Raw genomic sequence first — 72,089 nt, forward strand, 5'->3', positions numbered from 1 at the left:
AGGATTGGGGTCAGGCAGCCCCACTTCTTAGTTATGCGTAGACTTCTTAGTTTACTTGACCCTCTTCATTTTCAGATTTCATTTCTGTAAAATAGCAATGGGCTTTGTAGAATTGCTTTTAGAGTATTGTAAGATAACTTAGGTAATACCTCTAACAAAGAGTCAAACAGATATTGGACATATAACCAATGTCTGGTACCGGCTTTCCCCTCCTTTCACAAGCTTAATGGCAATGCAGTTAAGTCAAGGACCTGGATCAGAATTACGGCATGAGGAACACACTCCATGTTTGTGCACAACCATTCCTGGATGACTTTTCAAGGGTCTTCTCTTTTCTTCCACCTGACAACAAGTTCTCCAACTTCCCTACTTGGAAGTGGCTGCCTGCCATGAGATAATCCCCTTTCTAATTTGTCCTCCCATGAACAATGCACCCAAGGAGTCCTTCCTCTTACTCCATGTCTCCTTGAGCCTGCAGAATGGAGCTCAAGTTTGTTAGAGCAGCCACGGTTCCCGCACCACCTCCCCTTCTGCCTTGCGGGCTGCCAAGCCTGCGTCCACCGTGCGCGTGAACTCCAGCATCAGGAAGTTTCATGCGTGTGCCCCGTGCTCCTATCTGGGCTCACGTGAACGTGCTCTTCTCTCTTTCTGAAATGCCCCTTTCCTTTGAGCGATTGTGGAAATCCTCCTCATCTTTTACAACTAGTCTCAGATGCGCCCTCCTTCCCGAAGCCTCCTCCGAATGGCCTGTCTACACATGGCCCAAACTTGGTTTCAGATCATTAAAATAGAAGGACAAAAATGAATGGTGTGCAGGGAACACACAGACAGCCTGTGGCATGGTTGGAAGCCGTGGTCTGATCTATGGCGAGCCCTGAGACCACGACTGTTCTTTGATTTTTGCTGCAGCCCTGAGAACCCTGTGGATCTGCTCAGGCATCTTGCTGCTCTTGCGATCGAGCCCTTTGTTTCTCTGCCTATCTTGTTTCCTGCTTTTCACTTTCTTGTTCTCACCTGGCTGATTTGTAAATAATAAAGTAACCGAAGTTAGACAATTCCAGCTACTTAAGATAACTGTGTTTCCAGGGAATCTGTTTCATGTGTAGAGAGGAAAAAATAAGTAGTCACAATCCTGGATTTTCTATGTGAATCAGTTTGCTTAGAGAGCAGCAGCTGTTAAAATATACATGATATTTGAGTTCAAACGGGAGCAGAAAGTATACTTAGTGTGGGCCAAAGAAAGGCATTTCAACGACAGGGCTCTTTCATCTGGAGTGGCGTGCCTAATTCTGATTTAGAGAAAAGCAGGTCTGATATTGTGCAGTGGAAAAGGAGTCCTGGGGCTGGGCATCAGAAAATCAGCTTTCAGACACTTCCTCCAGGTTGTAGCTGAGAAACTTGAGGCTCTTTAGTGAGATGAAAAAATAGTAGGCGTCTCATCCAGCACAGAACCATATTGTCACAGTGTACACACAGATGGCTGAAGGCAGAAAACACCACACCAGTTCAGTTCCCCCCAGTGAAACCTATCTTGCCTTGGTGGAAAGAAGTCACCAAATCTGAAGGTTTATCATGAACAGGCAAAAGAGTTTCACTTGTTTTCATGACTCAAAACATTTGGCTTAAACTGCATATCTCTCCATTTTAAATGTAAATTATAATAGGGAAACAGGAGGGAAATATGCAAGATTCTGGAAAACCTGAAGTTTCCATGTTTATCTTTTCTTTAGTTCCTTGCTCTTTAGAGTCAACCAACCCATTCCCTAGATATAGTTATAAAAAATGGCTGGGGTAAGAAAAACAAGTTCGGTGATATTTTTAAAACTGTATGCACAGTCACTTGGAGACCCTTGAATGATGTTAGGAGACTGAGCTTCCCATACTCACTGGGACACACACAGTTGCTCTTGTTTGTAAGAGAGGACGCTTCTGAAGTGTCATTTACTCTGTTGCTAGTATCAGCCTGCCTTCCCCTTGACCCCTGCCTTGTGGCCACCACTGTATCTCATGTCCACACCCTTCCTTGGCTGGGGCCCTGGAAGCCAGGGCATACTGAGTGGGACAGCTGGCAGGGGCTCGGGCTGGTGCGGTCACTGACAAAGAATCCTCCTCCGGCCTGTCAGTGGCAACTCTGCAGCTGTTGGCCCACATACCTGGCATACCTCCATCTCCAGGCAACTGCTGGGTGTGGGCAGGGATCCCAGCAGCACCCACTGGCGTCGGCTGCCTCCCACAATGCCAGCCCCCAGGTAGCCAAGAGGAGTGTCCAGGTGTCGGGGAGAGAAGCTGAGAGAAGCAGCGAGGGCCGTGGTTGTGGGAGAGAGGAGGAAGTTGGGAGGGTCACCCACACACTTACGGAAAGCTTGGTGCAAAGAGAAAGAGACCGCCTTTCAAAAACAGCCCTGCTCTACCATCCTGAACCTAGTCCTGATCATGCCTTGAAAAAATAGATTCCCAAGTGGGTCTTGCCTAAATAATGTAAGTGGACGTGGGAAAAGCACGGACTTGTCAGCAGTTTCAGAAGGTTCCTTGCTGCTGGTGACTTTGGAAAACTCCCTTAACCAGCGTGAGCCTCCATGTCTGCCTCCATATCCTCCTCCAGAGCAGGGGACTGTGTACCTTCCCCCAGGGAGGCCTGGAAGGATTTTGTTGGGTTTTCCTGATAAACTCACTCAGTGGATGAAAGGGGGGATGTTTGTAAAGTTGTCATATTTATGTTGAATGTAAGATCACTGAACTCTCACTGATATGCAGAAATCAACCTTAACGAGCGCTATCTGCAACACAAGAGATTTGTTTTCATGAGTACACACCTAGACGATGAACCTGTGCACACGACTTCATACTTTAAAAATGTCTCTTTTTTATCTTGCAGTTCTTTAAATACTAACAAGAATGGTTTTTAAAAGTGTTTTCAAATGTGAAAAAATACATATGACATAAAATTGATCATTAACCACTTAAGATGTGCGCAGGTCAGTGGCATCATGCACGTTGACAGTGCTGTGAAGCCATGACCACCATCCAGCCACAGAACCCTTTCATCTTGCAAAATTCAAACCCTGCACCCACTGAACAACAACCCCATTTCTCCTTCCCTCCAGCCCCTGGCAAGCACCATTCTATTTTCTCTTGCTATACATTTGACTATTCCAGGTACTTTATATTACTTTTAATGGCAAAAACCACAATAACTTCGCACCAACCTAAAATGAGTTGAATCATGTAGTATTTATTTGTTTGTTTGTTTGTTTATTTTTTTGACTGGCTCACTTCGCTTAGCATAATGTCCATTGTTTATTATCAGCAATTACATTTTAAAATTTCTAATCTTAGAAAAAGAGGCATACTGTTGTCAATGAGAGGTCAGCAGTTTCAGAATATATGAATAGAGGACAGACACAATAGACTTAAAAATTATTACCATTCGTTGTGCCAAGAAAACTTGCAAAAGTGTTCTTTCTCTGATGTAAGCATGCCAAAGGTCTGAATGTGTACACATGTATGTTACTTCCCCCACTCCTCTTTTCTTTCATTTTTATCTTTACTTTTTTCTAGGTAAGGACCGATTTTATTGTGGGGTGAAAAGTAACATAGAGCTGTACATTTTAAAGTGACTTGTATTCTCTATGTTAAGCTCAGTAAGTTGCCTCTGCTGCAGGTTGTAGGTATCTGTGTTTAGCCCTGCATTCTATCTGCTCATTTCCCCTGTCTTTAGCACAGCTTGCCTCTCCCCATCCGCACAACCCTGCCTAATTCTACTTGCTTTCTTTGACTCACTCATGAAGATTAAGTAGGTACTAAGTAAAATACAAGTATTTTACTTATATCTAAATCTCATGCCTTTTTAACAATATCAATATTACTTTTCTCACTTCAGAGATAAGGAAACTGAGGCTCGAAGATCTTATGTAACTGCCTATAGCCTAGCATCCATCTCAATGGGTGTCAAGAACTAGATCGAGTGTGTTTTGAGACAAATCCCAGAGGCTGCCCTGCACAGGATGTGGCAATCATCACTGCCTTAGTCATCTGACTTTTGCTTTTGGTTTGTGTGCTTGTTTGAGACAAGAGTCTTGCTCTGTCACCCAGGCTGGAGTGCAGTGGCACAATCACTGCCTCCTGCAACCCTTGCCTCCTTGGTTCAAGTGATTCTCCTCCCTCAGCCTCCCAAGTAGCTGGGATTATAAGTATATCCCACCACACCCAGCTAATTTGTGTGTGTGTGTGTGTGTGTGTGTGTGTGTGTGTGTGTTTAGTAGAGATGGGGTTTCACCATGTTGGCCATGCTGGTCTCGAACTCCTGACCTCAAGTTATCTGCCCACCTCGGCCTCCTAAAGTGTTGGGAATACAGGCATAAGCCACCATGCCCGGCCCTGACTTTTGCTTTCTATTGGGCTTACCTGTGTATTCTCACACTCTCGGGAGAACTCAACACTCCTGAAGAACACAGCCCATGACTCCTCATTTCTGTCTCCTGGCAAAGGCTAGCACAATATTTTGTGCAAAGGTTTTGCTTTCTTAATGATAAGTGAATGAAATATGGAAAAGTTTTAACATAAAAATATATTCAAGTTAGCATTTTGCCTGAAATTTATACTTAATTACAACTAGGAAATTAAGTGTACATGATCAACATATATGTATATATCATTTTCCTATTTGAGTACTGACAAGATGGAGGAAAGGCAAGGAAAAGCTGGAGAATTTGAAATATGCATGAGGTCATTTCCGTTCCAGAAATAGGAGACATAAAGTAGAGGTCGAGATCATTGACAGTGGGCTTTCTCGAGTCGGGTAGAGAAGGGGTCAGTCCTTCTAGAGCTGGATCCAACCGTGTGTGGCTCTCTACCCAAGGGTATCCACCTGCTCTCCATTCCCTCATCTGTCCACTGGGGTGCACACAGCACCTCTCATGGGAATTAAAAACGGTGGTGCCTGAGCAGCTTTCAAGGAGCCAGTGGCACTCGCTGCTCAGTGCACATGAGCTAGAGAGGAGTGGAGGCCTCAGCACAGGGCCTGGTACTAACTCGAGAGATATTTGTTGTGCCCTATACCCAGCAGATACTGAGTACATGCTCAATGTTGTCATTATTTTGATAGATATTTTCTTAAATCTGGATTATCATCCTTCAGTTTGGATAAGACAGACAATATTGATGGGTTGGGGTACTTTGTCAAAGAATGTAAAGAAAGATAATGTGAAGAAAGGCAATTTTGTGATTAAAAAGGAAACTTTATTCTTAGATTTGTTAATAAGTGTCTCTTACTGAATTATTTGCTTATTAGGCAAAACAGTGATATCATTGAATCATTCTAAAATTCCTTCCCTTTTATGTCTTGAGGTTATGAACACATGTAAGGCACCTCACCTGGCATCTGACAAACTCAACGAGACAATGAATGAACCAGAATAAATAATCATCTATTTTTTTTTCCCCCTGAACATTTCTACAGTTGAGACAGTCTTAGAATTTCTCTCTTGCATGCCAGGATATTAGACTGTTGAAATTGAATTCTTTTTTTTTTTTTTTTTTTTTTTTGAGACGGAGTCTCGCTCTGTCCCCCAGGCTAGAGTGCAGTGGTGCGATCTCGGCTCACTGCAACCTCCGCCTCCAAGGTTCACGCCATTCTCCTGCCTCAGCTTCCCGAGTAACTGGGACTACAGGCACCCGCCACGACACCTAACTAATTTTTTTGTATTTTTTAGTAGAGACGGGGTTTCACCGTGTTAGCCACGATGGTCTTGATCTCCTGACCTCGTGATCCGCCTGCCTCGGCCTCCCAAAGTGCTGGAATTACAGGTGTCAACCACCGCGCCCGGCTGAAATTGAATTTCTTTCTTTTCACCAACTCGAATTTCTTCTTCTCATGTAAGGTCATCTTACATAAGTGAGACTCCTTTGTTCCCTTTCCCTTAATAACAAGCCTACACGGATGTGAAGGTGGTGAACGCACCTCTTCTCATCTCAAAACATCCACGTGCTCTTCCATTTTTTTCTAACAAAGAAGGGAGAGGAGGTGACATGAAAACACACCATGGATATTGTTCAGCATTTGTAAAAGCTGAAAGTATCACTTGGTAGACAAACTGCTTTTTGCACTACAACCTCCAGAAGAAAGCGCGAACGCAATTCCCCACCACCACAAATTACAGTCCAGTTTCCCCACATGTGGAAGTAACAGGAGTCAGTCAGCACATACTGAGTACAATGGAGAAATCGCCCCCGAGAAACACCAACTTCATGGCCGTATTTTCTCCTGTTACGTAAGTATGAATGAACGCCCCTCCGCCCTGCCACAGCTCCATACGCCTCACCCCTTACACGCATGGTCACTTGGCCCGCGCATTCCCCCACCCCGCCCCCATGCCGCCTCAAGTCTTCCTAGCCCTGACACACAGCTGGGACTATCACGTCCAACCGGAGGTCCTGGACTAGCTCCCACAGCACGAGAAATCTTTCGTGGTGAAGCAGCAGCCCCTGAGCTGCCTCCTCTGCATAGGAATCGCCCTATCTGTGATGTCACCGACAGCGCCTTTCCCGTCCCCGTCTGCTCTTCCGCCCCACCCTCTGCCACTCGGCCGACCAACCAGCTGTGGGAGCGGGCGGAGGAAGTGACACCTGACTCTACCTCCTTTCCCTCCCATCCCCGTCCCTGGTCTCTCCCAAAGAAGTAGGTTCTTAGCCTGTGATGCAAAGGACCCCTTTGGCGGCCAGCTGGAGCCTGTGCGCTTTTCTTCAAATAATGGCTTTTAAAGCTCAGACTAGAAAGTTTAGGATTACAAAGAAAAACGGTTCTTTTCACATACGGTTATCCTTGTGATGTAGCATTTCGCTTGACATTTGGAAGTCGTTCAATATCAGAGAGAAACCGTATCTATGAAACTAGAGAGGCTGCTCAGATGACTGCAAACCAGCCATCCTTACTTGTTTTATCACTAGGAGTATTATAAAGACGGTCGTCCAGTTTCATGAATCTTGTAGGGTTTTTTTCAGATACAGCAATGTACAAAAATGTGCTGCCCCAGCAGAGCACACTGGACATTCAGGCATGGTGCTGGAGTTTGTCATCTCTTCACTGCCTTCTCTAGACCTTAGCGCTTACCTCATGTTAACACTTTATATGCTGCGAAGACAGAAACACAGTCATCCAAATTTGGCAAAAATATTTGGGAGAAGTTTTATTTCAGGTGTTTAACTGATTACTTTTAATATGTAGACTACAACACCAAACTCTGAGAATACTCCACAGACTTATTAATGGTTTCCACCCCCGTCTCTGCAAATCTATCAGGCAAGTTTTTCCTGCCCTTTACTTTCATATAAGCTGAGTCACAGTCTGTAGTGGGTTTTGGGGGGAGTGTTACTGCCCAACAGGTACACCCTGCCTGCTGCCTAGACAGAGCCAATTTTTCGACACAGGGGAATTGCAATAAAGAGCTGCACTCTTTATTTGGTGATTGGGGGCCGGTGAATTGAGAGTTCTGCTTGGCCAGGTCGGAGATGAAATCACAGGGAGCTGAAGCTGTGGTCTTGTGCTGGGTCAGTTCCTGCTTGGGGGCCACAAGACCAGCTGAGCCAGGTTATCAGTCTAGCTGGTGCCAGCTGATCCACTGAGTGCAGGGTCGGCAAAATATCTCAAGCACTGATCTTAGGTTTTCCAATAACGATGTGATCTCCAGGAACAATTTGGGGAGGTTTAGAATCTTGCAGCCAGAGGCTACATGACTCCTAAACCATAATTTCTAATCTCGTGGCTAATTTGTTAGTCCGGCAAAGGCAGTCTAGTCCCCAGGCAGGAAAGGGGTTTGCTTTGGGAAAGGGATATTATCATCTTTGTTTCACAGCTAAACCATAAACTAATTTCCTCCCAAAGTTATTTCGGCCTGTGCCCAGCAATCAACAAGGACAGCTTGTACGTTAGAAGCAAGATGGAATCAGTTAGATCAGATCTCTTTCACTGTGGTAATTGTCCCAGTTGTAATTTTTGCAAAGGCGGTTGCAGAAGCAGAGGCATAGGTCTGACTTCTTTCACTCAGTCCTATGTCTATGAATTTTTCATGTTATTCATATGGTTATTTGGTTCTACGTGTATTCCTTTGTAGGAATATACATTAACTTATGTATTTCTTCTACTGTTGTTGAACATGTTGACCTAAAAGAAGGAGGCTGAAGCACAAAATATAATTTAGAGTTTACTTGAGTCAACATGAAGACAACTGCCTGGAAGACTCACACCAAGGAAGCTTGGATCTGAGCTCCCTTTGGCCTTTGTCACAAGCAGGTTTTTATTTTTTATTTTTTATTTATTTATTTATTTTGAGACGGAGTCTCACTCTGTCGCCCAGGCTGGAGTGCAGTGGCGCGAACTCTGCTCCGCCTCCCGGGTTCTCGCCATTCTCCTGCCTCAGCCTCCCTAGTAGCTGGGATTACAGGCACCCGCCACCACGCCCAGCTAATTTTTTTGTATTTTTTTAATAGAGACGGGGTTTCACCGTGTTAGCCAGGATGGTCTGGATCTTCTGACCTCATGATCCGCCTGCCTCGGCCTCCCAAAGTGCTGGGATTACAGGCGTGAGCCACCGCACCCTGCCCACAAGCAGGTTTTTAAAGTTCAAAAGCAGGGACAGACAGTGGGCTGATAGGTGCCTATCAGGAATTCTCATTGGTTTACAGAAATAACATTGCTTGGTGATTGGCTATATGTTGTTAAGTTATAGGGTATGGGGGTATAGGGATTGGTGTGGCATTATTAGGTTAATTTACAGCTACTTAAGGCAATAGCAAGCAGTTTCAACGGATGAATACATAGCTCAGCGCAGCTCAAAAGGAAGGAGCGGAAAGTGGTTGCTGTCTCGATTTAACGTCTCTCTGGGCCTGATCATTTGAAAGGGCTCACATTCCTCAGATAAAAAGTTTTTTTAATCTTTCTTCTTGAAAGCATCGATGATCAAAAGCTAAGTCAAGGGTGTCCTTCTTTGCCAGAAAGGCTCATTCCCGGATAGTCCTGTCCCAAGCAGGGGACAGGGGAGGAAAGAAGCCACCTCACTGAGGAATTTTTAAGAATGCCCAAAAGTCCAATTGAAAGGGCATTACAGCCAGGCATGGTGGCTCACACCTGTAGTCCCAGCACTTCAGGAGGCCAAGATAGGTGGATTGCCTGAGTCCAGGAGTTCAAAACCAGCCTGGGCAACATGGTGAAACCCCATCTCTACAAAAAATACAAAGTTAGCCAGGTGTAGTGGCACACACCTTAGTCCCAGCTATTCAGGAGGCTGAGGTAGGAGGACTGCTTGAGCCTGGGAGTTTGAGGCTGCACTGAGCTAATATCACACCACTGCACTCCAGCCTGGGTGACAGAGTGAGACTCGGTCTTAAAAAAAAAAAGGGCATCATAGAGTGGCAAAAAAAAAAAAAAAAAGAGAGAGAGAGAGAGGGGCCTCAGTTAAGTCTACAGCTGCTGTCACTTATTGAATCATCTCTACTCTTCAGAATACCATGAAATTAGTTTTCCCAGAAGTAAAACGATGAGAGATACATAACAATAATGACATTGCACTTCATCATTCCATGCCCTTCGACATTTATAGGGCCATGGATGGTGATCTTTTCAAGAGACAAAAATAAACGCCAAACAGGTAGGTGCGCTATAACTTGAGTACATCAGCTTTTGGGCATTTAAACCATGGGTCAGAAATTTAGAGCAAGAGGGCAGGTTGGATCTTGATAGCAGGAGGGAGTGTTTTTCTTTTAACTTTCCAGTGGCATCATGGTGTTAACCACTGTTATTTCAGAGTGAAGAAACAATTTTTTGTTTGGTTGGTTTTGTACTTTTTATTTTTATTATAATTACTTTTTAAGACAAGGACTCTGTCTCCCAGGCTGGAATTCAGTGACAAGATCACAGCTCAGTACAGCCTTGACCTCTTGACCTCCAAGGCTCAATGGCTCATCCTCCCAAGCAGCTGGGACTACAGGCACACACCACCACACGCAGCTTATTTATTTATTTTTTGAGACAGGGTCTCATTCTGTTGCCCAGGCTGGAGTGCAGTGGCGTCATCAGGGTTTGCTGCAGGTTTGAACTCCTTAGCTCAAGTCATCCTCTCACCTCATGCTCCTGAGTAGCTGGGACTACAGGTGGGCACCACCACACCCAGCTAATTTGTATATATTTTATAGAGCCAGTGTTTCACCATTTTGCCCAGGCTAGTCTCAAACCCCTGTGCTCAAGTGATCCTTCTGCCTTGGCCTCCCAAAGTGCTGGGATTACAGGCAATTATTTTGACAATACGATTACGATGGGTTAAACTGAGACTTGCAGCAGGAAGGTTAGGGTGAGTCAGACAGATTAGATAAACAGGTTTTGCTTGATATGACCCTGAGTTGCATCGTGAGTGCAATCAGGAGGAATACAGGTGAAATTTAGCACAGGATGTACCAATGGGTCATTATGGTCAAAAGTGGTTTGTGGTTTTGAGTGGCAAACCTGGAACCTTGTCAAATTTCCCACAGAGGTAATGGTTTGTGAGATTCTAATCAGAGAATTATCCCTCCCTGCTGTAATCAAATTAATTAGGGACAGTAAAACAGAAATCTGATCACAGGTATTCTGCTATGTATGTATGTATGTATATGTATATACACATACACGCAAGAGGAGTAGTGTGTCATATCTTAAGAGAATATGCATATAGGGTGATTTTACCAAAACCACCAAGAGACAACCCCTACAACTTAAAGGAGCCCTAATGGTGTATGTATTCCAGTCCGCAAAAAAGAGACTAACTCTCTCAGGCACGGTCAGCACTGGAATTGTAACTGATTATACAGGCCAGTATCTTGGGTGAAAGCGGACTACACCAGATGTCAGCTACTTGCCATCTCTGTCAGGAAGATTGTGAGTTACCTCTAAGTGAAAATCTCCACTGATAGATGTCCACTCTGGTAGGGTTGCCTTTTACAAGAGAAACATGAATCCATGTGTCAACGCCCTTATGTTTACTGGCACAGATTGGTCAGTAATACCTGTTGTCAGTTAGGTGCAGTGGCCTATGCCTGTGGTCCCAAATATTTGGAAGGTTGAGGCAGAAGGGTGGCTTGAGCCCAGGGGTTCAAGGCTACAGTGAGTCATGATTGTGCCACTGCATTCTGGCTTGGGGAATAAAATGAGATCCCATCTCAAAAAAATATATAAAGTAATAATAATAGCTGATGTGGTCCCTTCCAACAGTCTTGGGGAGAATATTTTATTTGATGTTGTTTCCAGTAAACAACAACATCTCCAGGTTATAGGCCAAGATTTTTGATATTTTCATCTCCCAGGAGTTCATTATGAATGGAATTCTTTGTTAATGTAGAGTTCTTAGTAAGTTCTGTGAGATCTTAGCAGTAATGGAGAATGTCACCTTTAAGAAGTGCAGATTCATAAGCGCCTTCATCTAACCACTGCAAGGGTCTTCCTGTTATTATTTCAAAGAGGGAGAGTGTGGACGTTTTCCACAACCAGTGGGAGATCCTTGTCCAAGAAAGGTTAAAAACTTCTGTTAGCTTTGCCAATTGAGTTTTTATTGTATCATTAGTGCATTCCATCGGCCCAGAGGATTAGGGGTGACAGGCACAATGGAAATGTTGAGACTTAGGCAAAAATGTTACAAATGGATCAAATTACCTGACCAATGAAGTGTGTTCCTCGGTTTCTATGGAGTTCAGATGGCACCCCCCATGAGGAATTACCTTTTCTAATCACAATCTACCTACTACTTGGGCTGTGGCTCATCGGCATGGAAATGCTCACCCCAGTGAGCATATACAAATTAGCACCAGAAAGTATCTGTGACCCTGAGATGGAGACAGCTGGATAAAGTCTAACTGCCGTGTCTCGAAGGGTCCCAAAGGCAAAATGTCCCTGTGACCCATGAAGGGGTTTTCCAGGATTATGTTTGGGACAGACAGTATGGCAAGACTAAACATTTTCTGCAATCATAGGCAATGATTTTCAATACCATTGCTTTCCCCATGCCAACATTTTGTCTGAATTCCAATGAGTCAGCTTATGAAGTACTGTAAAAGGGTAATTGAAGCCTAAGGGATAGATCAGTGAGTGTATCATTGGGCCCATACCATATGACTGTTTCTGGAAGAAATTTGTTCCCTTTATCCTTCCAGAGATCCCTCTCCTGCTTGGGAGCTCCCACTTATGCTTCTTTTTTTTTTTTTGCCAGAGTCTTGCTCTGTCACCCAGGCTGGAGTGCAGTGGTGCAATCTCACCTCACTGCAACCTCCGCCTCCCAGGTTCAAGCAATTCTCATGCCTCTGCCTCCCAAGTAGCAGGGATTATAGACATGTGTCACCACACCAGCTAATTTTTGTATTTTTAATAGAGACAGGATTTCACCATGTTGGCCAGGCTGGGCTCAAACTCCTGACCTCAGGTGATCCGCCAGCCTTGGCCTCCCAAAGTGCTGGGATTACAGGCATGAGCCACCATGCCCAGCCCACTTGTACTTCTAATGAAGTCTTCAATGGGTCATAAGTCAGCAAGGTCATTTCGAGGAGTTCTGTGTCTGATGTCACCTTCAGAGCTGCATTCTTAGCTGCAGCATCAGCAAAATGATTGTCCTTGCTCTCCAGAATGTCTAATTTTGAATGAACACGAATTTTGATGATGGCCAAAATTTGGGTCTTCAAATTGCTTCTAAGAGGTCAGAGATTTATTGGTCATTTTTGATGGCTTGACCTGATGAAATCAGATACCTATGTTGCTTCTAAAGCATTCCAAAATCATCACCTACTCCAAATGCATCTCTGCTCCCAGTGTAAATGTTAGGCTGAGGGGAAGGATTGATTGAGCCCAGAAGTTCATTCAGGTCCAGCCTGGAAAACACAGCAAGATGTCCTCTCTACAAAAAAAAAAAATCAAAGAATTAGCTGGGCATTGTGGCATGCACCTGTGGTCCCAGCTACTCGGGAGGCTAAGGTGGGAGGATTGCTAGAGCTGAGAGGTTGAGGATGTGGTGGGCCATGATGGAGCCACTGCACTCCAGCCTGGGTGACAAAGTGAGGCCCTGTCTCAATCAATCAATCAATAAATCTTAACCACTTAAAATACCAATGACAGATTTGCTTGGCCTTTTAAGTGCATTGCTGAATTCTCCAATCTACATTTTTGGGAACAACCTGGGGAATGGCAACATGGAAGTATTTGGCCAAAATGCAGACCCTTTCATTGTCTGCTTTAGTCTGTTTTTAAAAATCCTCTAAAGAATTATTCCAATTCGCCCTTTTCAACCATTTAGTGGCCCTGCCTTCTTACACCACATGTGAATTAATTGATAAAAATCAGAATATTCGGGCTAAAAGTTTGGACAATTAAGTCAAATTTTCTCCCAAACCCTATAGGATCTTGGAGGCTGCTTTAGAATTAGAAGGGGAAATTGATTTAAATTTCGATCAGGGAAGTCTTTTTTATTTTTTATTTATTTATTTATGTATTTTGATACAAAGTCTTGCTCTGTCACCCAGGCTGGAGTGCAATGGTGCAATCTTGGCTCACTGCAAACTCCACTTCCCGAGTTAAAGCGATTCTCCTGCATCAGCCTCCCGAGTTGCTGGGATTGCAGTCATGTATCACCATGACCGGCTAATTTTTGTATTTTTAGTATAGACCGGGTTTCACCATGTTGTCCAGGCTGGTCTCGAACTCCCGACCTCGTGATCCACCTGTCTAGTCCTCCCAATGTGCTGGGATTACAGGCATGAGCCACTGCGCCCGGCCCAGGGAAGTCTTTTATAATATTCTTAATTCACATTTTGGTGAAGCAGTATACAGAATGGTAGGCTCCCTTCTTCCTGTGGAAGCCCCTACCTTGAAAGGGGCTGTCAGAACAGAAGTTTCAGGGGAGGGGCCAGAGCCCTGGGGACTTTCCTCAGGTGATGGTGATGGAAGAAGAGGCAAGGCAGAACCGGAGGGCTCAGGTAAGGGAGACTATGCAGGTGCAGGGGCAGGAGGAGAAGGAGCAGTTGGAGGCGAAAGAGACAAAGCCTCCTCAATATTTCTCAATTCAGAAAACGTGTCAGTTTACCTCCTTCAGCTTACTTCCTCACTGGAGGCAATTTTCACAGTTCTTTTAGAAATTTCTAGGTATTATTGGAAGTAAGTCTCCCATTTAATTTGGTTCTAAAACCAAATTTTTCCAATTGTGCACACTAATAAATTATTTTAAGCATTTCAAAATATCCCCATTTTCTTCATTCTGCTTATCAGTTTTCCTGGTTAGGTGGATCCAGTTTCTTGGATATTTACAAGAGGACGCTTCATAAGTGCTATACATAAACCCAGCTGATGTTTCTAAAGGTGGTTGTTTCTTCGCAGTGTGCTAAATTTTGAAGCTTGATTTCCCATAATTCAGGAGCTTTTCAGATGACCAAGGCCTGTGATGTGTTTTGGGTCACAGTGTGGTGCTTATGAAGTCACTCCTACAGATAACACCGGAGTTGTGTATCGCTGTCTCAGTGGTTCCCACTGTTTCTAACCACCAGGTGGCCACAGAGTGCATGTGCTATGAGGGACCCGTCCGACATATACCCTCCCAGAAGAGCAGGAAAGGGGGTTCATAAAGATGTTCTTCTGATGGGGAGTGTCCTATGAGGCCACCTTCACATGGTGAGTAATGACCCCGACACCTCTGCAACATCCCCGATCACTTGGAGCACCTGAATGGATTGGCGGAAGCAGATCACTTCTTTTCTTCAGGGCAGGGGAATGCACCTCCATGCGCTTTCCAGTTAAGAACTAACAGGAATTAGTCACAAATGAAAAGCTAAGCCCGAATGTTCAAAACAACATGCTACATAAAATGACACCACCAGGGCCTACCTGCCAATACCTTGACCCAGAACTTCCTGCTGAGGAACAGAGGCAGGAAAGGCAGAAGCTCTCTGGAGAGCTCTTTGCCTGACTGTGACCCAAACTTTCTGTCCTGATGCAGAGGTGGAAAAGGCAGTTATTTCCCCCGAGACTCAAACCTCTTACCCACAGGGTAAAGACAGAAAACCTCCATTCTAGAAAGGGAGAGCTGGAAAGGACACTCAAGCAAAGTCCAGGCCTTCAACCAAAGAGTGGGAAGGTCCAGATTTCAGGAGGATTCCCCACTTACTACTGCCCAACTCTTTCTCTCAGAGTCCAAACTTGAGGGCTTCAGAGCTGGCCAGGCACCCAGTCCAGGAGGAATGTGGTGTGATCTGAGAGATGAAAATACATGCCCCCTTATAGACTAAGACAGACTGTAAGTTTAAGGAAACAAAAGTTAGCTACAGGTCCAGGGTTCAGGGCTCATCTGGCATGGCAACGTCCTGAATTCCTATGGCTACAGAAAAAAACACACTGTTGCTAAACTCCTTAACAATAGGGGCTAGCAAGCAAATTGTCAAAATCTTCCCAGCCCTTCTCAACTGGATTTACAACCCAGATCACTAGAGCTCTGATGGGACAAAGGAGTGGCCTTCCATTCTTTCCCGATAAGCAACTGCAGATATCAAGCCAGTTTCAGCCATGTTACAGGGACTGCACACAAACCGACTTCGTGTCCAGTAGTTCACCTTTTGACATAAACAGCCAATTTCCACCTCATTTTAATGCTAAAATCCCTTCCCAATGTGAATATGGGGTGCATGTTACATATATGTTTACCCGTTGCACATGAGCTCAATACCCCTCAGAAATGGCGTTTCCCCAAACCTGCTGAATATGTATGACTCTATTGTGTGATACACACCCTGTGAGGCACAAAAACCAACCTGCCCTCTCTCTCTCTCTCTCTCTGAAGAAAAAGCACTTCTTCAAAGACACACACCAGAGACTGTCTCTTCCCGGACTGCAAACTGATCTCACCAATCAAATTCTACCTACTATGTAGCCACCCTGGAGGCCTTTGAGAGGACGGTCAGATGGTCAGAGATAAGTTGCTCTGAATCCTGCTCCCAGGGCCAAAAACATCGACCTAGAAGGAAGGGGCTTAAGCACAAAATATGATTTAAAGAGTTTGTTTGAGCCAGTGTGAGGATAGTTGCCCAGAAGGCTCAGAGCCAAGCAATCTTGCATATGGGTTCTGTTTGGCCTTTGTTACAAGCAGGTTTGTAAAGACCAAAAAGGGAGACAGGGAGTTGGCTGGTAGAAAGTTGCTTGTCAGGAACTCCCAGTGGTTTACAGAAATAACATTGATTAGGGATTAGCTATACATTGTTCAGCTACAGGGAATGAGAGATGGTGTCCAGTGCATGTGATTAGGTTACTTTATAGCTAACTGTGGCAATAGCAAGCAGTTTCAGTGGATGAATACATAGCTCAAAAGTGGGGAAGTGGCCGGTGGTGGTCATAATTCACATTTTGGTGGGCCAAGTTGGGCAGATCACCTTAGGTTAGGAGTTTGAGACCAGCCTGGCCAACATGACGAAACCCTGTCTCTACTAAAAATACAAAAAAAAAAAAAAAAAAAAAAATAGGGGAGCATCGTGGTTCGCGACTTCAGTCCCAGCAACTCGGGAGGCTGTGGCAGGAGAATTGCTTGAACCTGACTGGAGGAGGTTGCAGTGGGCCAAGATCCTGCCACTGCACTCCAGCCTGGGCAACAGAGTGAGACTCCATTTCAATACAATAAAAAAAAAATTTTTTTTAACTTAAAAGATTTTAGAAAGCAGGAAGTAGGATGTGGTTGCTGTCTCATTTTAATGCCTAGCTCTGGGCATGCTAAGTTGAAAGCACTCATTTTCTTCACATGAAAAAGTTCTTCTCTTTTCTTTCTTTTTTTTTTTTTTTTTAGAGACACACTCTCACTTACTGTGCCACCCATAAAGTGAAGTGGCATCATCTCTGCTCACTGCAACCTCCACCTCCAGGGATCAAGTGATTCTCAAGCCTCAGCCTCCCAAGTAGCTGGGATTACAGGTGCCAGCCACCATGCCTGGCTTATTTTTGTATTTTAGTAGAGATGGGGTTTCACCATGTTGGCCAGGCTGGTCTCGAACTCCTGACCTCAGATGATCCACCTGCCTCGGCCTCCCAAAGTGCTACGATTACAGGCGTGAGCCACCATGCCCAGCCAATACCATTAATTTAATCTACAGCTAAATCTATTATTTTTTCATGTTACAAATTCAACAAGAAAATTTTTCCCTAATGAAACATCACATTTAAAGCATAAGTAGAATTAAAAAATGTAATAGACAGTGTCTTGCTGTGTCATCCAGGTGAGAGTGCACTGGTGCAACCACAGCTGACCAACCTGGAACTCTGGGCTCAGGCAGTCCTCCCAGCTCAGCCCGCCTTTTAACTTCTTAGAGATGGCATCTTGCCCTGTTGCCCAGGCTGGCCTCCAACTCCTTGCCTAAAGCAATCCTCCCACATCAGCCTCCTGATTTTCTGGGATTACAGGTGTGAGTCAACCAGCCTGGCATTGCAGGGAAAAAAAAAAGTCAAGAAATTATTCTTCATTTTCTTTTATTTTGAGTTGAGGTCTTACTCTGTCACCCAGGCTGGAGTGCAGTGGTACAATTATAGTTCACTGCAGCCTGGATCTCCTGGGCTCAAGTGATCCTCCTGCCTCAGCCTCCCAAGCAGCTGGGACTACCAATGTGAGCCACTGTGCTGGCTAGTTTTTTAAAATCAGCTCATTTTTAAATTTGTAGAGACAGGGGTCTCACCATATTTCCCAGGCTGGTATCAAACTCCTGACTTCAATCCTTCTTCTCTCCTCAGCTGCCTAAAATGCTAAGATTACAGGTGTGAGCCACCACACCCTGCTTAATTTCCATATTTTAATTTTATATACGTAATTATTACTGTCCTTAAGATAATTGGGGCAGTAATCTCTTTAAAGTTTTAGAGACTTAATTTATCTATTCACTCCACTGGAAGAGTATGCCAATTGGTTTCATAAGAAAATATATTTATAAATCAGAAAATTTCTTTCCACCAATCTAGGGGGCATTCGAAAGCAAATAATTGTGTTAAGTAACATCGTTTAAAGTGAAAACAGATGCAATGGTATTTATTAACAAGGCTTATCAGTGAGCGAAACAAACTGAAAAAAGGAACATCATTAGATCCTTGGAAAACCCTCAGTGCTGAAAATCTGAGTGATTCTGTGATACCCTTTTGAGTCTGGCAGGGCATTCTCTTTCCCGAGCGTATAAAAGTGAGTAAATCATTTCTTTTCATCCATTTTCATTAAGAGCTGAACTTCCTTGATGTTCTGGAGATTATTAAATTTGATTTGTGGCCAGGCGCAGTGGCTTACGCCTGTAATCCTAGCACTTTGGGAGGCCAAGGTGGGCAGATCACTTGAGTTCAGGAGTTCGAGGCCAGCCTGGCCAACATGGCCAAACCCCATCTCTACTAAAAATACAAAAATTAGCCAGGCATGGTGTCACACGCCTGTAATCCCAGCTACTCAGGAGGCTGACGCACAAGAATCACTTGAACCCGGGAGGCCAAGGCTGCAGTGAGCCAAGATTGTGCCACTGCATTCCAGCCTTGGTGACAGAGCGCGACTCTGTCTTAAGCAAAAAAAATTTTTGATTTGTATAGTTGTGAGAAGTGCTTATGTTGCTGACTCCATTGCTTATCTGTGATCATATAAATCTCTTTTCCCCTTTCTGTAGTGTGATTTAAACTTAATCCTTAAAGGACATGTGTTTCAGCTGGTTAGAGGTTTTTAGCTACTAGAAACCTGAGTATACGAATCAAAGAAAACTGCTCCTTACCTGCCACAGACTTAGTTTTCTTTATGTACTAAGATTTCTTTCAGGTATAGTAATTTGTTAAAGCCAAGAGCTCCTATGGAATGAAGTTAGGTGGCGGGAGTGGGTGGGGCATTGAGTAGTAAGATCGTCCTTATAATAGAGATGCCGCTCTTGCAGATATTGACAGCTATCGGGCCCAAAAAATTGTTACCAAACATTGGAAAGACAAGATATGAGCAACTTCTGATTGCTGCAGTCTCAAATATCAAGAAATACCATTATCCTCAGGACAATGAATAGACAATCAAAAAAGACTCACAGACTAGATTAGCTGTCATGTATCACCAAACACCTTGTCAAACACCACCCAACAGAGATTGTCCCCAGAACTTCACTTCATAACATCAAAACCAGAAACCCACACTGATGCCACTGATGGCAGAAAACAATGATGCAAGAAAGAGAGAGAGGGAGATAGAGAAAGGAAGGACTTGCCCAATGACCATACTTAGTATATAAAAGCAAAACAGCTCAATTTCTGCTCATGAGAACAAGAACTGAGGGAACAAGAACCAGTGGCTCTAAGGATCCAGGTCTGCACCAGGGGCCTGTTAGGTGCAGGATTCTGTTGGCTCCAATGATGGGTGTCAGATGGATTAATTTTTATGGACATAGCCTCTGAAAGAAATCAGTCGAGGAATAATACAGAGACACTTGTCTGCATGCTCATTCTCCATCAATATAGAAGAGGAACTGGCATTAGATTGTGTTCATCAAATAAAAGTAAAATCAACATTTATAAAGAAAAGAGGAAAGGGGAGGAGAAAAAAATGACTGGGACCATTGTGATTTTGCTCCCTTTGGATAAGCAACTTGGCAGAAAGCTATCAAAGAGGTCACTATGACCTGTCTTCTCCGGACCAGTGTGACTTGGTCACCACAGCAAACAATTACAGGCTGGGCACAGTGGCTCATGCCTGTAATATCGACACTTTGGGAGGCGGAGTGGGCGGATCACTTGAGCTCGCAAGTTGGAGAGTAGCCTGGGCAACATGATGTAACTCTGTCTGTACAAAAAATACAAAATTTAGCCAGGAATGGTGGTGTATGCTAGTAGTCCCAGCTACTCAGGAGGCTGAGGTGGGAGGATCACCTGAGCCTGGGAAGGTTCAGGCTGCAGTGAACCATGATTACACCACTGCACTCCAGCCTGGATGACAGAGTAAGACCATGTCTCTAAAATAAATTAAGTTTGAAAAAGAAACAGGGCCAGGCACGGTGGCTCACACATATAATCCCAGCACTCTGGGAGGCCAAGATGGGAGTATCACTTGAGCTCAGGAGTTCGAGACCAGCCTGGGCAACATAGTGAGACCTCATCTCTAAAGAATACATATATATTTTTAAATAAACATATATAATAAAATATATACTATATTTTATTATACATAATATATAATTGTATATATTTATTATCATATAATTTTAATAAAATATGTATATATTTTATTATGTATAATAAAATAAAAAGAAACAATTACAGATGTTGGAGGACTTTAAAATATCTCGGCCAGGTGCAGTGGTTCAGGCTGGTAATCCCGGCACTTTGGGAGACTGAGGCAGGAGGATCACTTGAGCCCAGGAGGCTGAGGCTTACAGTGAACTATGATCATGCCACTGCACTGCAACCTGGGTAACAGAGTAAGACTCTATCTCAAAAAATAAAATAACATGTCTTAGAAGTTTAGCTGTCCATCCTATGCAACTGAATATCCGTGTGTAATGTCCACCATGTCCTTCTGTTTTACCTCCCCCTTACTTAAACCGGAAAGGCACTTGTCCCCATATTAGAATATCATTGGCACATGGCCGGGCATGGTGGCTCATGACTGTAATACCAGCACGTTGGGAGGCTGTTCAGGAGTTTGAGACCAGCCTGGCCAACAAGATGAAACCTTGTCTCTACTAAAAATACAAAAATTAGCCGGGCGTGGTGGTGCAGGCTTGTAAGCTGAGATCACTCCACTGCACTCCAGCCTGGGCGACAGAGCAAGATTGTGTCTCAAAAAAAAAAAAAAAAAAAAGGAAAGAAAAGAATATCATGGGCACATGTATAGAAAGTTTGTTAGGCCAGGTGCAGTGGTTCACACCTGAAATCCCAGCACTTTGGGAGGCCAAGGCAGGCAAATCTCTTGAGCCCAGAAGTTGGAGCTCCTGGGGGCAACCTGGGCAACAGAGCAAGACCCCATCTCTAAAAAAAAAGTTGGATTTGATGGTGCACACCTGTGGTTCCAGCTCTTCCGGAGGATCACTAGTGCCAGAGTGGCAGGGGCGGTGAGTTTGCAGTGAGCTGAGATCACGCCACTGCACTCCATCTTGGGTGACAGAGTGACACCTAGTCTCAAAACAAAAAGTAGGGGAGGGGAGAAAATTTGTTGTGTCAGCAAGTAAATGAAGAAAGAGACATTATTAGAGTTGAGAAATAAACTGGAATGTGATTTGGTACCTTTCCCACAGAAGATAAGTTTGCTAAATGTGCTGAAATTAGAAGCATTGTATAAGGCCCGGTGCAGTGGCTCATGCCTGTAATCCTAGCACTTTGGGAGACCTCGGAGGTGCCCGAGCCCAGGAGTTTGGGGACCACCATGGGCAACATAATGAAACCCTTTCTCTACAAAAAATACAAAAGTTAGCTAGGCCTTTCGGATGCGACAACTAATTGTGCCACAGAGACACAACCCGAGTGGCTTAGGACTCTGGGAAGATATAATCTCCCCCGTTTATCTAGTGATCGATAATGCATGAACGCTTTAAAAGCTGGAACAGGCGGCCGGGCGCGGTGGCTCACACCTGTAATCCCAGCACTTCGGGAGGCCGAGGCGGACGGACCACGAGGTCAGCTGATCCAGACCTTCCTGGTCAACAAGGTGAAACCTCTGTTTCTACTAAAACACAAAACATTAGCTGGGCGGGGTGGCGCGCGCCTGTATTCCCAGCTACTCCAGAGGCTGAGGCAGGGGAATCCCTTGAACCCGGGAGGCCGAGGTTGCAGTGAGCCAAGATCGCTCCACTGCACTCCAGCCTGGCGAAAGAGCAAGACTGTGTCTCAGGGAAGAAGAAAAACAAAACAAAACAAAACAAAACAAAACACCTGGAGCAGGCGTCCCTCAGTGGGCTCTAACCACCAAACTTTAGATTAACAGCCAAACGCGCTAACCGATTGTGCCACAGAGACACGTAGTGTACCTTCTTCTGGGCGCTATAGGAAGGGTGCACTCACCAAACACTCCCCAACCCTCCCATCCTCAGAGCCCACCCGGCAGTACAACTGTGAAAGGCCTTGGAAAACTGGAGCGATGAGAGGGGTGAATCGTGTTGGTCTCATTGGAGACCCGCAGGTTGGGAGATTCTGGAACCAGGACGACCTTGCCCCTCACCTGCAGCAGAAGCCCCCGGAAACACCCGGCCCCGACCCGGACCTGAGCCGCCTGGGGGCCCAAGGGAAGCTGAACGCCCGGTGGGCTCCCGCGATGGTTCTTTGTGCCGCCTTGACCCAGTGAGGCAGCCTGTGCCCACCCTGCCCAGTCACTTTTGAGGCCGCTGCGGAACTTCCGCTGCCATCTTCGGATCCTGTGTCCCGCACGGGGGCTCCACCAGGGCAGGGATGGTGGTGAGGGTGGCTCGTGGGTCCCCTCGCGGAGAGCAGGGTCTGGCACTCACCAGCGCGCACGACTAGGACTTGTTGAATTAATCCATCGTCACCTTCAGCTTTTAGTCCTTTGAAGAGCCCCGAAAATGGAAATCATGAAATATTTTACCATGGGGAAGTTTTGATTTGTTTTTGAGACAGGGTCTCGCTAGGTCACCCAGGCTGGAGTGCAGTGGTGCAAACACGGCTCACTGCAGCCTCGACCTCCCGGGGCCATCGTCGCCTTTAGCTTTTAGTCCCTTGAAGAATCCCAAGAATAGAAATCATGAGATTTTTCCATGGGGAAGTTCTTTTTTCAAAGCGTTTATTCACGTTGATTTCTAGGCATCCCCCGGGGAGGGCAACGGGCAGGGCCTCCAGTGCACCTTCTGCGCGGTGGAGCCGCGGGGGCTCAGCTGAGCAGTGGTAGGGTCCTGGGGCGGGAGGGCAGGAGGGAAGGGAAAAGCAAAAGCGGGGAAAGAAGCCGGGGAGCGGTGGAACACACATCCAGACCTCCTGAAAGGCTCGTGCAGAGGCACAGGCTGGATCTTCTGGAGGTGAGAATTGTTTTTTGTTGTTGTTGTTGTTGTTGAAGCAGAATGGGGAGGAACTGAGGGGAAAATTCAGAGAGAACATGAAAGAGCTCCAAACGCGAGGACCTATAACTCCCCAAGAATAACATCTTCCAGAAGAACTAGACAGAAAACTGGGTGTCTGGGAACCCTGAAATCCCTGGAGGAGTAGCATCATCATGACCCTCTGTGTTCCTTTTGGCGAAAGGACTTGCTTCCCTTGTTTGTACAATTGTTTGTGTTTGTTAAATAAATAAAACCCTTTTCATATATCTTTGAAAGTACATTGGCTCTATTATTTTATGATTACAAACAATGCTGCAGTCATCATTCTTGTACACTTCTCATTGGCCACTAGTGTATTTCTATAGGGTAGAGGCCTGGAGAGCAGTTGCTCCAGCACAGTGATTACATGGTTTTTATATCATTCCATGTTCTTCTTCCCTTTGTTGGCTTATTAGCTATAACTCTTTCTTTCTTCTTGTCCACCGCATCTCCGACTTCTTTTCTGCTTTTGCTTTTTCAGTGATGGCTTTAGGGTTTCCAGAATACATCTTTATCAGTGCCATCTAGTGACATTCTACCTCCCCTTCTGGCCATTATGCTGGTGTTGTCATGTAATTTGGTTTTAGACATGTTATAAACCCCACAATCCATTATTATTGCTTTTGTTTAATCGGTCAAATTATTTTAAAAGATTTAAATAAGAAGAACATATATATTTAACTGTGTACATACCGATTTCCAGTAGTCTCCATTTCTTTGTGTAGATCCAGTTTTCTGTCTGGTATCCTTATCCTTAGGCCTGGAGGACTCCCTTTGCATTTCTTGTCGTGTGGGTTGCTGAATTCTTTCTTTCTTTTTTTTTTTTGTATGTCTTTAAATGTCCTTATTTCAATCACATTCTTGAAAGATTTTTCATTTTGGCATAGAATTCTAGGAAAACTTTATTTCTTTCAGTACTTTAGGATGTTGCCACTTTGTTTTTGTAAAACTGGCATAAAGCGGGCTTCTTGTACTTGTTATATAATTTTTGGAATGTGTATTTAAATTAAAAACATTAAAATGGGCTGGACAAGGTGGTGCACGCCTGTAGTCCCAGCACTTTGGGAAGGCGAGACAGGAGGATCGCTTGAGGCCCAGAGTTGGAGACCAGTGTGGGCAAGGCAGCAAGACCCTGTCTCTCTGTCTCTCATATATATACATACACATATATATATATATGTATATATACATACACATATATATATATGTATATATACATACACATATATATATATGTATATATACATACACATATATATATGTATATATACATATATATATACACACACATATATATACACACACATATATATACACATATATATACGTGCTCATGTGTATGTATATATATGTGTGTATATATATGCTCATATATATGTATATATGTGTGTGTATATATATACATATACACACATACATACATACATCGTGAATGTTCTAGATTCATCCTAAGTTCCACCAACAGTACACTTAAAGTAAAATGTGCCGAACCTGAGGGTCAAACCTACCTGCTGACGTGTAATTTGTGTTTGTGAGACATTCTCAACAGCATTTGCTTTCCCCTAGCATAGTGGTTTTCGTGTTTTCCTCACATCTGAATGTCTTCAGTGCAAAACCTGTCAGAATTCATTTCCTTTGCCGAAAGATTCTAAAATACTTTCTTTTTTTTTTTTTTGAGATCAGCGCACTGCAACTTCCACTTCCCAAGTTCAAAGGATTCTCCTGCCTCAGCCTCGTGAGTAGCTGGGACTACAGGCCTGAGCCAACACAGGCGGCTAATTTTTGTATTTTTAGTAGAGACGGAGTTTCACCATGTTGGCCAGGCTGGTCTCAAATTCCTGACCTCAAGTAATCTGCCCACCTTGGCCTCCCAAAGTGTTGGGATTACAGGCGTGAGCCACCTTGCCCAGCCTAAAATACTCTTACTTCAAGCAAAAGTGCATTAAAAACTAACTTCTCAGTTGCATCCCTGGAATCCATAGAAAGCCCGGGAGAGACAATCAAGTGCTACAGGATCAAGCGCTAAACAGGGGAGGACAAAACATGGCTTCCTAACTAGGAGTCAGGGCAAAGTTATCTGCTTTGGTCTCCAATGGAGACCGGCACTTGGTTCACCTGCGACGGGAGGACCCGGCCCAGAGGAGGCGGACTTTCTCTTCATGGTGCCTTCAGACAGGAAATCTCCTAGGATTCCTTTCTTTCCCTTTGATCTACTCCCAACGCTCCCTTTCTGTTTCTTCAAGACCTTTTTTGGATCCCCACTGCGCAGGACCTAAGGGGCTGGTGCCCTTCCCTACCCTTCCTGCCTGGGTGTCTTCAGCACCCATGCTCACCCAGAACGTTACTGCCTGCCAGAGAGAGCGAGAGGACCAAGGAGGGCGGTGGGTGCAGTGGGAACCAGAGTCACCGTGTGCCTGTGCCTCGTGGGCTCCTCGCAGATTGAATAAACGCCCCCTGAAGCTTCTCTGCAGGTCACAGGGAAGGGGAGGGTGGCTGCCGACCCGGCGGGAGAAGCGTCAAGAAGCGTCGGGAGGACCTGACCCTACCCCTGGACCTTGAAGACAGGCCTGGCCAGGCTGATTTTAATGGATAGGCCCAAGGAAAAGGCTCAAGGGCGGCCCAAACCCCGACCCTGAGATTAAGGCTTTCAAATGTCTGAACGGTTTGATGTTGGTCAGTAGAATCCATCCCACCTTTATCACGAGACTCCTTTGCCAAAATTCAGAGATCTGGGATTCCTGCTGGTTGCCGCACAGAAAGCCAATCACCGAGACGCTTATCGCCAAGGAAGGCACTTTAATAGGGTGCTGCAGTGGGGGAGATGAGAACTCAGTCTCAAATCCATCTCCCTGACCAACCAAAACCAGAGGTTTAGATGGCAGGGAAGAAATGTTAACAATGAGTAAGAAAACAGGAACTAGGGAGGAGCAAGGAAGCAATCATGATGAATGAGGGGTCCCAGCATCTCATTTTCTGGATGAATTTCAGTACTTTGATAGCTTTTTTGACAGGCCTGAAGGTCATTTCCTGAGGAAGGAACTCAGATAAAACAAATACTAAGTTTCTTTCTTTTTTTTTTTTTTTTTGAGACGGAGTCTTGCTCTGTCGCCCAGGCTGGAGTGCAGTGGCGCGATCTCGGCTCACTGCAACCTCCGCCTCCCAGGTTCATGCCATTCTCCTGCCTCAGCCTCCCGAGCAGTTGGGGCTACAGGCACCCACCACCACACCCAGCTACTTTTTTGTATTTTTAGTAGAGACGGGGCTTCACCGTGTTAGCCAGGATGGTCTCGATCTCCTGACCTCGTGATCCACCCGCCTCGGCCTCCCAAAGTGCTGGGATTACAGGCGTGAGCCACCGCACCCGGCCAACAAATATTAAGTTTCAAGCTGTAAGACCAGAAGGGTCCATTTCTAGGTTTATCCAAAAAAGCTACATATGGGACTGTGGGGTGGTTTTCAGACCAAGAAAGAAAAAGATTGTGCAGACCAAAGTCTGCAGTTAACCAAAGAAAAAACATAATTTTCTGACCAATAGGATGTATGGGATCAGAGAATGACCAGGCTATAGAAGAACCGTTTTTTGTCCTGAGCATAGGGGAAGGATGAAGTTGCACCAACTAAGGTGGAATTAAGCTGCAGATGGGGAAAAATCTGGATTTTGGTTCAGAGCCCTGGGGTCTTCCTTGAAAGAAGAACCCTGTTTCGGTTTCTGCCTCTCTCTGAGTCCTTTTGGAGGTTGAGGATGCTGAGGTCTTGGTGCTTGGCCCCCTCTAGCCCTGAGTACTTCCCCTCCGGCAGGGCAACCTGGCCCAGTGCCCAGGTCCCAGCTCCAGCGACCATTTCCCCCTACTTTGCTCCTAGCAAAGGCCTGAAGGCCTAGCGGTTCCTGCAGAACCCCTGTCTCCCTCTTTTGGATAAAGCAGAGAGGAAATGACCTGTGTGGAGGGAATCAGGGGCTGCATCTGCACGGAGGAGCTGAGGCAAGTAGGGCAGTTGCGGTCTGTCAATGTAAAGGACATTTGCCATCCAGGAGGTTGGGCTGTTATTATTAGTTTTTAAATTCGTCAATACAAACTTCAGGGAAATGTGTCTTCTTACTTGTAGGAACCTCACAAGACCTCCCATCTTATATTCCAGGGAGAATTGCTGCGTATTACACGAACACATAGGTGAGACTGCCATTCTGACCTGCAGGCCTCGATGTCCTGTGCAGGGGCACCAGGGCACTGGCAAAGCCCTTTCCATACAAAGAGCAAGCGTGTTATGTCTACAACCCAATGGCACCAGTTCCAAGTACAATTTCTACTTGGTTCTATGAGCTGAGTACATGTTCCCCCCAGCACAGAAATCCTACAAACTCCCATGAATGCTATAGGGAAAAGCAGGGGCTAGCCAGGTGTGATGGATCATACGTGTAATCCCAGCAGTTTAGAAGGCCAAGGCAGGGCAGATCACTTGAGTCCAGGAATTGGAGACCAACCTGGGCAACATGGCGAAACTTCAACTCTTAAAAAAACAAAACAACAACAACAACAACAAAACAAGAACAGAAATTAGCCGGCTGCGATGGCTCGTGCCTGTGCTACTCCAGAGGCTGAGGTGGGAGGATCGCTTGAACCAAGATCCCACCAGATACAGTGAGACTCTGTCTCAGGGAAAAATACAAACAAAAAAAAGAGGCTCTGTAAGAGGTGACTCTGGGGACAATGGAAAAACACTAAGGTTTTCAAGTGGTGTTAAAAGCCAGTAGGCCTTGGGGACCACTGAGCAATCTACAAAGCAGGGAAGCCTAGATCCCTGAGCTCTGCCCGCCAAGTACCACCACAGCTAACATGAGAGACCTCCCCCACAGAGACTGAAATTTGCCTCCTGAGGAAACAAGTGACTACAGACATCTGTCCCAGGACAGTAAACAAGAAAATAAGGTCTCACAAAAACAAAAACAGCTGACCACACCATACAATCACTGAGACCGGGCCTGCGACTATAGATGAAAAAAGCAAATGCTGTCTATTATTCATACCATGAAAGACCAGGGGAAAGCACGAACGCAGTCCCCTACTACTGTTGCGGGAATCAGGAGAACAAAGAGACCAACGGGTGGAACAGAAGGATTTTATTGAGTGCACTCGGGCCTAGCGTGAGCCCCGAAGAAAGACAGGGGGCTTGACTTTTATACACACTTCTGAAAGGGGGTTGGCTAGTTTGAATGGTGCAGCAGGAATTTGATGGTGCGAAACTCGCGGGGCAGGCAAGAGGGCTTACAGAAGCAGAAAGAAGGCAGTTAATCAAACTGTGACAGGTCTTGCAACGCAAGCACAGCTGGTAACCTTGCAGCTGCACTGAATGGAAATCAGGAACTTACAAAACTTGAATAATGACAAGTGGCAAGGGGGAAAGACAAGGCAGTAAAGACATTTGTTGTTTTTCCTCTTATACTTGCTGGGGGCGGACCGTGTTGACAAAGTCGCTGGAAATCACTGTCAGAGATGTAGCTTTTAGGATAGTATTGTCCAGGATCTGCTAGGCTCTATCCACTGCAGGCCTTGGTGGGGGGGGAGGGGGGGCCTGCGAAGCACAGGAAAACTTGTCTTTTCGTTGTAACTTCCGCTTCGTTACTACAAGTTACGCAGCTGAGCTTCCCACGTTAGAGAAAATGACAGAACAGCACACTTGAAATGAAATAGTTGAGTCGGGTTTAAAAGCCATTTCAGTAACCACAATATCTGCCCTGCCACATAAATAAGATTGCACCTATCTCCGCCCCGCCACAGCTCCATACGCCTCACCCTTTAAACGCACAGTCACTTGCCCCAGCACCACTCCAGCCAATCCCCAACCACCCCGAGCCCTCCTAGCCCTAACACACAGCTGGGACTCTCATGTCCAGCCAGTGGTCCTGGACTTGCTCCTACAGCGCGGGAAATCCTTCGTGGCGAAGCAGCAGCCCCTGCGCTGCCTCATCTACATAGAAACGCCCTATCGGTGATGTCACCGACAGTGCCTTTCCCAGTCTCCTTCTGCTCTTCCGCCCCACCCTCCGCCACTCAGCCTACCAACCCGCTGGGGGAGCCGACGGAGGAAGTGACGTCTGCTGTCCCACCTCTCCCTCCCGCCCTTGTCCTTTCCGGAGGTGCGCCCAGACCCCGCATCTAGTATCCCCCAAAGAAGCGACTACTTAACTTGTGTCCTGCGGAGGACCCTTCTGGCGGCCAGCTGGAAGCTGTGCGCCGGTCTTCAAATAGTGGCTTTTAATTCGCAGACTAGAACATTTAGGATTACAAAGAAAACCGTTTCCTTTCAAAGCTGTTTATCTTTGTGAAGTAGCATTTTGCTTAAAATTGGAAGCCTTTGACTATCAGAGAGAAATCATATCTATGAAACTAGAGAGGCTGCTCAGATGACTGCAAACCAGCCATCCTTGCTGGTTTTACCAGTAGTAGTGTTATAAAGAATGTTGTCCAATTTCATGAGTCTCGTAGGTTTGTTTTTTTGTTTTTCAAATACAGTATTGTACAAAAAGGAAGCAGAATGTGGTTGCTGTCACAATGTAATGCCTCTCTGGGCCTGAGAATTTGGAAAGGCTCACACTCCTCATAAAAGTTCTCTTCTTTCCTCATTCTCCCTTTAGATAAAAAGTCTTTTTTTTTTTTTTTTTTTTTTTTGAGACGGAGTCTCGCTCTGTCGGCGGGATCTCGGCTCACTGCAAGCTCCGCCTCCCGGGTTCACGCCATTCTCCTGCCTCAGCCTCCCGAGTAGCTGGGACTACAGGCGCCCGCCACGACGCCCGGCTAATTTTTTGTATTTTTAGTAGAGGCGGGGTTTCACTGTGTTAGCCAGGATGGTCTCGATCTCCTGACCTCATGATCCGCCCGCCTCTGCCTCCCAAAGTGCTGGGATTACAGGCGTGAGCCACCGCGCCCGGCCAGATAAAAAGTCTTTCTTGAAAGCATTGTTGATCAAAAGCTGTATCTCTCCTTGCCAGAAAGGCTCATTCCCAGATAGTCCTGTCCCACACTGGGGGCAGGGGAGGAAAGGAGCCCTCTCACTAAGGAATTTTTAACAGTGCCCAGAAGCTGAATTGGCATCACAGAATTGGGGGCGGGGGGGGAGACAGAGAGATCTCGGCCAATTCTATAGTTGCTGTCACTTGTTGAATCATCTCTAGTCTTCAGAGTACCATGAAAACAATGAGAAATACATAACATTAATAATTTGACTAGTGGAGATATAATGCACACAAGAATGATAATCACAAAGAGAATCTATATCCCGAAACAGTAAGGGAACCTATTCCATTAGGCAGCCAACTGAAAACATCAGGGAAAACATCAAATACCATTTCTTCTTTAGTGATTTATTGTAGCCAAGTGGCTTCCTTTCTAATTTTTTTTCTAGAGAAGGTTCTACTGCATGGGAAACATTTATGTATATGCAACAAAAGGTATTTGCCACCACACATACATCTCCCTGCTCAGCTAAATATATCATCTAAAGTGATGTGATTACCTAGTACAACCTTAGCCAGTGAATAAATAGCTTTTTATTGAGCTGCAAAAGAGGCCGCAGTTTCATCAGCAATGTTTTTCTTTCTTTTTTCTTTTTCTTTCAGAGACAGCGTCTGTCTCTGTGTCCCAGGCTGGAGTGCAGTGGTGCCATCATAGCTCACTGCAGCCTTCAACTCCTGGGCTTAAGTGATCCTCCTGCCTCAGCCCCCGAGTCACTGGGATTACAGGCCAGAGCCACCATGCCTGGTTTTCATCAGCAGTGTTTCCTGAGGTTACAGAAAGATTTATAATCCTAGGAAGAAACACTCCCTTGAAGCAAAAGTGCTCTCCCCGCAAAAATGCAAGGAGCTATCTTCTTGATAGCCGGGCAGATAATTCTCAGGTTTTGCCCCACTGAATCTCTATCTAAAATAGAGCAGTGGTCATGCCTAGTGAAAAGTTAGAGGGCCTAACGTTTAAATCTGTAATCCATCTTGAATTGAGTTTTGTATAAGGTGTAAGGAAGGGATCCAGTTTCAGCTTTCTTCATATGGCTAGCCAGTTTTCCCAGCACCATTTATTAAATAGGGAATCCTTTCCCCATTGCTTGTTTTTCTCAGGTTTGTGAAAGATCAGATAGTTGTAGATATGTGGCATTATTTCTGAGGGCTCTGTTCTGTTCCATTGATCTATATCTCTGTTTTGGTACCAGTACCATGCTGTTTTGGTTACTGTAGCCTTGTAGTATAGTTTGAAGTCAGGTAGTGTGATGCCTCCAGCTTTGTTCTTTTGGCTTAGGATTGACTTGGCGATGTGGGCTCTTTTTTGGTTCCATATGAACTTTAAAGTAGTTTTTTCCAATTCTGTGAAGAAAGGCATAGGCATTGGTAGCTTGGAACCAACCCAAATGTCCAACAATGATAGACTGGATTAAGAAAATGTGGCACATATACACCATGGAATACTATGCAGCCATAAAAAATGATGAGTTCATGTCCTTTGTAGGGACATGGATGAAATTGGAAACCATCATTCTCAGTAAACTATCGCAAGAACAAAAAACCAAACACCGCATATTCTCACTCATAGGTGGGAATTGAACAATGAGATCACTTGGACACAGGAAGGGGAATATCACACTCTGGGGACTGTGGTGGGGTCGGGGGAGGGGGGAGGGATAGCATTGGGAGATATACCTAATGCTAGATGACACGTTAGTGGGTGCAGCGCACCAGCATGGCACATGTATACATATGTAACTAACCTGCACAATGTGCACATGTACCCTAAAACTTAGAGTATAATAAAAAAAAAAAAAAATTAAAAAAAAAAAAAAAAAAAGAAAAGTTAGAGGGAACTCGCCCAATGTTGGGTTTCTTCAGATATATGTGTGTATATATATATATTTATATATATGTGTGTGTGTATATATGTGTATATATATATATATATCTCCAAATATCTTAAAGACACTGCCCTTCATCATTCCATGCCATTAGACATTTATAGGACCATGCATGGTGATCTCCTCCACACAAAAATAAATGCTGGTGCAGAACAGGTAAGTGTACTATAAATTGAGTACATCAGCTTTTGGGCATTTTAAACCATTGGTCACACACGTTGGAGCAAGAGGGCAGGTTGATAGCAAGAGGGAGTGTTTCTCTTTCAGTTTTCCAATAGCAAAGTGATGTTTGCCACTGTCATTTCAGAGTGAGGTGACAAATTTTTGTTGTTGTTTGGTTTTGTGGGGTTTTTTGTTCGTTTTTGAGACAAGGTCTCACTGTCCCCCAGGCTGGAGTGCAGTGGCACGATCAGGGTTACTTTTGCCTTGACCTCATGAATTCAAGCAAACCTCCTTACTAATCCTCCTGAGTAGCTGGGACTACAGGCACGTGACACCACACCCTGGGGTGTGAACTGGGATTTTATATTTTCAGTTGGCTCCCTAATGGAATAGGTTCCCTTACTATTCTGGAATACAGATTGTCTTCATGGTTGCCATTCTCGTGTGCATTATATTTCTACTAACCTGCTAATTTTTTTTTCTTTTTTCTTTTCTTTTCTTTTTTTTTTTTTTTTTTGAGACAGAGCCTCACTCTGTTGCCCAGGCTGTATTGCATGCAGTGGCAGGATCTCAGCTCACTGCAATCTCTGCCTCCTGGGTTCAAGAGATTCTCCTGCCTCAGCCTCCTGAGTAGTTTGGATTACAGCCTTGCTGACATACACCACCACGCTGGGCATTTTTTTTTTTTTTTTTTTTTTTTGGTATTTTTAGTACAGACGGGGTTTCGCAATGTTGGTCAGGCTGGTCTCGAACTCCTGACCTCAGCTGATCAGAAGTAGGTGAGGTCAGAAAACGCACCCTGGGAGAGGCTGGCAAAATGCCCAGAACGGCCATCGCTAGGCCTGGGGTTTTCTTCTGTACTGAAATACTACTATTCATGTAGTGCGGGGACAAAACCAATTAGATACTTCTGGGAGTTAAAAAGAGATGAATTTACAGTGCCATTTGAGAAGGGGTATTAAGGAATTTTCCAGGGTACTGACGCGTGTCAGGTGCAAACTGCAGGTTCGGAGAGAGCTAAGTATTTTCTGTCCATGAAGGTGATAAGGGGGGTCTTGAAGAAAGAGGAAGGGGGGAGGACACTGGCGCCAGAAATAGGAAAGGGCTGCTTGGGGGTGGGAAGGATGGGTCGGGGTGCTATCTAGAAAGCTGCCTGGCAGTGGATGTAGGATGTAGAAGCGAGACATCAAACAAGAAGCTGTCGCTTAAATAAAGTCTGAAGATAGACTAGATATGTAAACGGCAGGAGATAGTAGGGAAACTGGACCCGTCTCCTCATAAAACTTCCCGCCTTATGTTTCAGGGAGGACCGCAGCGCATTTCGGCCAAGACAGGTGAGACTGCGGTTCTGACCTACGGGCCTCGATGAATTGCGTTAGGGCACCTGGGCTCCGGGAGAGCCGTTCCACTCCACAAAGTAAGCGTGTTATGTCTGCAAACGAACGGGGACACTAAGAGCCCCAAAGGCCCTGCTTTCATCCCAAAGAACAGCCCCCGTCTGCGTAGTTTGTACCTGGCTCTGTGAGGTGAGAACACATTCCCCGCTAGCACAGAAATCCTACAAACTCCTGAGGGGGCTGCGGTTAGAAGCAGACGCTGTGTAAAAGGGGACTCTGGAAGCTAGAGAAAAACACGAAAATCTTCACAGAGCGTGAGAACCCAAGACGCTGGAGACCGTGGATCAATTTCTGCAATAAGCAGCCTTATGTTCAAAGGGAAGAGCTATGCAGTCTTCGCGCTGGTTAGCCTAGGATAAACCGGCTGACACTCCTTACTTCTCCAGCGAGAAAGACAGCGACATGCCACTTCCTATTTTGCAGGCTTCTGACTGTAACAGTAACACTTAAGGGCACCACAAAAAACACAAACCAATGAAAGAAAGCAGTAACAAGGAGCGTACGGTCTATTTTTGAAACCAGAAAAAAAGAAATCAGGGAAAAGCACGGACACAGCCCCCCACTACCACAAATTATGCAGTCGAGTTTCCCACATTTGGGGAAATCGCAGGGGTCAGCACATCCGGAGTACAATGAATAAGCCTCAGCCCTGGGAAAACCACCTTCGTGGTCACGTTATCTCCCCTGCCAAGTAAATATGAGCTCCTGCACCTCCGCCCCGTACGCCTCACCCTTTACACGCACGGTCACTTCCCCGCGCACCCGCGAGCCCTCCTAGCCCTGACACACAGCTGGGACTCTCAGGTCCGACCAGCGGTCCTGAACCCGCTCCCACGGCACGGGAACTCCTTCGTGGCGAAGCAGCATGTGGCGAAGCGCAGCCTCTGCGCTGCCTCATCTACATAGAAGTCGCCCTATCCGTGATGTCACCGACAGTGCCTTTCCCAGTCCCCGTCTGCTCTTCCACCCCAACCTCCGCCAACTCAGCCGACCAACCCGCTGCTGAGCCGGCAAAGGGAAGTGACGTCTGTCTCTCCCTTTTTTCTCTCCCGCTCCCTTGTCTGTTCTCTCCCAAAGAAGCTGGTCCTTAGCTTCTATTGCGGAGCAACCTTTCGGCGACCAGCTGGAGCCTGGGCACCCTTCTTCAAATAATGGCCTTTAATTCGCAGACGAGAACGTTTAGGATGACAAAAGAAACTTTTTTTTCACGTCCTTACCCTTGTGATGAAGCATTCCGCTTACATATATATATGTAATGTTGGGTTTCTTCAGATATATATATATATATGTATATGTGTATAAATATCCAAATATCCTAAAAGACACGGCCCTTCATGATTCCATGCCATTAGACATTTATAGGACCATGCATGGTGATCTCCTCCACACAAAAATAAATGCTGGTGCAGAACAGGTAAGTGAAATTGAGTACATCAGCTTTTGGGCATTTTAAACCATGGGTCAGAAATGTTAGGGCAAGAAGGCAGGTTGACAGCAAGAGGGAGTGTTTTTCTTTCAATTTTCCAATAGCAAAGTGTTGTTTGCCGCTGTCAGTTCAGAGTGAGGAGACAATTTGTTGTTGTTGTCTGGTTTTGTGGGGGTTTTTGTTTGTTTTTTAGTTTGTTTTTGAGACAAGGTCTCACTGTCCCCCAGGCTGGAGTGCAGTGGCACGATCAGGGTTACTTCTGCCTTGACCTCATGAATTCAAGCAAACTTCCTTACCAATCCTCCCGAGTAGCTGGGACTACAGGCATGTGACACCACACCCTGGGGTGTGAACTGCGATTTTATATTTTCAGTTGGCTCCCTAATGGAATAGGTTCCCTTACTATTCTGGAATACAGATTGTCTTCATGATTATCATTCTCGTGTGCATTATATTTCTACTACCCTGCTAATTTTTTTCTTTTTGAGACAGAGTCCCGCTCTGTCACCCAGGCTGTATTGCAGTGGCAGGATCTCAGCTCACTGTAGCCTCCACTTCCCGGGTTCAAACGATTCTTTTGCTTCAGCCTCCTGAGTAGCCACCTGGCTAATTTTTGTGTTTTTAGTAGAGACAGGGTTTCACCAGGTTGGCAGGCTGGTCTCGAACTCCTGACCTCAAGGGATCGACCCGCTTCAGCCTCCCAAAGTGCTGGGATTACAGGCATGAGCTACCACGCCTGGCTCTCAAACCATTTTAAGTAAGCAAAGGCAGATTTGTCTGGCTTTTTAGTACATTGCTGAATTATCCTCCAATCTATATTTTTAGGAAGGACCTGGGGAATGGCAACATGCACATATTTGGCTAAAATGTGAACCTTTCATGTTCTGCTTGAAAATCCTTCCAATTTGCCTTTTGCAACCAGTTAGTGGCCTTGCCTTCTTCACCAGAATGTGAATTAATTGATAAAGGCCAGAATATTTGGGCTCAAAGGTTTCGACAGTTAAGTCGAATTTTCTGCCAAAGCCTATAGGATCTTGGAGCCTGCTTTAGAAACAGAAGAACGAAATGTGTTTAACTTTAGATCAGGGAAGTCCTTTATTTTTTTTTATTTATTTTTATTTATTTATTTTTTTTGAGATGAAGTGTTGCTCTGTTGCCCAGGCTGGAGTGCAGTCGCGCGATCTCGGCTCTCTGCAAGCTCCGCCTCCCGGGTTAACGCCATTCTCCTGCCTCAGCCTCCTGAGTAGCTGGGACTACAGGCGCCCGCCACCACGCCCCGCTAATTTTTTGTATTTCTAGTAGAGATGGGGTTTCACCGTGTTAGCCAGGATGGTCTCCATCCCCTGATCTTGTGATCCGCCCGCCTCCGCCTCCCAAAGTGCTAGGATTACAGGCGTGAGCCACCGCGCCCGGCTATAATATTCTTAATTCACATTTTGGTGAAGCGGTGTACACAATGGTAGGCTCCCCTCTTCCTGTGGGTTTGGGTTTTACCTTGAAAGGGGCTGTCAGAACAGAAGTTTCAGGGAAGGGGCCAGAGCCCTGGGGACTTTCCTCAGGTGATGGTGATGGAAGAAGAGGCAAGGCAGGACAGGAAGGCTCAGGTAAGAAAGACTATGCAGGTGCAGGGGCAGGAGGAGAAGGAGCAGTTGGAGGCGAAAGAGACAAAGCCTCCTCAATATTTCTCAATTCAGAAAACGTGTCAGTTTACCTCCTTAAGCTTACTTCCTCAATGGAGGCAATTTTCTTAGTTCTTTTTTTTTTTTTTTTTTTTTTTTTTGAGATGGAGTCTGGCTCTATTGGCAGGCGGGAGTGCAGTGGTGTGCTCTCGGCTCACTGCAACCTCCGCCTCCCGGATTCAAGCAATTTTCCTGCCTCAGGCTCCCGAGAGCTGGGACTACAGGAGCCCGCCATCAAGCCCGGCTAATTTTTTGTATTTTTAGTTGAGACGGGGTTTCACCATGTTGGCCAGGATGATCGCCATCTCTTGACCTCATGATCCGCCCGCCTCGGTCTCCCAAAGTGCTGGGATTACAGGCCTGAGCCACCGCGCCCGGCGCAATTTTCTCAGTTCTTTTAGAAATTTTAGAAATTTAGAAATTTGGAAATTTCTAGGTCTCATTGCAAGTAAGTCTCCCATTTAATTTGTCTTGTTCTAAAACCAAATTTCTCTCTCTCTCTCTTTTTTTTTTTTCCTTCAGACAGAGTCTCACTCTGTCGCCCAGGCTGGAGTGCAGTGGCGCGGTCTTGGCTCACTACAACCTCTGCCTCCCAGGTTCAAGCAATTCTTCTGCCTCAGCCTCCTGAGTAGCTGGGATTACAGGAGCCCGCCACCATGCCCGGCTAATTTTTGTATTTTTAGTAGAGACAGGGTTTCACCATGTTGGCCAGGCTGATCTCGAACTCCTGACCTCTGGCTCCCAAAGCGCTGGGATTACAGGCGTGAGCCACCGTGCCCAGCGTAACCAAGATTATTGAGCCATTCTAATTTGTCAAAAGAGTCACATTGATTTTAAAAAAAATAACGTAATGGGCCAGGTACGGTGGCTCACGCCTGTAATCCCAGCACTTTGGGAAGCCGTAGGGGGCGGATCACGAGGTCAGGAGTTCGAGACCAGCCTGAGCAACATGGTGAAACCCCGTGTCTACTAAAAATACAAAAATTAACCGGGCGTGGTGGTGTGTGCCTGTAATCCCAGCTACTGAGGAGGCTGAGGCTGGAGAATTGCTTGAACCCAGGAGGCGGAGGTTGCAGTGAGCCAAGATTGCACCACTGCACTCCAGACTAGGTGACAGAGTGAGACTCCGTTTCAAAATGAATACATAAATAAGCAAATAATAATGTAATGAACGTTTTCATCGTTTACATATTAAATAGATGAAGGGGTGGCCTGCCCCTCCATACTTGTGGGCGTTTCTCATCGGGTGGAAGGAGAGACTTGAGAAAAGAGAGAGACACAGAGACAAAGTATAGAGAAAGAAAAGTGAGCCCAGGGAACCGGCGCTCAGCATACGGAGGACCCGCGCCGGCACCAGTCTCTGAGTTCCCTTAGTATTTATTGATCATTATCGGGTGTTTCTCGGAGAGGGGGATGTGGCAGGACAATAGGGTAATAGTGGAGAGAGGGTCAGGAGGAAAACATGTGAACAAATGTCTCTGCATCATAAACAAGCTAAAGAAAAAAGTGCTGTGCTTTTGATGTGCATATACAGAAACATCTCAATGCCTGAAAGAGCAGTATTGCTGCCCACATGTCCCACCTCCAGCCCTAAGGGGGTTTTCTCCTATCTCAATAGATGGAATATACAATCGGGTTTTACACCGAGACATTCCATTGCCCAGGGATGAGCAGGAGACAGATGCCTTCCTCTTTTACTAATCCTCCTCAGCACAGACACTTTACGGGTGTCGGGCTGGGAGACGGTCAGGTATTTCCCTTCCGGCGAGGCCATATTTCAGACTATCACATGGGGAGAAACCTTGGACAATACCTGGCTTTCCTTGGCAGAGGTCCCTGTGGCCTTCTGCAGTGTATTATGTCTCTGGGTACTTGAGATTAGGGAGTGGTGATGACTCTTAACAAGCATGCTGCCTTCAAGCATCTGTTTAACAAAGCACATCCTGCACAGCCCTTAATTCATTTAACTTTGAGTGGACACAGCACTTGTTTCAGGGAGCACACGGTTGGGGGTAGGGTTACAGATTAACAGCATCTCAAGGCAGAATTTTTCTTAGTACAGAACAAAATGGAGTCTCTTATGTCTCCTTCTTTCTACATAGACACAGTGACAGTCTGATCTCTCTTTCTTTTCCCCACAATACTTACACTATTTAAATTGTTCAAAAGCATCAAAGATTCCTCTCTGCTGTCAACTTCATTCCATTTATTTTATTGTACCAAACTATCAAGACCATTAATTTAATCTACTGCTAAATCTATTATTTTTTTCATGTTAGAAATTCAACCAGAAAATTTCTCCCTAATGAAACCTCACATTTCAAGCATAAGTAGGCTGGGTGAGGTGGCTCACACCTGTAATCCCAGCACTTTGGGAGGCCAAGACAGGTGCATCACTTGGGGTCAGGAGCTTGAGACCAGCCTGACAAACATGGTGAAACCCCGTCTCTACTAAAAATATAAAAATTAGCTGTGTGTGGTGGCATGCGCCTGTAATCCCAGCTACTCTGGAGGCTGAGGCAGGGAAATAGCTTCAACCTGGGAGGCAGAGCTTGCAGTGAGCTGAGATTGCACCACTTCAGTCTAGCCTGGGCTACAGAGCAAGACTCTGTCTCAAAAACAAATAAATAAGCATAAGTAGTAAAAAAAAAAAAAAAAAAAAAAGATAAAAAATAAGGCGCAGGGTCTTGCTCTGTTATCCAGGCTTGAGTGCAGCGGGGCTATCATAGCTGACCAGCTTGGAACTTCTGGGCTCAGGCAATCCTCCTGGCTCAACTTGCCTTGTATTTTTTTAGAGATGGGGTCTTGCCCTGTTGCCCAGGCTGGTCTCCAACTGCTGGCCTAAAGCAATCCTTCTGCCTCAGCCTGTTGAGTTGCTGGGAGTACAGGTGCAAGACATGCAGCCTAGCATTGTAGTAAAACAATTTTCAACAAATTCTTAATTTTCTTTCTTTTTCTTTTTCTTTTCTTTCTTTCTTTTTTTTTTTTTTGAGTTGGGAGTCTCACTCTGTCACTCAGGCTGGAGGGCAGTGGCGCAATCATAGTTCACTGCAGCCTGCCTCAGTCTCCCAAGTAGCTGAGATTACAGTCATGCATTATCATGCCTGGCCAACTTTAAAAAATTAGCTAATACTTAAAAATTTGTAGAGACAGGGGTTTCACTATATTGCCAGGCTGGTATCCAACTCCTAACCTCAATTGATCCTCCCTCCTCAGCCTCCTAAAGTGCTGGGATTGCAGATATGAGCCACCATACCTGGCTTAATTTTCTTATTTTAATTTTATATAAGTGATTATTATTGTTCCTAAGATAATTGGGGCAGTGACTCCTTTAAAATTTTAGAGACCTAATTTGTCTATTCACTTCACTGAAAGAGTATGCCAGTTTGCTTCATGAGAAAATATCCTATATTAATAAAGCAAGAAAATTCCTTCCACCAAACTAGGGGGCATTCTAAAGAAACGAATTGTGCTAAGTAACATCACTTAAGGTGAAAACAGAGGCAATGGTATCTATTAACAATGTTTATCAGTGAAGGAAATAAACTGAAAATGTTAACATCATTAAATCCTCAGAGGGCCTTCGTTGCTGAAAATCTGAGTAATATTGTGATACCCTTTTGAGTCCGGCAGGACATTCTCTTTCCAGGGCATATGACAGTGGGCGAATAATTTCTTTTCATTCATTTTCATTAAGGGCTGAACTTCCTTAATGTTCTGGAGATTATTAAATTTGATTTGTATAGTTGTGAAAAGTGCTCATATTGCTGATTCCATTGCTTACATATGATCATATAAGTCTTTTCTCTCCTTTCTGTAGTGTGGTTTAAACTTAATCCTTAAAGGACATGTATTTGAATTTTTCAGCTGGTTAGAAACCTGAATATACCAATCAAAGAAAACTGCTCCTTACATGCTACAGATTTAGTGTTCTTCCTGTGCTAAGATGTCTTTTAGATATAGTAAATTTGTTAAAGCCAAGAGCTCCTATGGAACAAAGTTGGGTGGGAGGGGGACATTGAGTAGTAAGATCACTCTTGTAATAGAGATGCCACTCTTGCAGATATTGACAACTATTGGGCCTGTAAAATTTTTAACAAACATTGGAAAGACAAGATATGAACAACTCATCATTGCTGCAGTCTCAAATATCAGGAAATACCATTATTCTCAGGACAATAAATAGACAATAAAAAAGACTCACAGAGCAGCTTAGCTGTCATGTATTACCAAACAGGGACTGGATCCTTGTCAACACCACCCAACAGAGATTGTCCCCAGAAATTCACTTCATAACATCAAAACCAAAAACCCACACTGATGGCACAATATAATGATGCAAAAATGAGAGAGAGAGAGAGACAGAGAGAGAGAGAGAGAGAGAGGGAGAGAGAGAGAGACCTGTCCTACAGCCATACTTAGTGGGTAAAAGCCAAAGAGCTCAATTTCTGCTCATGATACTTAATAGAACAGAGGGAACATGAGCCAATAGCTCAATGGGTTCAGATCTGCACCAAGTGCCTGTTGGATGCAGAATTCTACTGTCTCCAATAATATGTCTCAGATGGACTAGTTTTTTTGTTTTTTGTTTGTTTTGTTTTTGTTTTTTATTTTTTGTTTTTGAGAGAGAGTCTCCCTCTGTCGCCCAGGCTGGGGTGCAACGGCACGATCTCGGCTCACGGCAACCTCCGCCTCCCGGGTTCAAGCGATTCTCCTGCCTCAGCCTCCCAAGTAGTTGGGACTACAGACGCACACCACCACGTCTGGCTATTTTTTTGTTTTGTTTTGTTTTGTTTTGTATTTTTAACAGAGACAGAGTTTCGCCATGTTGGTCAGGCTGGTCTCGAACTCCTGACCTCAGTTGATCAGAAGTAGGTGAGGTCAGAAAACATACCCTGGGAGAGGCTGGCACAATGCCCAGATCCGCCATCGCTAGGCCTGGGGTTTTCTTCTGTAGTATTCATGTAGTGCAGGGACAAAACCAATTAGATACTTCTGGGAGTTAAAAAGAGATTAATTTGCCGGGCGCGGTGGCTCACGCCTGTAACCCCAGCACTTTGGGAGGGTTCACGAGGTCAGGAGATCGAGACCATCCTGGCTAACGCGGTGAAACCCCGTCTCTACTAAAAATACAAAAAATTAGCCGGGCGTGGTGGCCGGCGCCTGTAGTCCCAGCTACTGGTAGGAGGCTGAGGCAGGAGAATGGCGTGAACCCGGGAGACTGAGCTTGCAGAGAGTCGAGATCGTGCCACTGCACTCCAGCCTGAGCGACAGAGCGAGACTCCGTCAAAAAAAAAAAAAAAAAAAAAAAAAAAAAAAAAGATGAATTTACAGTGTCATTTGAGAAGGGGTATTAAGGAATTTGCCAGGGTACTGACGCGTGTCAGGTGCAAACTGCAGGTTGAGAGAGAGCTAAGTATTTTCTGTCCATGAAGGTGATAAGCGAGGGCCTGAAGAAAGAGGAAGGGGGGAGGACACTGGCGCCAGAAATAGGAAAGGGCTGCTTGGGGGTGGGAAGGATGGGTCGGGGTGCTATCTAGAAAGCTGCCTGGCAATGGCTGTGGGATGCGGAAGCGAGACATCAAACAAGAAGCTGTCGCTTAAATAAAGTCTGAAGAAAGACTAGATATGTAAACGGCAGGAGATAGTAGGGAAACTGGACCCGTCTCCTCATAAAACTTCCCGCCTTATATTTCAGGGAGGATCGCAGCGCATTTCGGCCAAGACAGGTGAGACTGCGGTTTTGACCTGCGGGCCTCGATGAATTGCGTTAGGACACCTGGGCTCCGGGAGAGCCGTTCCACTCCGCAAAGTAAGCGTGTTATGTCTACAACCCAACGGGGACGCGCTAAGAGCCCTAAAGGCCCTGCTTTCATCCCAAAGAACAGCCCCCGCCTGCATAGTTTGTACCCGGCTCTATGAGGTGAGAACACATTCCCCGCTAGCACAGAAATCCTACAGACTCCTGAGGGGGCTGCAGCTAGAAGCAGAGGCTGTGTGAAATGTGACTGGGGGCTAGGGAAAAACACGTAGATTTTCACAGACCCTGAGAACCCAAGAGACTGCAGACCATGGGCAGACAAATCTCTGCAAAAAGCAGCCCCGCCTAGATAAAGGAAGAGCTGTGCGGCCTTCGCGCTAGCTAGCTTGTGTAAAGGTCGACGATTCTTATTTCTCCCGGGGCGGGGAGAAAGCGACATATTACTACTATTTCTCAGCCTTCGACTGTGAGAGTAACGATTAAGACTAAAACACAAGCCAGTAAAAAAAACAAGTAACCCTTGCTGTGTAGACTATTCTTTAAACTACAAAAAATCAGGGGAAAGCGCGAACGCAGTCCCCCACTACCACAAATTATGCAGTCGAGTTTCCCACATTTGGGGAAATCGCAGGGGTCAGCACATCCGGAGTGCAATGGATAAGCCTCGCCCTGGGAAAACCACATTCGTGATCATGGTATCTCCCCTGCCAGGTAAGTATGAGCTCTTGCACCTCCGCCCCGCCACAGCCTCACACGCTTCACCCTTTACACGCACGGTCACTTGCCCCGCGCAGCCCCACCCCCCCCAGCCCTCCTAGCCCTGACACACAGCTGGGACTCTCAGGTCCGACCAGCGGTCCTGAATCCGCTCCCACGGCACGGGAAATCCTTCGTGGCGAAGCAGCAGGTGGGGAAGCAGCAGCCCCTGCGCTGCCTCATCTACATAGAAGTCGCCCTATCCGTGATGTCACCGACAGTGCCTTTCCCAGTCCCCGTCTGCCTTTCTGCCGCTCAGCCTACCAACCCGCTGCCGGAGCCGGCAGGGGGAAGTGACGTCTGTCTCTCCCTTTTTTCCCTCCCGCCCCGGCATCTGTTCTCGCCCGAAGAAGCTGGTCCTTAGCCTGCGCTGCGGAGCAACCTTTCAGTGGCCAGCTGGAGCCTGGGCACCGTTCTTCAAATAATGGCTTTTAATTCTCAGACGAGAACGTTTAGGATTACAAAAGAAACCGGTTCTCTTCACATCCTTATCCTTGTCATGTAGCATTCCGCTTGAAATTGGAAGCCGTTCAATGTCAGAGAGAAACCATATTTATGAAATGAAAGAGGCTTCTCAGATGACTGCAAACCAGCCTTCCTTACTGGTTTTATCACTGGTAATGTTATAAAGACAGTTGTCCAGTTTCATGAATCTTGTAGGTTTTTGTTTGTTTATTTGTTTGCTTTTGATGTTGTTGTTGTTGCTGTTGTTTTCCAAATTCAGTATTGTAGAAAAATATGCTGCCCCAGAAGAGATGATTGGACACTCTCCAGCGTGGTGTTGGACTTTGTCATCTCTTGCACAGCCATCTCCAGACCTTAGTGTTTACCTCACGTTAGTTTTTTATATTCTGCAAAGACAAAACCAAAATAATCCAAATTTGACACAAATACCTGGGATACATCTTATTTGAGATGTTTAACAAATGTCTGGATCATCTTTTCTTACATTGGATTATAACGCAGGAAACACTGTGAAGTAAGTAAAGTTGGAATTCCCAAGTCAAAGACCATTTGAATATTTACAAGTAGATTTGAGGCAGGAATAATACAGGGTGGCCGCAGGGTAACAAATTCTAGGCAGCAGATTTACATGACTTGAGGCTATGGGCTGATAAGACGCTGAAAAACCAGGGTGTGGACCAAGCTGGCTAAGACTGACTGGACCCAATGTGGTGCTAGATTTGAGGTAGGTTTTACCTAGGCCCTCATTATACACTTATTAACATACTAAATCACACACCCACCAGTGCCATGACAGTTCTGAGACCAATATGTGATGTAAAAATGGATGGCACCACAGTTCCGAGAAATCACCTTTACCCAGGAATTTTCACGAATATTCCACTCCTTGGTTAAAGAAACCCATTGAGATGAAACCCCAGAACCCATTGTTCTCTCTCGGGTATGCCCGAACTCCCCTTTCTTGAGTGTGTACTTTCTGCTTTGCAATACATCTCTTCTTTCACTATTTGCTGACTCATCCTTGACTTGGTTCTCGAGATGGTGTCAAGAGCCTGGACACCACAGCTGGGGTCGAGATCCCACCAGTGTCCGGGGACCTCCCCCAGCCCACCAGTATCAGATTCTATTCCATTGCTCAAATCACAAAACATTGAATGGAGAGGTCTCCTCTGGAGAGCATAAAGTAAAGATTCTGTGGCATGGTGGCCAGTTAGGCCACTGGAAGGCATGGCAAAATATTGAAAATGAGGGATTAGGTGACGGTATAGTAACTGCTGAATACTAAATACTTGATTCAGACCCCATTCCCTGGAGACTGACAGAGAGACACATCGTCCAGGTAGTAGTGGAGAAATACTTTCTGGGTATCTGACCAGCCTTCGTGGAAAGAACTGGCACCATCCTGCAGGTGCAACTGCCTGATGGGTTCTTCCTGCCCATTGTACATACAAAATCAATTCATGGAGACCATGGCATTGCAGTAAAGAGTTTAATTGACACAGGCCAGCCACGACATGTGGGGGACGGAGTTATTACTCAAAACGATCTCACTGAAGGCTTGGAGGTAAGGGTTTTTTCAAAGACAGTTTGGTGGGGAGGGGGCTAGGGCTTGGGCGGTGCTGATTGTTGGGGATGAAATCACAGGGGTGTGGAAAATGCCCTCCTGCATTGAGTCAGCTTCTGGGTGGGAGCTAAGGGACTGGTTGATTTGCGGGCCAAATGGTGACATCCAGTAGTCAGAAATGCAAAAGCCTGAAAAGGCATCTCAAGAGGCCAGTCTTAGGTTCTGCAATAGTGATGTTCTTCACAGCAGTAATTGGGGAAGCTGCAAATCTTGTGACCTCTGGAATAATGGCTGGTAATTATTTAACGAGGCATACATCTTAGTAGAATTCAGGTCCCTTTCATCCTCCTAACTTGGTGGCCTTTCATTAGTTTTACAGGGGTAATTTAGTTTTGGGGAAGGTTATCATTTAAACCCACCTTTCTGGCTGTCCCCAATGTTTTTGGCACCAGGGACTGGTTTCATGGAAGACAATTTTTCCATGGAAGGGGGTTTCCGGATGAAACTGTTCCACCTCAGGTCATCAGGCATTAGTTACAGTCTCATAAGGAGTGTGCAATCTGGATCCCTCACATGCGCAGTTCCCAACAGGGTCCAAGCTCCGACGAGAATCTAATGCCGATGCTGATCTGACAAGAGTCGGAGCTCAGGTGGTAATGCTCCAAAGCCTACAGCTCACCTCCTGCCGTTTGGCTGGGTTCCTAACAGGCCATGGACCAGTACCTGTCTTGTGGCCCTGGGGGTTGGGGACCCCTGATTTAAACTATAAACTCAACTTTTCCCAAAGATAGCTTGGGAGAAATTGCACAGGAATGAGCAAAGACAGCTAGCCTGTGAGGCTAGAACCAAAATGGAGTCAGCCATGTCAGATTTCTCTGATTGTCATAATTTTGCAAAAGTAGTTTCAGAGGGACTACCCTGACACCTGTTAAAAGCATGAGGCGGATTTTATTGTATGTACTGCAGTAGGCAAGAGAGACCAGCAGAGAACCGAGCTCAACTCCAAATACAGCAAGAAGGGTTGAAGATTTATAGCCAATCGGCAAGGTAAGAAAGTCAGTGGATGGAAAATTACTAAGAGGAACTTGATTAGCTATCAAAGGTGGTTGGTAGGACTCTTGCTAAACTAGGCTCGACGGTATTCTTTTCTAAAACTGGACTTGACAGGCCAAGAACTAATAGAGAAAAGGGCTCAGAGGAAACTGACTAAGGTTTGGTCAAAGATGGAGTCCTTGTCAACTCTACATTGAAGCTTCTGCAAATAAACGAAGACCAACCAAATGAAAAAAAGCAAAGGCTATTTATTCTGAGCTTGCTATGGCAGGGAGTCAGCCACTGTTACTTGTGTTTTGGCAGAGACTTGAAGGCAGTCAGAAGGGTGGAAAAGCTTTTTAAAAGGAAAGGCTTCAGGTATGCTTGGACTGGAGGCTGTCAGCATGGTGAAGCTATAGATAGACGAAAAAATCAAAATATTTTACCCCAGAATATATTTCTTTGGCATATTTTAAGATGGCTGTCAGAGAGCCAGCAAACAGAAGTAACTCTGCAAAACTGTCTTTTGTAGGGGAAATTTACACCTGCAGAGAATCTGCATTAATCCAGCCTTCCCTTGTCAGGATTGAGAAATAAAAATAAGCCCTAGGCCCTACAACCAACTGAACGGACTCCCCTCTTGGCTGACAGGACCACAGAGAAACCTTGAAAGCTGTTTCTGGCTGTGACAGGATAGGAGGTCGGACATGCCCCCCTTAAAACCCCTCCCTCGCTAACCGCCATTATGAGGCAGGAGAACAGCAGAGGGAGTTGGAAGTTGGATAAAAGGCAGAATGAGTAAAAGCAGAAACAGAAGCAAGGTGATGGGGTGGGAGAGCAAGAAGCAAGATAAAAGGCAGCAGTTGAGCGGCCAAAACAAAAAGTAAGATTAAAAAAAGCAAGCAAGGCCGGGCGCAGCCCCTCACCCCTGTAATTCCAGCAGTTTGGGAGGCCAAGGCAGGTGGATCGCCCGAGGTCAGGAGTTCGAGACCAGCCTGACCAATGTAGTGAAACCCCTTCTCTACTAAAAATACAAAAAAATAGCTGGGCATGGTGGTACACTCCTGTACTCCCAGCTACTCAGGAGGCTGAGACAGGAGAATTGCTTGAACCCAGGAGGCAGAGGTTGCAGTGAGCCAAGATCGTGCCACTGCACTCCAGACTGGGCAACAGAGCGAGACCCTGTCTTAAAAAAAAAAAAAAAGCAAGTAAGGACCCCATGGCCAGCAAGATCCAAACCAGGAAAGGGGCAGCTCTTCAGAGACAGGCATGTGCATTAGAGAGAAAAAGTATCCTTAACATGACTTCATATGATAATCAGCTCATTAAAGCTCATGCATACAGACTGCATATCATGCATGTACTTAAAATTATGGGATGGAAGCAGCATTCAAGCACACAAGGGCCAAAGTAACTAAGCAACCCACCTATCAATCAAAAGGCAAAGAGTGGCTAAAGATTAGGCATCCTTGGCCGGGCACAGTGGCTCACGCCTGTAATCCCAGCACTTTGCGAGACCAAGGCGGGCGGATCGTGAGGTCGGGAGATCGAGACCATCCTGGCTAACACGGTGAAACCACGTCTCTACTAAAAATACAAAAAAATTAGTCGGGCGTGGTGGCAGGCGCCTGTAGTCCCAGCTGCTGGGGAGGCTGAGGCAGGAGAATGGCATGAACCCGTGAGGCAGAGCTTGCAGTGAGCCAGGATCGTGCCACTGCACTCCAGCCTGGGTGACAGAGCGAGACTCCGCCTCATCAAACAAACAAACAAACAAACAAACAAACAAACAAACACAGTAGGCATCCTTGTGAAGAGAAGGAAAAACACACACACAAACACAAAAGACCCCAAGTACACCAAACTAATACTGATCTCATCTCCCAGAGGTCAGCCCACCCTCCCCACTCTGAGAGTGTTACTGTGCTTAATAAACTTTTGCTTTGCTTTGCTGCTTTGTGTGTGTCATGTACAGTTCTTTGTTTGGGACACCAAGAGCCTGGAACTGCACGGCACCAGCTGGTAAGAATTAGGCTTTTTTGGCCGGGCGCGGTGGCTTATGCCTGTAATCCCAGCACTTTGCGAGGCCAAGGCGGGCGGATCACGAGGTCAGGAAATCGAGACCATCCTGGCTAACACGGTAGAACCCCATCTCTACTAAAAATAAAAAAAATTAGCCGGGCGTGGTGGCGGGCGCCTGTAGTCCCAGCTACTCGGGAGGCTGAGGCAGGAGAATGGCCTGAACCCGGGAGGCGGAGCTTGCAGTGAGCCGAGATCGCGCCACTGCACTCCAGCCTGGGCAACAGAGAGAGACTCCGTCTCAAAAAAAAAAAAAAAAAAAAAAAGAATTAGGCTTTTTTTTTCCCTAAGGGTTAACAACAAACCAGCCCTTTGGAAAGACTTGCTTCACCACTGTTACCAACCAACGGCCTGATGCTTTTCCTCAGTTTTGTGATGTTGACAAAACAAGCAAGCAGCATTCCCTCCTGATAAGAGACCACCGACCTAGGAATGATTCTGGCCAGACTAGAGAGGATGCACAGTGAGGGTTTTCATGTCCTCTGCTTCAGCTTTTGATGTCAGAGGGCCACAATCTCCACTCTCAGATGATTGCTAATGCCACCATTTTATGAACATGGGCCCCATGGAGAGGCACGAAGCTCAATTGCACTTCTGCACATTTTTCCTCCTATAAATATTGCTATTGGAATATTATTTGGTACGGCTCCCGTGAAAGATACATTTGCAGAATGTACTCAAATTAGAAGCATCATGTAAACCCTATAATGTAGCAATAGTGCATCAACTTCCCTACACTATAGAAATATCTGCGGTGTAGACATTTCCACAATGACCAAAGACATGTGTACAAGAAAGGTGGCTGCAGCATTCTTTGTAATCCTAAAACAATGAAACCTACCTCATCTCAAAAACTTTATTTTTTTATTTTTATTTTTTTTTTGAGATGGAGTCTCGCTCTGTTGCCCAGGCGGGAGTGTAGTGGTGCAGCCTCCACTGGTGCAGCCTCCACTGCAGCCTCCACCTCCCAGGTTCAAATGATTCTCCTGCCTCAGAATCCCAAGTACCTGGGATTACAGGCACATGCCCCCATGCCTGGCTAACAAAAACATTTTGAAAAGGGTTAAATAAATCATGCACAAACTGAGGAAAAATACTCTTTTTCAAAAATGATGGAGAGGATCACTATGATGATGAATGATTCCACTGGTCACATTATTGATAGAGCAATCAGTAAATCCAGGCACATCCTCGGGATATTACTGACCTCCTATTATTAACATATGAAAAAATGAAGGCATGTAAATTACTCGTTTAAGCGTATAACGGACTGAATTAGAATTTTATCACACCAGAAGTGGGTTCCTAGGTCTCTGTTTCAGGATTCCTGAGTTACACACGTATAAACCCAGGATTTCAGGAGATACCCGGTTAAGAATCCGGTTGGGGAGGTGGGCTGGCCCTTGACATGGATAAGTCACAAATTAGTGGCTTAGGACTCCAGGAAGATAAAATCTTCCCCATTTATCTAGTGATTGACAATGCATGAATACTTTAAAAGCTCAAACAAGCGTCCCTGGGTGGGCTCGAACCACCAACCTTTCGGTTAACAGCCGAACGCGCTAACCGATTGCGCCACAGAGACAGGTACTGTCAGTTCTACTGGGCGCTATAGGAAGGGCGCACGCACGAAACTTCCTCCGTCCCTTGCATCCTCAGGGCCCGCCCGGCAGGACGACTGAGCAGGCCTTGGAAGACCGGAGAGATTGGAGCGGTAAGTCGCGCTGGTCACGTTGGACACCTGCGCGTTGGGAGATTCTGGAGCCAGAAGGATAGCCGAATGGCCTTCGCCCGCCCTGCCCCTCACCTGCTTCAGAAACCCCCGGAAACGCCCCGGTTGAGACCCCGGCCCGAACCGCCTGGGGGCCCTAGGGAGGCTGAACGCCCGGTGGCTCCCGGGATGGCTCTTCCCGTTCTTTGCGCCGCCTTCACCCAGTGAGGGAGCCTGTGCCCTCCCTGCCCAGTCGCTTTTGGGGCCGCTGCGGATCTTCCGCTGCCATCTTCGGATCCTGTGTTCCGCACGGGGGCTCCACCAGGGCAGGGATCGTGGTGAGGGTGGCTCGTGGGTCCCCCTCGCGGGGAGCAGGGTCTGGCACTCACCAGGGCGCAGGACTAGGACTTGTCGAATGAATCCATCCTTTTAGCTTTTAGTCCTTTGAAGAGCCTTGAGAAGAAATCATGAGAGATTTTTCCATGGGGAAGTTCCTTTTACAAAGCATTTATTTACGTGGACTTCTTGGCACCCCGCGGGGCGGCAACGGGCAGGGCCTCCAGTGCCCCTTCTGCGCCGTGGAGCCGCGGGGGCTCAGCTGGGCGGTGGTCGGGTCCTGAGGCCGGAGGGCGGGAGCAGGGGAGGGGAAAAGCAAAAGCGGGGAAAGAAGCCGGGGAGCGGTGGACCAGACGTCCAGACCTCCTGAAAGGCTGGCGGGGAGGCACAGGCGGGATCTTCCGGAGGTGAGAATTTTTTTTTATTATAGCAGAATGGGGAGGAATTGAGGGGAAAATGGAGATAGAACCTGAAAGAGCCCCAAACGCCAGAACCTGTAGCTCCCCAAGAATAAGATCTTCCAGAAGAACTAGACCCAAAACTAGCCGTTGGGGAACACCGAAATCCTTGGAGGAGCAACATCCGCATGACCCTCTGTGTTCCTTTAGGCAAAAGGACTTGCTTCCATTGTTTGTTCAATTGTTTGTGTTTGTTAAATAAATAAAACGATTTTCATGTATCTTTGAAATTACTTTGGCGCTACTATTTTATGATTGCAAATAATTCGGCAGTGATCATTCTTGTACACTTCTCATTGGCCATTTGTGTATTTCTATACGGTAGAGGCCTGGAGAGCAGTTGCTCCAGCATAGGGATTACACAGTTTTTGTTTGTTTGTTTGTTTGTTTATTTATTTATTTATTTATTTATTTTTGAGACAGAGTCTCGCTCTGTCACCCAGGCTGGAGTGCAGTGGCGCCATCTCAGCTCTCACTGCAACCTCCGCCTCCCGGGTTCAAGCGAATCTCCTGCTTCAGCCTCCCAAGTAGCTGAGATTACAGGTCCGCGCGAGCCACCACATCGGGCTAATTTTTGTATTTTTAGTAGAGACGGGGTTTCATCGTTTTGGCCAGGCCGGTCTCAAACTCCTGACCTCAAGTGATCTGCCTGCCTTGGCCTCTCAAAGTGCTGGGATTACAGGCATGAGCCACCGCACCCAGCGATTACATGTTTTTTTTTTATATATCATTCTATTTTCTTTCCTTATTTGGCTTATTAGCTGTAACTCTTTCTTTTGTTATGTCAGTGATGGCTTTAGGGTCCCTAGAATACATCTTTATCCGTCTGCCATCAAGTGACATTATACCTCCCCTTCTGGCCTTTATGTTAGTGTTGTCAGGGAATTTGATTTTGGACATGTTATAAACCCCAACATCCAAGTACGTACATAGCGATTTTCAGTCGTCTCCATTTCTTTGTGTAGGTTCAGATTTCTGTTTGGTATCCTTATCCTTAGGCCTGGAGGACTCCTTTAATATTTCTTGTAGTGTGGTTCGGTGAATTCTGTCATTTTTTTGTATGTCTTTAAATGTCCTGATTTCAGTCACATTTTTGAAAGATATTTCAATTTGGCATAGAATTCTAGAATAACTTTTTTTCTCTCAGTACTTTAGGATGTTGCCACTTTGACGCTTTGTCATTGACATATCTTTCCTGTTTTTGTAAACTTGGCATAAAGTGGGTTTCCTGTACTTGTTATATGATTTTTGGATTGTGTATTCAAATTAAAAGTATTAAATTAAAATTAAAATGGCCTGGGCGAGGTGGCTCACACCTGTAATCCCAGCACTTTGGGAAGGGGAGGCAGAGGATCGCTTGAGACCCAGAGTTGGAGACCACCCTGGGCAAGATAGCAAGACCCTGTGTGTGTGTGTGTGTGTGTGTGTGTGTGTGTGTGTGTGTGTGTGTGTGTGTATACACATAAATATGTATATATATTATATGTATGTATGTATATATAAGTCCTACAGTCACCTTAAGTTCCACCAACAGTGCACTTAAAGTAAAATGTGCCCAACCTGAGGCTCAAACCTACCTGCTGGCACGCAATTTGTGTTTGTGAGACAATCTCAACAGCATTTGCTTTTTCTAGCGTAGTGGTTTTCCTGTTTTCCTCACATGTGAATGTCTTCAGTGCAAAACCTGTCAGAATTCATTTCCTTTGCTAAAATGTTTTAAAATAACTCTTACTTCAAGTAAGTGCATTAAAAACAAACTTCTCAGTTGCATCCCTGGAATCCATGGAAAGTCCAGGAGAGACAATCAAGTGCTACAGGATCAAGCCCAAACAGAACAGGACTAGGCATGGCTTCCTCACTAGGAGTCAGGCCAAAGTCATCTCCTTTGGTCTCCAATGGAGGCCAGAACTCGGTTCACCTGCAACGGGAGGACCTGGCCCAGAAGAGGTGGCCTTCATCTTCATGGTGCCTTCAGATAGGAAATCTAGGATTTCTTTTCTTCTCTTTGATCTACTTCCAACTCTCCCTTTTTATTTATTTATTTATTTATTTATTTATTTATTTATTTATTTATTTGAGACAGAGTCTTGCTGTGTTGCCCAGGCTAGAGTGCAGCGGGGCAGTCTCAGCTCACTGCAACCTCCGCCTCCTGGGTTCTAGAGATTCTCCTGCCTCAGCCTCCTGAGTAGCTGGGATTACAGGCGCCCGTCACCGCGCCCAGCTACTTGTATTTTTAGTAGAGACAGGGTTTCACCATCTTGGCCAGGCTGGTCTCGAACTCGTGACCTCGTGATCCACCCACCTCGGCCTCCCAAAGTGCTGGGATTACAGGCGTGAGCCACCGCATCTGGCCCTCCCTTTCTATTTCTTCAAGACCTTTTTCGGATCCCTCCTGCGCAGGACCTAAACGGGCGGTGCCCTTACCCACTGGTCCCTCCCTGCCTGCTGTCTTCGGAGCCCTAGCTCACCCGGAACGTTACTGCCCGCCGGTGACAGCGAGAGGACCAAAGAGGGCAGCGGGTGCGGTGGGAACCACAGAGTCACCGCGCACCTGCGCCTCGCGGGCTCCTCGCAAATTGAATAAACGCCCCCTGAAGCTTCTCTTCAAGTCACAGGGAAGGGGAAGGTGGCTGCCGACCCGGCGGGAGAAGCCGGCCCTGCCCCTGGTCCTTGAAGACAGGTTTGGCCAGGCTGATTTTGACTGGTAGGCTCAAAGAAAAGCCTCAAGGGCAGACCAAACTCCGACAGGCTCCGAGATTAAGGCTTTCAAACGTCTGATCGTTTTCAGCTTGGTCAGTAAAATCGATCCCGCCTTTATCAGGAGATTCCTTTGCCAAAGTTCAGAGACCTGGGGTTCCCGCTGCTTGCCACACAGAAAACCGATCACTGAGACGGTTATTGCCAAGGAAGAGGCTTTAATAGGGTGCTGCAGCGGAGGAGATGAGAACTCAGTCTCAAATCCATCTCCCTGACCAACCAAAACTAGAGGCTTAGATGGCAGGGAAAGAATGTGACAATGTGTAAGAAAACAGGAACTAGACCAGGCGCGGTGGCTCACGCCTGTAATCCCAGCACTTTGGGAGGCCGAGGCGGGCGGATCACGAGGTCAGGAGATCGAGACCATCCTGGCTAACATGGTGAAACCCCGTCTCTACTAGAAATACGAAAAGAAATTAGCCGGGCGTGGTGGCGGGCGCCTGTAGTCCCAGCTACTCGGGAGGCTGAGGCAGGAGAATGGCGTGAACCCGGGAGGCGGAGCTTGCAGTGAGCCAAGATAGCGCCACTGCACTCCAGCCTGGGAGGCAGAGGGAGACTCTGTCGCAAAAAGAAAAAAAAAAAAAAAAAAAGAAAGAAAAGAAAGAAAACAGGAACTAGGGAGGGGCAAGGAAGCAATCAGGATGAATGAGGGGTCCGGCATCTCATTGTCTGGGTGACTTTCAGTTCTTTGATATCTTTTTTGAGAGGCCTGAAGGAAGGAACTCAAATAAAACAAATATCGAGTTTCAAACTTTCAGATCAGAAGGGTCCAATTCTATGTTTATCCAAAAATCTACGTATGGGACTATTGGGTGGGTTTCAGACCAAGAAAGAGTGTGCATATCAAAGTCTGCGGTTAACCAAAGAGAAAACATAATTTTCCGACCAATAGGATGTATGGGGGTCAAAGAACGACCAGCCTACAGTACTGTTTATTGGCCTGAGCATACGGAAGGATGAAGTTGCACCAGCGAAATGGGATTAAGCTGCAGGTGCGGGCTGGGCGCGGTAGCTCACACCTGTAATCCCAGCACTCTGGGAGGCTGAGGTGGGTGGATCACTTGAGATCAGGAGTTTGAGACCAGCCTGACCAACATGGTGAAACCTCGTCTCTAATAAAAATACAAAAATTAGCCGGGCGTCATGGCGGGCACCGGTAGTCCCAGCTACTAGGGAGGCTGAGGCAGGAGAATCATTTATTAGTAAGGTCATTTATTAGTAAGGAACAGAAGCAAGCACCAAGATTTAAGGCAGGAAGGGATAGGCTAACTCTACTGCTTTGTGCAAATGTAGTCGGGTTTATGATCAGGGCTGCCCTTAACTATAAAGCTGCTAACCCCTGAGTCTTGAAAGGGAAAAGAGAAACACTAGTTGCCAGTCTTTTGGTTGTACAACAAGAAGGCCTGGACTATGAGAATGCTTTTTCTGGATTAGTTCCATCAATGCTTTGTCCCTGAAGTCAGAAGTACCTTGCCAATAAGGGACTGCTTTTTAAAGTTTTTTGTTGTTGTTGTTGTTTAATTGGAAAATGCCCCCTGGCCACCCAGAACCCCATGAGTTCAACACCAAAGGCACTGAAGTGTTCTCCTTTCCCCCCAAACACATCTCTACTTCAGCTTCTAGATAAGGGAGTCATAAGGACCTTTAAGGCTCTACATATGGCACTCTATGGAAAGATTTGTCAACATTCCAAAAGAGAAACCCAATAGAGAGAACATCATGGAAGTCTGGGAGGCTTACACCTTTCAAGATGTCATCAGTTGATATAGAAAACCATGAAACTCAAAACAATAAATTCCTGCTGGACAAAAGTACAATTTGTGTCCAGATGTTGTGCATAGCTACAGAATTACGACAAACCCAATTTAGAGAAAACCATGGAAAGAAGTATGGATATGAAGGGAAAAAAAGGTGTGGAGTGAAGGGTTGTAAGATATGGATCTTGGAGGAATTTAAGAGCTAATACACACCACACCAGAGGAATTAACAAAAGATGACTTCATGGAGATGAGTGCTTCCTAACCAGTGCCAGATAATGAGGAAGAAGACATAGGAAAAGCAGTGCCAGAAAACAAATTGGCATTCAACAATCTGGCAAAAGAACTTTGATTATTCAAGACTACTTTTGACTTCTTTTATGACATAGACCGTTCCATGATACAGGAACTGAAACTAAAGCAAATGGTGGAAGACGGATAGGTACTACACTGAAATGTTTTTAGAGAAATGAAAAAGCAAAATAGACAGAAATAATGATGTATTTTTGTAAAGTCTCACCAAGTGTGCTTGCCTCTTTTGCTTCCCCTTCCATCCCTTCACCCTCTTCCACCTCTGCTACCCTAAGACACAAAGACCAGCTCCTCCTCCTCCTCCTCTGCCTACTCAACATGAACACAACAATGATGAAGACCTTTAGGATGATCCACTTCCACTTAATGAATGGGTCATATATTTTCTCTTCCTTACAATTTTCTTGACTATAATTTCTTTTCTGTAGCTTAGTTTATTGTAAGAATACAGTATATAATACACATAGCATGCAAAATATGTCTTAAATGTAACGCATGTTATCAGTAAGCCTTCTGGTCAACAATAGGTTATTAGTAGTTTGGGGGGAATCAAAATTTGTATGCAGATTTTTCACTGTGTGGGAGGCCAGCTCCCCTAACCCTATATTGTTCAAGGGGCAACAATATTCTTTCTCACTGGCACTTTACTTTCCATAAATTCAAATCCCAAAAGTAGAACTGCAAGTTCAAAAGGATTTTTAAAAAAATAATTACTGTCAGATTACAGAAAGTTTCCAATTTACATTTTCACTACCAATGTACAATGTTGGCATCCCTGAATCCTTATCAGCAATGAATTTTTAAATATACTATAAGAGATGAAAAAATTTTTTTAAAATTTGGAATTCCCTGATCACTAATGAAGTTAAGCATCAATATTATTCCTTTAATATGCAAATGCTGAAAATACATTTAACTATAATAGATGTCAAAAATCTGTAAATCAGGCTAGGTGTGGTAGGCACTCACCTGTATTCCCAGCCACTGGGAGACTTGAGTCCAGGAGTTCCAGACTGTAGTATGCAATGATCAAGCCTGTGAATAGCCACTGCACTCCAGCATGGACAACATAGCAAGACCCCATCTTTTTTTAAAGAAAAGAGTCTATAAGACAAAGGTCCTCATAAATTAAGAGAAGCCAAGACAGTCACTGTGACTGCAGAATATTTTAATTTTTTTTTATTATACTTTAAGTTCTAGGGTACATGTGAACAACGTGCAGGTTTGTTACATATGTATACATGTGCCATGTTGGTGTGCTGCACCCATTAACTCATCTTTTACATTAGGTATATCTCCTAATGCTATCCCTCCCCCAGCCCCCCACCACAGAGCAGGCCCCAGTGTGTGATGTTCCCTTTCCTGTATCCATGTGTTCTCATTGTTCAATTCCCACCTGTGAGTGAGAACATGCGGTGTTTGGTTTTTTGTCCTTGTGATAGTTTGCTGAGAATGATGGTTTCCAGCTTCATCCATGTCCCTACAAAGGACATGAACTCATCCTTTTTTATGGCTGCATAGTATTCCATGGTGTATATGTGCCACATTTTCTTAATACAGTCTATCATTGTTGGACATTTGGGTTGGTTCCAAGTCTTTGCTATTGTGAATAGTGCCGCAATAAACATACGTGTGCGTGTGTCTTTATAGCAGCATGATTTATAATCCTTTGGGTATATACCCAGTAATGGGATGGCTGGGTCAAATGGTATTTCTAGTTCTAGTTCCTTGAGGAATCACCACACTGTCTTCCACAATGATTTAACCAGTTTACAGTCCCACCAACAGTGTGAAAGTGTTCCTATTTCTCCACATCCTCTCCAGCACCTGTTGTTTCCTGACTTTTTAATGATCGCCATTCTAACTGGTGTGAGATGGTATCTCATTGTGGTTTTGATTTGCATTTCTCTGATGGCCAATGATGATGAGCATTTTTTCATGTGTCTGTTGGCTGCATAAATGTCTTCTTTTGAGAAGTGTCTGTTCATATACTTCGCCCACTTGTTGATGGGGTTGTTTGTTTTTTCTTGTAAATTTGTTTGAGTTCATTGTAGATTCTGGATATTAGCCCTTTGTCAGATGAGTAGATTGCAAAAATGTTCTCCCATTCTGTAGGCTGCCTGTTCACTCTGATGGTAGTTTCTTTTGCTGTGTAGGAGCCCTTTAGTTTAATTAGATCCCATTTGTCAATTTTGGCTTTTATTGCCATTGCTTTCAGTGTTTTAGACATGAAGTCCTTGCCATGCCTGTGTCCTGAATGGTATTGCCTAGGTTTTCTTCTAGGGTTTTTATGGTTTTAGGTCTAACATGTAAGTCTTTAATCCATCTTGAATTAATTTTTGTATAAGGTGTAAGGAAGGGACCCAGTTTCAGCTTTCTACATATGGCTAGCCAGTTTTCCCAGCACCATTTATTAAACAGGGAATCCTTTCCCCATTTCTTGCTTTTGTCAGGTTTGTCAAAGATCAGATGGTTGTAGATGTGTGGTGTTATTTCTGAGGGCTCTGTTCTGTTCCATTGGTCTATATCTCTGTTTTGGTACAAGTACCATGCTGTTTTGGTTATTGTAGCCTCATAGTCTAGTTTGAAGTCAGGTAGCGTGATGCCTCCAGCTTTGTTCTTTTTGCTTAGGATTGACTTGGCAATGCGGACTCTTTTTTGTTTCCGTGTGAACTTTAAAGTAGTTTTTTTCCAATTCTGTAAAGAAAGTCATTGGTAGCTTGATGGGGATGGCATTGAATCTATAAATTACCTTGGGCAGTATGGCCATTTTCACGATATTGATTCTTCCTATCCATGAGCATGGAATGTTCTTCCATTTGTTTGTGTCCTCTTTTATTTCCTTGAGCAGTGGTTTGTAGTTCTCCTTGAATAGGTCCTTCACATCCCTTGTAAGTTGGGTTCCTAGGTATTATTTCAAATATTATTGTAAAACAATGAGATATTGAAACATACATTGGAGCAAACTCTTCTTCATTTTTAAATCCTTTCAGCACAGAGACAATCAACTGACTGTCTGGGTACTACCTGACCACTATTGGAGTCTCTTTCATCTGCCTGAGTCTGTGCAACAATATGAAATTATAATTTTACTATGCACCTAAACGTTCCTCAATATATTGAATTCTTACAGAATTTGAAGAGTCAAATTTTGTAAATCCAGTTACCTTTTTCCACTACTCTAGGCCTCATATACTATCTGGCCTAAGGGTTAAAGGTCCACAATTGAATAAGCCAAACTTGTTAATTTGAAGGTAAAGCATGTCAAGAAATCTGGCCTTAATGTCCAATGAACTTATGTCATATTAAGTAGCTGGATAGAAACATGCATTCCAAAGTGGATACTGTTTATCAGGCTCAGTGCTCTATTCTTGATGGTAAATCCCAGAATAGGGTGGATGCTTTAATTTTGTATTAAATAGTATTAGGTGTAATATCAAAACCACTAAGGGAACACTAATGATGAGAATAGGAACACTAGCTGTGGAGCTGGTAACTTTCTATAGAAATCCTATCTCTTTCAATTGCCTGTTTAGTGGGCAAGTGTTTCAGTTCCTATAATATCTAAATTGGAGAAAATCACCCCACCTACTTCTTCAGGTGTTATGATAATTATGAGGGATAACATCTTTTTAAGTGTTTAACACAATTCCTCACACATAGAAAGCAATAATAAACATTGGCTAGCATTGTAAGGATGGATTATTGTCTTCCAATGTGTTTTCATACATTTTCTTTCTGGGATCTTGAGTGAAACATGTGGATCTAGAACAAGAACAAAATGATGTTACCTTGATGATCTCTATGTAGGGTCACACTCAAGGCATCTTAAAATATTTTGCTGGCCAACAAAAGACACCTCCTGTTCTAATTGGGCATTGTCCTTTTCTTTAAACTATGCAGACAAACAATATTATAAAGTGAGAACATCCGCATAAAAAACCTAAACATAAATCTTAATAGTGAGTTCATGAAAATTCTTACTGATGAAATGGCAATGTCACAGACTGACTGTTTATGTCCCCCCAAATTTGTATATTGAAATCCTAACCCCCAAGCTACTCGTGTTAGGAGATAGAGCCTTGGGGAGGTGATTAGGCCATGAGGACAAGATTCTCATGAATGGAATTTGTGCCCTTATAAAAGAGATCCCAGAGAGCTCATTGGCCCCTTCCAAAGTATGGGGATACAGCAGGAAGTTGCCATCTATGAGCCAGAAGGGTGAACCTCACCCCAGATGCTGAATCTGCCTTGATATTGGACTTCCCAGCCTGCACAACTGTAAGAAATTTCTGTTGTTTATAAGTTACTCAGCTTGTGGTATTTTGTTACAGCAGCCTACACAGACTAAGACAAGTAGCATTTTGAGGATTAAAATTTCTTCATAAATGAATAGAGTATGCCCTGTTAAACCATATTCTCAGCTAACCCCGTTTACTCACTGTTCCTCTTTATTTTAGTTTCACATTTTTGCTATTTATCTCTGTAATTTTATTCATTCTTCACAATTTGCCATTCTTATACTTCGAATCATGTTATCAGTTTATAATACCTCCATCAAATGATAGTCTGCATTTGTTTATCCTTGGCTGATTCAAAACACTTGGCATAATTTCCTTAAAGGAAATCATCTTCATCCCACCTCACAACACTGTATTATTTTCAATTAATTTCCAATAAACTCTTAATTGTCCATGCTCTGTCAGAGTTGGCAGAGTTAATCCCTGTTTAAGCTAATAGGTTCAACTTCTTCAACAAACAAATCTTTCATGAAAGCTGCTGACAAGCCAGAGTATTAATTAAATCTAGTTTCATTGCTTCTCACTTTCCTTGATCCTTCTCTCTTGTTCTTTGGGAAACAGTCACAGAGTTCTGGCGCTAATAAATACTATAAAAAGTAGGAAATACAGTCTAAAGAAGCAGAATATTCTGTTTAAAGTTGATGTGGTGCTTTTTGTGCACCAAGCATTGGCTCAAAAGCCTGAAAATTAGGCAGCAATACTTCCTAAGCTCATCTTCAACCATAAGGCAGAAAAGCCAAACATATCTGAAAATATAATATCACTGGTACCTTATACCAGCACTAAGAATAAGAAAACCCTGGAAAGTGGCTCGAGTACAGTATTTTTCTATTGGAATTAATTTTTCAAAATGGAAAGGACTTCATTGTTATTTTTATTATAAAATTAGTATATGTTTATTATTAAAAATAAGTACAAAAATCTCTAAAAGAAAAAGGGAAAAATTACCAGCAGTTCCACATTCCAGATATCATCACTGTTAGCATTTAGGATACAAATATCCAAACACTTTTTCTATCAATACATTTAATTTTTAAATTTGACCATTACGCAATGTACACATGCACTAAAGCACCACACTGTACCCCATAAACATGTGCAATTATTATGTCAATTAAAAACAAAATAAAAGCATTTTACAAAAAATCATGTTATTTTTAATAACTTGTTTTTCTAATTTTATACACCATAAAATAAATGTCTTTACATGACATTTATTTTATGATAATAACTAATTTATTCATTTAAACAGCAAGGTACATTTCATTCTACAGATATACTATATAATATTTACTCCGATCTCTGGATGAGAATTTATGTTGCCTGTAAATATTGTATCACAAACATTATAAGAATAATCTCTGTAAAGGTTTCCTTCCTGAATTATTATTTGGGTAGAAAAATTACTAGAAATAGAATAACTGGGTCAAAGATTAAAGACAATTTAAATTTCAATATATAGAATCAAATTATTCTCCAAAATATTGTACTCTACAGTATTTGAATTTTGATTTTTTTCTCCATTTTCACTACTGCCAATAACTTTAATCTTTGTCGATAAATGAGACAAAAAAGACAAATAATGCAATATTATACAAGGGAGATTAATAGGTAGAAAAAGAAATGCAATGGCCAGGAGTAACAGAAGATGTTCAACATCAATCCAATCAAATTAATGCGTCTTTAAAATGCAATAGCAGTCAATGTTAGCAAGAGTGTAGGTATTAGACATTCTCATAGGAATATAAACTAGGGCCATGTTTTAGGATCATATTAGATCGCAGCAATTAAAAAATGTTAAATTCATATGTTGTATAGCAACTTCTCAGGTTGGAATTTATCACATGGAGAATCTTGTAAAATACATAAACCAAGATATGTTATTAATGTTATTGGTAGCCTATTGTTTTAATAAAAAATATATTTATACAATACAGTTGTTAAAAGTTAAGAATATCTTGAAGGTAAATTATTAAACAAAAATAGAATGCCTAGGCCAGGCAAGACTTCATCTCATGCTTATAATCCCAACACTTTTGGAGACTGAGGTGGGAGGATTGCTTGAGCCCAGGAGTTTGAGACCAACCTGGGCAACACAGTGAGACCTCATCTCTAGAAAAAAAAAATACAAAGCCTAGTTCTGAACATCCTTTTGTGTAATACTAAAAGATAAAATTTTATTTTCTACCTTGTTTAAGATCTATATTCTATACGGGGGATGTGTATTAAGGTCATTTTTAAAAAGATACTCAAGAAATTGTCAACAGTGATTATCTTAAGGAGAGATTCTAGATGTCTGGGGGTAAGAGACAGGAGGAAAGAGAATTTTATATTTCATTTTTACCTTTATTTAACTTTTTGATTTTCTTACTGGGTGCATGAATTATATTTTTATGTCAGCATGTTTTATCAGATAAATAAAATTATGAGCTATTTCTGTTTTCTCTCATTTGTTTTATGTTTAAATAAAGGAAAATGAGATATGTCTTTTTAAATTAGATAATCTTGAGTCCATGATTATTATGAAAGCCCTCTGTTATCTTTTTCCTTCCTTTCACAATGACTATTTATGTTGTAGAATCATTAATTTCTCAAGACAAATGTCTTAGAAGGTAGATACAAAAAAATGGTATACATTTTTTGATTCAAGCTAATTTCATGTTACGAACAAAATTACGTAATGTCATTTCTAAGACCTTTCTGTGATCTATCAATCCACTAGGTTAAAGAGCAGAAATCACTTCCAAAACAAATCCTTTTGCAGTCAGCAAAATGAAGCAATTATATGAATAAGTTTTTCCACTTGGCCTATTTTTCTACCCATGGTTATTAATCAGTCTCACTGACTACATTTTCCGTTTTACATCCCCTTTCAGGCACTACTGCAGATGGCCAAGCATATCACATTATGTAAATAAAATAAAACAAAATCTTTTCCCATTGAGCAAATGGATATACTTCACCTCTAATGCTTCCAGTCTTTCTCAGATCATTCAAAAAGCATGATATGGTTTCCATGAAAGGACATTCATCCCATTTGACTAACTGGAATTTCTTTACTCCAGCTAATCTTTACCAAAGAGCTGAATTAATTCAAGTTGACACCCTGTTATCTACCAGCTCTTCCAGCCCTTTTGCTTGATTGTTTTGTCATTTTGCCTTTTCTTTTCTTCTAAAGTGGGAGTATGGAGATTTACCCTTCTGAAACAGCTGTGTCACATCATGATCCTTGAGAATATCAGCTCTTAACTGGCTGCACATCAAAATCACTGTTTCCTTTGACCAATACTCTAGACACACTCAAGCAGAGATTCTGGATTCTGATTTAATTGACACAGAGTAGGGCCTGGGCATTTTTACAGCTCCCCACATGATTCTATTGTGCCTCATCTATCCTAGCCCTTAAGCAGGACCAAACATTTGTTCTATCTTAATTATTATTCTCTTAAACTTAGTCCAATTCCTTACAACTGATAGCTTTCTATATACTCATCTGCCTTGAGTGATGACAATTGATATGGTTTGGCTGTGTCCACACCCAATCTCATCTTGTAGCTCCCATAATTCCCACATGTTGTGGGAGGGGCCCAGTGGGAGATAACTGAATCATGAGGATGGGTCTTTCCTGTGCTGTTCTTGGGTTAGTGAGTAAGTCTCATGAGATCTGATCATTTTTAAAATGGGAGTTTCCCTGCACAAGCTGTCTCTTTGCCTGCTGCCATCCATGTAAGATGTGACTTGCTCCTCTTTGTCCTCCACCATGATTGTGAGGCCTCCCCACCCATGTGGAACTGTAAGTCCATTAAACCTCTTTCTTTTGTAAATTGCCCGGTCTCAGGTATGTCTTTATCAGCAGCATGAAAACAGATGAATACAACAATACTGTAACAAATCGACTCACATCTGTTCTCTTTATAGGAATTGCAGTGCTACAATATTAGTGGCTCTTAATTCTAAGAGTGTTAAAAAATATTAATGCTTGTCTCACCCCTAAAGTCTAGGGTGTGACCTGAGTATTAGGTTATTTAAAACTTTTCTCAGGTAATAGACATGTGCAGCCAAGGTTGAGAACCACTCTATAGGGCCAAGATATGTAAGAAAATTCAAGTCCTTTAGCTGGGCGTGGTGGCACACAGCTGTAGCCCCAGGTACTCTGGAAGCTGAGGTGGGAGGATTGCTTGAGCCCAGGACAGAGAGGCTGCATTAAGCTATGATCACATCACTGCACTCTAGCCTGGGTGACAAAGTGAGATCATGTCAAAAAAAAAAGAAAAAGAAAGGAGAAAGAAAGGAAGAAGAGGAAGGAAGGAAGGAAGGAAGGAAGGAAAAGAAGAAAGAAAGAAGAAAGAAAGGAACAAAGAAAGAAAGAAAGAAGAGAAAAAGAGAGAGAGGAAGAAAGAAAGAGAGAAAGAAAGAAAAGAAAAAGGAAGGAAAGAAAGGAAGAAAGAAAGAAAAAGAGAGAAAGAAGAAAGAAGAAAAGGAAAGAAAGAAAGAGAGAGAGAAAGAAGGAAAAGAACGAAAATTCAAGTCCTGCCTTGTAAAATGCAGTACTCCATTTTCCCAAAGAGATCCCAAGGGAAACTTAACTACAGGATAAAGACAGACAAAAGGACATAAATTACAACTACTCTAGGTTCACATATTATTTTGTTTCTGAAATGGGTTTTAAAATATCTATGTCAGAGTTCATTTCTAGAACTTTATCTCTAGAAAACATATTTTCACTTCTCAATACAGGAAAATGGAGATTGGAAAAATGAGTTTGGAAAATGATTTCCATGCTTATCTCTCAGCTTCTTTTTTCAACTTCCCTTTTTCATCTCCGTATCTTCACTGATACCTAGGAATCTCTGTTACATCACAGTCTTCAAGAGCTTTGCTCACAGCGAATTAGTTAAGACATTAGCTTTCAAAAGTATATGATATTCTCTCACAAGCATTTGTCTACTTTTAATAGGGCAAGCTACGTAAAGATGTTAAATCTCATTCCAGAAATACCACATCTATTCTACCTATTTATGAGAACAGTCGTCTCTAGACCAAGATAGAAATTCATAGTTAGGAAATAAATCCCTGTAGGGTTTTTCCACAGTCCCAATATGTCCCCTACTGTCCCGATTTTAGCAACAAAAATCCCCCATCCAGAAAATCCTTCATTCCTGAGTAAGTTGAAAGATTGGTCACCCTATTTCTATCTGTGTCTCTTTCTTTCATAATTGGCTCATAATCATAGCAGTCACAATTTTGAAAAATGTTATTTTACTGAATTACTCATTGCTGTTTTCTCATTTTTTAAATAATAAACACTTATTAAGAAACATTGGAAATATACCAAAAATAGTAAACAATAAAACAGAAACCATTGGCAGAAATAGTCACTATTAAAATCTTAATATACTCCCTTCCAATGTTGTTTCTGTTAATGCAAATTAAAAAATCAGAGATTCGCCTCTGTGAACTAGATCTCTTTTTACCTTTAGATATTATTTGACAAATACATAGCTCAATCATCTATCCAAACTTCTCTTTTACAGACTCCATGCCAATTAACCTTCTCCTATGAAACTATTATTTCTTCACATAGGATAAATATGGTTATTGACACACAAACTTTCTTAGTTACACTGCAATCCAGTTGTGCGTTCCTAAATTTATACCAATTGGATTTAGAATGATCATTACTAAAGAGGCTTGGCCTTATCTCTTGCAATTTGCTTCTTCCTTCTTAAATTCAATTCTTGTAATGTAACTATAATTTGGGGGTATCTTTTTGCCTCATATTCAAATTCTCTTTCAAACTGAGGTACATTTCTGTATTTCTGTATTTGTATATTGCATATAATAGTATAGAAAACAATAATGAGATTATAGTGTACATAAAAGTTTTGAAGTATAATTAAATATTTAATATATAAATATATTAAATATGGGCTGCTGACTCACCAAGCCTGGTTTGGCTTCCATCACTTGTGTAATCAATCACCTGTATTAAATCACCTCTGCTTGAAAGACGAAGAATAGTTTCTGATTTATAAGCAAACACTGAAAGCTCTTCTATTTCTTGTTTGCTAAACAAGATTTGTCAAAGTTAAATATTTTATTTTATTGAATTCACTTTTTGCCTCTCCTACAATGATGATTTGCTTTTCCTCCTTTAACTTGTTAATGTGATGAATTATACATAGTTTTTTTTTTCTATTGTTAGAAATCCTTGCATTCATGGAACAAACACAATTTTCATACTATATTTTTTATAGACTTCTAAACTTAATTTGCTAACTTTTAATTTAAAATGTTTGCCGTTAGGTTCATGAGGAAAGTTGGCATGTAATTTTCCTGTCTTACACATTTCTCATATAACATTGGTATCAAGGTTGTACTGGCCTCATAAAATGAACGAACAAATGGACCTTTTTTTATTCTGGAGTTGTTTTTATAAAATGGAAATAATCCATTTCTTGAAAACATTTGATAGAACTCACCAGTAAAAATGTCTGGGCCTGCTGGTTCTCTTCTTCTAAGAAGAATTTGGAACTTATAATTAAAGCTCCTTTAATGTGTTAGAAAACTTTCCAGGTTTCCTTGAACATTAATAAATTCCAATGACGAAAAGCCCTCAGATATTAAATATAACCTTAAATATAACCTTCCCCCAATTCAATTTTTCTTTTGCAGATATGATTAGATACTCTAATTTTTCAACCTCTATTTCACATATCCATTTTCCTTTCCTCCTCTGTACTGTCTTCAGCATAATTTGTTTAGTCTAACTTCCAACTCACTTATTTTCTTTTTGGTTCTATCCAATATTGTGTTTAACCTGTCCATTTAGTTTTTAATTTTCATTATATTTTTTATTTCTAAAAGATCTCTTAAATTCAGTTTCAATCTGCTTAATATAAGATACATACACTGTCTCAATTTATATTCCTGGCACACCTCATTGATTTTTTAAACATATTAAACACAGCTTTTATAGTTATATAATCGTCCTAATATCTGAAATCTTTATGGGCATAATTCTGTTTCTGCTCATGATGTTTATTTCCTCATGAGTTTTGTAAGAGTCTTACTTTTTTCTCATTTTGGATGAAATTTTACCTGTGGCCATTCTTTGAGACATGGGCTGAATGTGGGTTTCTCCAAAGACACTTTGCCTTCGTCTTGTGTTTGGTGGTAATACCAACATGGGATAACTATAAAATAAATTATCAGTTTCATGTGTGGGTTTTTTTTAACTTATACTTACAGTGAAAATTTAAACCACAAATTCATGTGAAGATGGCCTTCTCATTTTTCCTCTAAATAGCACCGAGTTTGAGGCAGGAAAATTTCCTGGTTGTCTCCCCCTGAGGAACAGGTTTTTATCTAGTTTATCCTTTCCCTGAAATTATAGTCCTTCGTATCTCTGGCTTTCAGCAGTTTTCTCCTGTAAGACTGCTATACTGGGCAGGCACTAGGTTTTGTCTCACACTCTCCCATATCCCAGGTGGTCATAAAAATTGAAGCTCAGGGTACTAGGGCCAGGACTGTCCTTATGGAAGCTTCTGGTTTGGGGGTCTGCATACCTCTCTGGATTTATGTATTCTCCTTATGCTTGGCCTATGTGGTTCACCTTAATTTCTATTCAAGTCAGTAATATACTTTTGAAAAATGACATGTACATTTTATCTGGTATTTGTAGATTTCATATAGCAGGATAGTGATTCAGCAAATTTAGTCTACCACAATGCTGGGAATAGAATTCCCCTAATTTTTGAAAACATTATATTAAATCATGTTTATTGCCATTAATAGTCTTATAAATGTGCTTTTAACTAACTGCATTTTGTCATAGCTCATTGTGATTGTATATTTAACTAGTTCACCCCTACCTCATGTTTTTTGGGAGTGAAGGTTGTACTCAACTCATTAAGTTAAGTAATACTACAGTAAACATCAATCTATACATGCATTAATAATGATTTCCAAGAAAGTAGTGACACATGGTCATAATCATCTTTGAGGCTGATGGTACATATTTTCAAATTGCATCTCAGAAATAATATACCAATCTGTGCTCTAATCAGCCGCATATGAAAGTGTCATCTTTCTGTTCTCCAACCAATACAACTACTACTGTTTTTATACCTGCAAATCTGACAAAGATGTGAGAAGGCATCTTATAGTTTCAATTTGTATTTCTTTGGTGACCAATGTACTAAATTACTCAATGTACTAAATTACTCTTTTCCTGTTTATGATCCATTTCAAACAAAATGTAAACCATTTTTTAAATTTTTTTATATTAATGCAAATCGTAAATCACTACTTTATTTATTCAACTTCCTAAGCAAAATTATATGTTGTCCCATTTATACATTTTATATTAGATCTTTCTGCCTTACATTTATAACCTAAAAAATGTCAGAATTATATAATAATGATGAACAGTTGATTATAAATAATGTCTTTATTAGGATATTTCTCCATAAATCTAAATTTCATCAATCTTTCTTTAAATATCTCTACACAATGTCCTCTTGTATTATATTAATAATTGCAGATACACTTCTTTTTGCTATTTCTATTCTTTCCTATTCCTATTGTCTGTTAGTCTCCCATTTTCTCCCATAAAATAAATAAAAATTTTTCTATCAGATTCTGTGATATATTACTTCTTATTCCCAGCCTTCAACATTTTAAGAATTCATATTGACCTTTTCTCCCATTCTTATTTCAAGTTATCAGCATGTTGATACTTGGGAAATCCCATCAAGTGTTTAACAGTGCATACCTTACTGATTCATTATTTATTTCAATTTAATCTTTCTTATTTTCATTCAACTTTTTTCTCAGTAATACAACTTTTTCAAGCTTTTTATTTTCTAATGCATTTCTCCAAATAGCAGCCATAACCCTTATATGCCCTCTTTCAATGACAACAACAAAAGTGTGCTAGGCTTCTTGGAAGAAAATAATGATACCAATTCAAGAAGGAGAAAATTGATGTACTGATAAACAAATGGGCATCTTAGGATCATGTTTCTCACAAGTAAGGCAGTTCCAGAAATTCCTAGGACCATAATGGGTTTTATTCTAAATAGGTTAAACATATCACTTAAAAAATTGTTTTCTACAGTTCTCTAATATTGCTTACAATTGTCCACGTTTCCATGTTTATAAACTTGCACTTTTTTTTTTTTTATGGAGTTTTGCTGTTGTTGCCCAGGCTGGAGTGTAGTGGCGTGATCTTGGCTCACTGCAACCTCCACCTCCCAGGTTCAAGCAATTCTTCTGCCTCAGCCTTCTTAGTAGCTGGGATTACAGGTGCGTGCCACCACACCTGGCTAATTTTTTGTAGTTTTAGTAGAGACGGGGTTTCACCATGTTGGCCAGGCTGGTCTCGAACTCCTGACCTCAGGTGATCCACCCGCCTTGGCCTCCCAAAGTGCTGGGATTACAGGCATGAGCCACTGCTCCCGGCCTTATACTTGCACACTTTTTAATTCTAAGACCTTGCTACTCAGTGAGGGATCCTGGGACTAATACCATCAGCTTGACTTGAGGCCCTCTTTGAAAGCAGACTCAGAATCTGTAATTTATCAGGATCCCCAGGTAATTTGTATGTGCAGTCTAGTTTGGTAGATCTGCTCTGGCAGACTGGAAGACTCTTCTATCTGCCTCATGTAAGGTGCAGGTGACATAATTAGGTAATCAAGCAAAAGATCACATATTTTAATAAGAAAGAGACACTGGCTATTATTTTGAGTGGCAAAACAGGTTATTCAGTCCCAGTTTAAAATGGAAATGACAGAGACCAAGATGAAGATTTTTAATTTGAGATGTGCCTGCGATGCAATTACATTTGCTGAATGAAACTGCTTCAGTAATTAGATGCAGGTTTCTTCTCTCTTCTTTTTGAGATGTAAAGAAGACACAATAGACTCATGGAACTTAAAGAACTAGACGCCAGCTAACAAAACATGCTATCCAGGCTCTTTCGTTTCACCATATTGCTTTCTTGAAAACATAGGACAGTGCCAGTTTAGCACTGAAAAAAATCAGTTCTCCTAATTCTAAAAAGAGGAGACAGCCAGGCGTGGTGGGTCACTAAAAATACAAAAAATTAGCTGGGCATGGTGGTGCATGCCTGTAATCCCAGCTACTTGGGAGGCTGAGGCAAAAGAATCACTTAAACCCGGGAGGTGAAGGTTGCAGTGTGCTGAGATAGCGCCATTGCACTCTCGCCTGGGCAACAAGAGCGAAACTCCGTCTCAAGAAAAAAAAAAAAAAAGAGAGAGAGAGAGAGAAACTGTAATTTCATTTCAGAAGTTTTATAGGGTACTATTTCCAATTCTTTTTTTCTTACTCCATTAAAGTGTAATTAGCAGTATGTGAAAATTTCCACTTTATCCTCAATCAGAAGCCTCTCCTTCCAATTAGCATATATTTTTTCTATTAACTTTGTAAAGTGGGATTCTTGTTTTATACATACCCCTGGAAAGTATACTTAAACTGTGAGACCCTGGGATTTTATATTTCCAAATAGAAGATACCATCCTCTTGTATCACAAAATGTACCTAAGATGGTTTGGATTATATTTAAATATTCTTGAATGAAATAGACTTACTGACTGAAGCCAATTATTATATTTTTCCACACCAAAATAAATGCAATAGGAAAAGATGACAGTTCTATGTAGTATTCCTGCTTCCATATTGCACAAATTAGAAACATACATATTCCATTATGTTACAGGGTCTAGGGCTTTGGGAGGACAAGGCTGCAGGCAGCCGAGATTGTGCCGCTGCACTCCAGCCTGGGCGACAGAGTGAGATCTTTTCTCAATAATAATAATAAAAGTAAAAAGAAATATAATATTTAATCAATATATGCACACACATGGGTTTATCATGACACACACGACATGTGTGTACAGTGAAAAAAATGAGTAAATCTAGAAACCTGTATTGCCTCAATAGCTAGCTAAGTACTTCAATATGCATGTTTATTTCAACAATTTTGTGTTAAGCTTCAGTGGTAAATAAGCAGAGTACACTGACCATAATGAATACTTCTTTTGATGAGGGTTATCACTACACAATTAAAATATTACATAGTTGGCTGGGCACGTTGGCTCACACCTATAATCCCAGCACTTTGGGAGGCCGAGGCAGGCAGATCACCTGAGGATGGGAGTTCAATACCAGCCTGACTAACATGGAGAAACCCCTTCTCTATTAAAAATACAAAATTAACCAGGCGTGGTGGCACATGCCTGTAATCCCAGCTACTCAGGACGCTGAGGCAGGAGAATCACTTGAACCTGGGAGGCAGAGGTTGTGGTGAGCCGAGATAGCGCCATTGCACTCCAGCCTGGGCAACAAAAGCAAAACTCCGTCTCAAAAAAATATATAATAATAAATATATATATATTATATATAATCAATATAAATATAATATATAATAAATATATAATATGTATTATACAAATAATAAATATATATATTATATATAATAAATATATCATATAGATGATATAGTTTAGAGTTAAATACTGACTGCTCTTGGGAACTTTGAGGTATTCTGAGGGATATAAATAACACGAAGAGAATAGCACATTGGCTTGAAGCAGATTAGAGTCTGCTACCTGCGTGAATACTTGTTTTTCATGAACTATGAGGATGCCCTTAGCTTTTGAACCACTTCTACTTGTGTTGAAATTTACCCTTTAATTTTGGGGTTTGACAGGCTCTGCCCTTCTGTTATGCTTGAGTCTGGCTTTTCCTACTCTGACTCACTTTGATTCTTGACCTCTGAATCTTATTCCTATTTTACAATAAACACACATCGCACATACGCCAATTAGTAGAGTGGAAGAGGGAAAAATTGCCAAGGAACTATGTTTAATTTTGTTCCTTTCGCAAACCAGACACCATAACAGAAAAATTTTAGGAACATGTGCATGTTCAGTAGCCTTCAATGCAATTATACTGGTTATTAAAAAGTGTTGGATAATCAATATTTTTTAAAGATTCACTAGTCCCTTCTGATAATTTTAGAACTTTGGGAAGTAATAATACAAATGTATTTTTAGCTGTGTCCTTTAATCTTTTACTGTTTCCTCTATGTGTGGTGTTTGGTTTGTGTGTGTGTGATAATTATTATAAAGATCAGAGGCTAACAGAGGTGTTAATCACGAACTTTTAAATTTT

The 72,089-nt window shown here is 43.3% G+C and overlaps 1 long non-coding RNA gene, 4 other non-coding genes and 1 pseudogene across 5 annotated transcripts; 1 reads left to right on the plus strand and 5 right to left on the minus strand.

The window, feature by feature from the left end:
- Nucleotides 1–6,115: 6,115 nt before the first annotated feature.
- RNVU1-26 (RNA, variant U1 small nuclear 26) lies at nucleotides 6,116–6,277 on the minus strand. Its single transcript, XR_007067112.1, has one exon. It is a non-coding gene; the product is annotated as a U1 spliceosomal RNA (small nuclear RNA).
- Nucleotides 6,278–34,034: 27,757 nt separating this feature from the next.
- Nucleotides 34,035–34,199, minus strand: RNVU1-2A (RNA, variant U1 small nuclear 2A). The gene has a single exon (NR_145576.1). It is a non-coding gene; the product is annotated as an RNA, variant U1 small nuclear 2A (small nuclear RNA).
- A 271-nt stretch (nucleotides 34,200–34,470) lies between these two features.
- On the plus strand, nucleotides 34,471–43,038 carry LOC105379574 (uncharacterized). The gene is made up of 2 exons (XR_001737761.2): nucleotides 34,471–34,914; nucleotides 42,304–43,038. It is a non-coding gene; the product is annotated as an uncharacterized LOC105379574 (long non-coding RNA).
- RNVU1-28 (RNA, variant U1 small nuclear 28) lies at nucleotides 42,922–43,085 on the minus strand. Its single transcript, NR_189287.1, has one exon. It is a non-coding gene; the product is annotated as an RNA, variant U1 small nuclear 28 (small nuclear RNA).
- A 6,685-nt stretch (nucleotides 43,086–49,770) lies between these two features.
- On the minus strand, nucleotides 49,771–49,844 carry TRN-GTT2-8 (tRNA-Asn (anticodon GTT) 2-8). Its single transcript has one exon. It is a non-coding gene; the product is annotated as a tRNA-Asn (tRNA).
- A 24-nt stretch (nucleotides 49,845–49,868) lies between these two features.
- Nucleotides 49,869–52,728, minus strand: LOC107985110 (uncharacterized; annotated as a pseudogene).
- Nucleotides 52,729–72,089: the final 19,361 nt, after the last annotated feature.

The sequence above is a fragment of the Homo sapiens genome, chromosome 1 (assembly GCF_000001405.40).
Source record: "Homo sapiens chromosome 1, GRCh38.p14 Primary Assembly".
In the NCBI taxonomy this organism is placed as follows: domain Eukaryota; kingdom Metazoa; phylum Chordata; class Mammalia; order Primates; family Hominidae; genus Homo; species Homo sapiens.